At 52.3% G+C, this 70,434-nt stretch overlaps 1 protein-coding gene and 1 non-coding gene across 3 annotated transcripts; both read left to right on the forward strand.

The window, feature by feature from the left end:
- The first annotated feature begins 340 nt into the window (after window positions 1-340).
- ALDH4A1 (aldehyde dehydrogenase 4 family member A1) lies at window positions 341-58,427 on the forward strand. Of its 2 annotated transcripts, none has more exons than XM_029065389.1 (15): window positions 341-381; window positions 23,539-23,632; window positions 27,131-27,223; window positions 30,176-30,223; window positions 30,538-30,693; window positions 33,481-33,630; window positions 33,733-33,807; window positions 39,733-39,920; window positions 43,351-43,424; window positions 50,319-50,515; window positions 50,880-50,927; window positions 53,015-53,167; window positions 54,236-54,357; window positions 55,499-55,617; window positions 56,139-58,427. In XM_029065389.1, exons 1-15 carry the CDS (start codon window positions 356-358, stop codon window positions 56,249-56,251), a joined length of 1,656 nt encoding a protein of 551 aa, XP_028921222.1. In that variant the 5' UTR covers window positions 341-355; the 3' UTR covers window positions 56,252-58,427. The 2 variants fall into 2 exon arrangements, with proteins under 2 accessions (XP_028921222.1, XP_028921221.1); XM_029065388.2 differs by lacking the exon at window positions 341-381 and adding an exon at window positions 7,057-7,155.
- On the forward strand, window positions 34,554-34,691 carry LOC114812564. Its single transcript, XR_003760215.1, has one exon. It is a non-coding gene; the product is annotated as a small nucleolar RNA SNORA7 (small nucleolar RNA).
- Window positions 58,428-70,434: the final 12,007 nt, after the last annotated feature.

Genomic DNA, 70,434 nt, shown 5'->3' on the forward strand with positions numbered 1-70,434 from the left:
TCTGCACCCAGTAAGCGCTCAGTAGATACGATCGAATGAATTAATGAAGGCCCCACCGTTCCTGGGAGTTTTCAAGGAGGAGGCTCAGGGTTTTGGGGCTCTGCTTCTCTTTGGGCTTGGTCCCCGCTCAACTGGGACTGGTGGCTCAGCGGTCACGGCGGGAGACGGGCCGTGTTACCCCCGGTTCCCAAGGATACGGAGCGGGGTCCTCTGTGAGCTCACGGGACGCTACGGTTCGCTCTGCTGACTCTTCCTCCCCTTGCCAATGTGGAGGCCCCTGACGGTTTGCCAAAGTTTTGGCTCCTTTTCAAAAATCCTGACTTGGATTTTTAATGCAGTTCCTCAAGCACTAAGGATGGATTCAGCACACAGCACGCAGCGGTAAGTGGTCGGAGAGCAGCGTGGCCCAGTGGAAGACAGAGCGCGGGCCTGAAAATCAGAGGACCTGGGTTCTAATCCCGCCTCTGCCACTTGCCTGATCTAGGTCACTTCACTTCTCTGTATCTCAGTTTCCTCATCTGTAAAATGGGGATTCGATATCTGTTCTCCCCTTAGACTGTGAGCTGGGACGGGATCTGGGTCGAACCTAATTATTCATTCATTCATTCAATAGTATTTATTGAGCGCTTACTATGTGCAGAGCACTGTACTAAGCGCTTGGGATGAACAAGTCGGCAACAGATAGAGACAGTCCCTGCCGTTTGACGGGCTTACAGTCTAATCGGGGGAGACGGACAGACAAGAACAATGGCACTAAACAGCGTCAAGGGGAAGAACATCTCGTAAAAACAATGGCAACTAAATAGAATCAAGGCGATGTACAATTCATTAACAAAATAAATAGGGTAACGAAAATATATACAGTTGAGCGGACGGGTACAGTGCTGTGGGGATGGGAGGGAGAGGTGGAGGAGCAGAGGGAAAAGGGGAAAATGAGGCTTTAGCTGCGGAGAGGTAAAGGGGGGATGGCAGAGGGAGTAGAGGGGGAAGAGGAGCTCAGTCTGGGAAGGCCTCTTGGAGGAGGTGATTTTTAAGTAAGGTTTTGAAGAGGGAAAGAGAATCAGTTTGGCGGAGGTGAGGAGGGAGGGCGTTCCAGGACCGCGGGAGGACGTGACCCAGGGGTCGACGGCGGGATAGGCGAGACCGAGGGACGGCGAGGAGGTGGGCGGCAGAGGAGCGGAGCGTGCGGGGTGGGCGGTAGAAAGAGAGAAGGGAGGAGAGGTAGGAAGGGGCAAGGTGATGGAGAGCCTTGAAGCCTAGAGTGAGGAGTTTTTGTTTGGAGCGGAGGTCGATAGGCAACCACTGGAGTTGTTTAAGAAGGGGAGTGACATGCCCAGATCGTTTCTGCAGGAAGATGAGCCGGGCAGCGGAGTGAAGAATAGACCGGAGCGGGGCGAGAGAGGAGGAAGGGAGGTCAGAGAGAAGGCTGACACAGTAGTCTAGCCGGGATATAACGAGAGCCCGTAATAGTAAGGTAGCCGTTTGGGTGGAGAGGAAAGGGCGGATCTTGGCGATATTGTAGAGGTGAAACCGGCAGGTCTTGGTAACGGATAGGATGTGTGGGGTGAACGAGAGGGACGAGTCAAGGATGACACCGAGATTGCGGGCCTGCGGGACGGGAAGGATGGTCGTGCCATCCACGGTGATGGAGAAGTCTGGGAGCGGACCGGGCTTGGGAGGGAAGATGAGGAGCTCAGTCTTGCTCATGTTGAGTTTTAGGTGGCGGGCAGACATCCAGGTGGAGACGTCCCGGAGGCAGGAGGAGATGCGAGCCTGAAGGGAGGGGGAGAGGACAGGGGCGGAGATGTAGATCTGCGTGTCATCTGCGTAGAGATGGTAGTCAAAGCCGTGAGAGCGGATGAGTTCACCGAGGGAGTGAGTGTAAATGGAGAACAGAAGAGGGCCAAGAACTGACCCTTGAGGAACTCCAACAGTTAAAGGATGGGAGGGGGAGGAGGCTCCAGCGTAGGAGACCGAGAATGATCGGCCAGAGAGGTAAGAGGAGAACCAGGAGAGGACAGAGTCCGTGAAGCCAAGGTGAGATAAGGTACGGAGGAGGAGGGGATGGTCGACAGTGTCAAAGGCAGCAGAGAGGTCAAGGAGGATCAGAATGGAGTAGGAGCCATTGGATTTGGCAAGAAGGAGGTCATGGGTGACCTTAGAGAGAGCAGTCTCGGTAGAGTGGAGGGGACGGAAGCCAGATTGGAGGGGGTCTAGGAGAGAATGGGAGTTAAGGAATTCTAGGCATCGATTGTAGACGACTCGTTCTAAGATTTTGGAAAGGAAGGGTAGTAGGGAGATAGGACGATAACTGGAGGGGGAAGTGGGGTCAAGAGCGGGTTTTTTTAGGATGGGGGAGACGTGGGCGTGTTTGAAGGCAGAGGGGAAGGAGCCCTTGGAGATTGAGTGGTTAAAAATAGAAGTTAAGGAAGGGAGGAGGGCAGGGGCGATGGTTTTAAGAGGGTGAGAGGGAATGGGGTCCGAGGCGCAGGTGGAGGGGGTGGCACTTGCGAGGAGGGAGGAGATCTCCTCTGAGGATACTGCAGGGAAGGATGGGAAAGTAGGGGAGGGGGTTGTTGGGGGGGAGGGGAGAGGCGGAGGGGTGACTTTGGGGAGCTCAGACCTGATCGTGTTGATTTTCGTGAGGAAATAGGTGGCCAGATCATTAGGGGTGAGAGATGGGGGAGGGGGAGGAACAGGGGGCCTAAGGAGAGAGTTAAAGGTCCGGAACAATCGGCGGGGGTGACGGGCATGGGTGTCGATGAGGGAGGAGAAGAAGCTTTGCCTGGCGGAGGAGAGGGCAGAGTTAAGGCAGGAAAGGATAAATTTGAAGTGTGTGAGGTCGGCTCGGTGCTTGGACTTTCGCCAGCGGCGCTCAGCAGCTCGAGCATAGGAGCGTAGGAGGCGGACGGAGGAGGTGATCCAGGGCTGTGGGTTAGTGGCGCGAGAGCGGCGGAGGGAAAGGGGGGCGAGAGAGTCGAGATGAGTAGTGAGGGTGGAGTTGAGAGCGGAGACCTGATCGTCGAGAGTGGGAAGAGAGGACAGGGCGGCAAGGTGAGGCGAGATGCTATTGGAAAGACGGATGGGATCGAGAGAGCGGAGGTCTCTGTGGGGCAGTAGCGAAGATCTGCAGGGGGAGGGAGTGTGAGAGATGAGGCAGGTGAGAAGGTTATGGTCCGAGAGAGGGATTTCAGAGTTGGTGAGTGAGGAGATAGTGCAGCGGTAGGAGATGACGAGATCGAGGGTGTGACCGAGTCGGTGAGTGGGCGCGGTATGGTGGAGGAGGAGGTCGGCAGAGTCGAGGAGGGATAGCAGGCGGGCGGCAGAGGAGTCGTCGGGTACATCCGTATGGATGTTGAAGTCTCCAAGGATCAGAGTGGGCAGAGAGAAGGAGAGAAGGAAGGTGAGAAAGGGGTCAAGGTGGTTGAAGAAGTCGGAGGTGGGACCGGGAGGGCGGTAGATGACGGCGACAAGTAACTGGAGTGGGTGGTAGAGGCGAATGATATGGGCTTCGAAGGAGGGGAAGGAGAGGGAGGGGGGAGGAGGGATAGTGCGGAAGCGGCATCGGGGCGAGAGGAGGAAGCCGACGCCTCCTCCCTTACCGGTGAGTCTGGGGGAGTGGGAGAAGGAGAGGCCTCCGCCGGAGAGAGCGGCGGCGGAGACCGTGTCTTCGGGAGAGAGCCACGTTTCCGAAAGGGCGAGGAGGAGGAGAGAGCGGGAGAGGAAAAGGTCATGGATGAAAGGTAGCTTGCCTGTAACAGAGCGGGGGTTCCAGAGGCCACACTTGAAAGTAGCTGTGGGTGCAAGGGGAGGAGGGGGGAGGGGCGGGGGGAGGGGAGGGTTTGGATGGGAAGGAGGTGGCGGGGCCCTGGACGAGGAGAGGGGGATGAGGGGTGGCGGTGGGACAAGAGGACTGGGATGGGGCGTGGGTGGGAAGAGAGAAGGGGGGAGGGGGTGAAGAGGGGGTTAGGTGGGGGGAAGAGTAGGGGGAGGGGAAGAGGGTAGCGCTGGTAAAGTGGGGTTCTAGGGCGGGAGAGGGGAGGGGGGAGGAGACAGAGGAGAGAGCGGGAAAGAGCTGAGCGAGAGAGGGGAAGGGGAAGGGAAGGGGAGGATAGGAAGGGGCGGGAGGGGGGAGGGGGGGAGGAGGGACATGGCGAGGCCAGAGAGGTGGGTGGCAGCACTGACAATAAACAGTAATAAACGAAATCGGTAATATAGCAACATGATACAATATGATACAGTACAGTGGTGCTAATATAGCAACATGATACAGTATGATACAATATCGTCGTGTTAATAAAAGGGGTGATGACCAGGGTCGGGGGTAGACTCGATTAAGGGGCGACCTGATCAAATTCAAAATCTGACGACAATAAACAATAAAAAGTGAGATCGCAAATATAGCAACATGCTACAGTAAGGCACACTACAATAGTGTTAATAAGCTTGTGTCTACCCCGGGTGTGGTACATTGCTTAGCACATAGTAAGGACTTAATAGAACTATTATTGTTCTGTTCTTTATTTTGCTCATCTGTAAACTGGGGATAAGATCCTTTGCTCTTTCTCCCACATAGACCGAGTGAGCCCCGCGTGGGTCAGGGACCGTGTTTGCTCTGGTTATCTTGTGTCTCTCCCAGCAGTTTGTACGGCGTTTGCCACGCAGTAAGGATTTAATGAACACCATACTTTGTATTATTATGTCGACGATGATGACAAATCCTGAAAGGAGAAGAGATAGGGCACCAGTTCATTCATTCGTTCAGTAGTATTTATTGAGCGCTTACTATGCGCAGAGCACTGTATTAAGCGCTTGAAGTGCCGGCCTTCCCTTCCCCTGGAGGCAGATGGGGGTGAATAGGGAGGAGGGGGGCCAACTAACACCTTGGGAAGACAAAAAACCAAGAAGGGGCAGGGCCTAGTGGTTAGAGCTCGGGCCTGGAATTCAGAAGGACCTGGGTTCTAATTCCAGCTCTGCCACTTGTCTGCTGTGTGACCTTGGACGAGTCACTTCACTTCTCTGTGCCTCAGTTACTTCGTCTGTAAGAAATGGGGATTGAGACTGTGAGCTCCACGTGCGACAGGGACCACGTCCATCCCGATCAGCTTGTATCTATCGATTGTGGTTTAGCGGAAAGAGCCTGGGCTTGGGAGTCAGAGGTTGTGGGTTCTAATCCCGGTTCCACCACTTGATAATAATGTTGGTATTTGTTAAGCGTTTACTATGTGCAAAGAACTGTTCTAAGCGCTGGGGTAGATACAAGGGAATCAGGTTGTCCCACATGGGGCTCACAGTCTTAATCCGCATTTTACAGATGAGGTAACTGAGGCCCAGAGAAGTTAAGCGACTTGCCCAAAGTCACACAGCTGACAGTTCAGTGGAGCCGGGAGTAGAACCCATGACTTCTGACTCCTAACCTCATGTTCTTTCCACTGAGCCACGCTGCTACTCTAATAATAGCATTTGTTAAGCGCTTAGTGTGTGCCAAGCATTGTTCTAAGCGCCGGGGGGGGGGGGGGATACAAGGAAATCAGATTATGATGATGTTGGTATGAGGCTCACAGTCTTCCTCCCCATTTTACAGATGAGGTAACTGAGGCCCAGAGAAGCTCAATGACATGTCCATGGTCACACAGCTGACATGCGGCGGAGCCAGGATTAGAACCCACGACCTCTGACTCCCAAGCCCTGTGCCACGCTGCTTCTCTTGTCAGCTGTGTGACTTTGGACAAGTCACTTAACTTCTCTGTGCCTCAGTGACCTCATCTGTAAAATGGGGATGAAGACTGTGAGCCCCACGTGGGACAACCCAACTACCCTGTTATCTACCCCAGCGCTGAGAACAGCGCTGTGCACATAGTAAGCGCTTAACAAACAAATACCAACATTATTATTATGTGAAGCCCGTCAATGGCCAGGGGCTGTGTCTCTCTTTGCCGATTTGTCCATTCCAAGCGCTTAGTACAGTGCTCTGCACATAGTAAGCGCTCAATAAATACTACTGAACGAATACAGGGTAATCAGGTTGTCCCACGTGAGGCTCCCAGTCTTCATCCCCATTTTCCAGATGAGGTCACTGAGGCCCAGAGAAGTGAAGTGACTTGCCCACAGTCACCCAGCTGCCAAGTGGCGGAGCCGGGATTCGAACCCATGATCTCTGACTCCCAAGCCCGGGCTCTTCCCGCTGAGCCACGCTGCTTCCCAAGCAACCCCGGCATTAATAATAATAATAATAATAATAATAATGTTGGTATTTGTTAAGCGCTTACTATGTGCCGAGCACTGTTCCAAGCGCTGGGGTAGACACAGGGGAATCAGGTCGTCCCACGTGGGGCTCACAGTCTTCATCCCCATTTTACAGATGAGGTCACTGAGGCACCGAGAAGTGAAGCGACTTGCCCAAAGTCACACAGCTGATAAGTGGCCGAGCCGGGATTCGAACCCATGACCTCTGACTCCAAAGCCCGTGCTCTTTCCACTGAGCCACGCTGATAGTATTTATTGAGCGCTTACTATGTGCAGAGCACTGGACTAAGCGCTTGGAATCATCGACCCCAGCGCTTAGTTCAGAGTCGGGCGCCTAAGAAGCGCTTAAGACAGATGACAAAAAAGCAAACGAAAAGGAGGAGGGGCGCGGGTCACGACCTCTAAGTGGGCTCAGGTCGGCCCTCCTTCTCCCTCGCCTTCTCATTGGCTGCCCTCCTCACTCCCCCCCCCGAGCTGCAACATGAAGCGGCGTCTGATTGGTCCAATCCCCCTCCGCGTCGCTCTGATTGGCTGACGGAAGACACGCCCCCTTCCCTCCCTTTTCCCCCCCTCCTCCCCCGGCCTCACGCCCTGGGCCGTACCATGAGGAGAGGTCGGATGGGGGGACCCGCCTCCGGAGAGGCGGTGGTCTGGGGGCTCCGGCGGGGTTTCTGCCGCCGGACCGGGGGGAGGAGGGTCTCCGGGAGGGGGCCGTTAAGGGGTCGGTCCGGGGGAAAGCGGGAGGGAAGCGGGAGAGGCAGCGGTGCGGGAGGTCTCCCCTCCAGGCCGCGGTGGTACGGTCGGGGAGCGGCTCCCGGCGCCGAGGCTCCCGCAGAGTTGGAGGCTCCCGCGGCGGGCGGACGAGGAGATGCTGCGCCGGCTCCTCCTGGGCCATCCCTGGCCCACCGGGTGAGTGCCCAGCCCACTCCGCGCCCTCATTCGAGACTATTTATTGAGCTCCTCCTAGGGGCAGAGCACCGCGCTAAGCGCTTGGAACGGACAATGGGGGCAACAGAGACCAGCCCTGCCCCACGACGGGCCCCCGGTCGAAACGGGAGAGACAGCTGGCTCTCAGCAGGGGTTGGGAGCTCCCCTCCTCCCGGAGGCCTGCCCGGATTGAGCCCTCCCTTTCACTTATTCATTCGATCGTATTGATTGAGCGCCTACTAGGTGCAGAGCACCGTGCTAAGCGCTTGGAACGGACAGTGGGGCAACAGAGACCAGCCCTGCCCCACGACGGGCCCACAGGCCAAATGGGGGAGACAGCTGGCTCTCAGCAGGGGTTAATAATGTTGGTATCTGTTAAGCGCTTACTATGTGCCGAACACTGTTCTAAGCGCTGGGGTAGACACAGGGGAATCAGGTCGTCCCACGTGGGGCTCACAGTCTTCATCCTCATTTTACAGATAAGGGAACTGAGGCCCAGAGAAGTGAAGCGACTTGCCCACAGTCACACAGCTGACAAGTGGCCGAGCCGGGATTCGAACCCATGACCTCTGACTCCAAAGCCCGTGCTCTTTCCACTGAGCCACGCCGCTTCTCGTGGCTTGGGAGCTCCCCTCCTCCCGGAGGCCTGCCCGGATTGAGCCCTCCCTTTCACTCACTTATCCATTCGATCGTATTGACTGAGCGCCTACTAGGTGCAGAGCACTGTGCTAAGCACTTGGAATGGACGATTGGGCAACAGAGACCAGCCCTGCCCAACGACGGGCCCCCGGTCTAAACGGGGGAGACAGACAGCCGGCTCTCGGCAGGGGTTGAGAGCTCACCTCCTCCACGAGGCCTTGCCAGATTGAAGTCCTCCCTTTCCCTCATTCATCCAATAGTATTTATCGAGCGCTTACTATGTGCAGAGCACTGCACTAAGCGCTTGGAATGGACAGTTGGGTAACAGATAGACAATCCCTGCCCAATGATGGGCTCCCGGCCTAAAGAGGAGAAACAGCCAGCCAGCACTCAGGAGGGGTTGAGAGCTCACCTCCTCCAGGAGGCCTTTCCGGGCTGAGCTCTCCCTTTCACTCATTCAATCATTCCGTCGTATTTATTGAGCGCTTACTATGCGCAGAGCACTGCGCCGAGCGCTTGGAATGGACAGTTCGGCCACAGAGAGAGATCATCCCTGCCCGACGACGGGTTCCCGGTCCAAACGGGGGAGACAGCCGGCTCTCAGCAGGGGTTGAGAACTCCCCTCCTCCGGGAGATCTGCCCAGACTCCCTTTCACTCATTTATCCATTCACTCGTATTTACTGAGCGCTTACTCTGTGCTGAACACTGTACAAAGCGCTTGCAGTAGACAGTTCGGCAACAGAGAGAGACCGCGTGATGGTCTCCCCGGATAAACGGGGGAGCCAGCCAGCTCTCAGCGGCGGGTGAAAGTTCACCTCCTCCACGAGGCCTTCCCAGACTGAGCCCTCCCTTTCACTCATTTATTCATTCAATCGTATTGATTGAGCGCTTACTATGTGCAGAGCACTGTACTGAGCGCTTGGAAATGGACAGTTGGGCCACAGAGAGAGACCATCCCTGCCCCGTGACGGGCTCGCAGTCTAATCGGGGGAGACAGACGGCGGAGCAAAACAGAACGAAAGAAAAGCGAGACCACGTTATCACGGCAAACAGAATCAAGGGGATGGACACCTCGTCGACAACATAGATAGGGTAATAAATAATCTATAGAAATGAGCACGGTGCTGAGGGGAAGGGGGAAGAGCAGAGGGTTGGGGGGGGAAGAAACGGGGGAGCAGAGGGAAAGGGGGGCTCAGTCTGGGAAGGCCTCCTGGAGGAGGTGAGCTCCCAGGAGGGCTTTGAAGAGGGGAAGAGAGTTTGGCGGACGTGAGGACCGACCCTCCGCCCAAGGAGCCGCCGAAACGCGGTCTGGTGACTGCGGGCCGGGCCTGGCGGTCGTGGGTTCTGATCCCGCCTCCGCCGTGTGACCTTGGGCAAGTCGTTTTTGACCCCCTCGGTGACCTCATCTGGGGATGGAGTCTGGCGAGCCCCACGTGGGACAGGGACTGGATCCAACCCTATTTGCTTGGATCCACCCCAGCGCTTAGGACGGTGCCTGGCACGTATTAAGGCCATAACAAGTACCACCATTGTTGGTGTTATTGTTATTATTAGAGAAGCAGCATGGCTTAGTGGCAAGAGCACAGGCTTGGGAGTCAGAGGTCATGAGTTCTAATCCCCCCTCCGCCGCTTGTCAGCTGTGCGACTTTGGCCAAGTCACTTCACTTCTCTGGGCCTCAATTCCCTCTTCTGTAAAATGGGGATTAAGACTGTGAGCCCCCCGTGGGACAACTTGATCACCTTGTATCCCCCCCCCAGCGTTTAGAACAGTGCTTCACACATAGTAACTGCTTAACCAATACCATTATTATTATTATTTTACAAGGTAATCAGATTGTCCCACTTGGGGCTCACACTCTTTATCCCTATTTTACAGATGAGGTAGCTGAGGTACGGAGAAGTGAAGTGGTTTGCCCAAGGTCACCCAGGAGACCGGTGGCAGAGCCGGGATTAGAACCCACGTCCTCTGACCCCCAAGCCCGGGCTCTTCCCGCTAAACCACGCTGCTTAGGGTCCTCTTCCCCGCTGACCCTGTCCTGCTGATTCCTCTCCCACCGAATCCTCCGGGGCCGCCCACACCTCAGCCTCTAATGATAATAATGGTATTTGTTAAGCACTTACTATGTGCCAAGCACTGTTCTGAGTGCTGGGATGGGTACAAGATAATCTGGTTGGACACAGTCCCTGCCCCACGTGGGGCTCACAATCTCAATCCCCATTTTGCAGTGGAGGTCACTGAAGCACAGAGAGTAATAATAATGCATCTGATATTTATTAAGCGCTTACTGTGTGCCAGACACTGTACTAAGCACCGGGGTGGATACAAGCAAATCGGGTTGGACACAGTCCCTGTCCCATGTGGGGTTCACAGTCTCAATTCCCATTTTACAGAGGGGGTAGCTGAAGCACAGAGAATAATAATAATAATGATGATTCTGGTATTTGAGTGCTTCACTGTGGTCAAAAAAAAATGTTGGTATTTGTTAAGCGCTTACTATGTGCAGAGCACTGTTCTAAGAGCTGGGGTAGATACAGGGTGATCAGGTTGTCCCACGTGAGGCTCACGGTTAATCCCCATTTTCCAGATGAGGTAACTGAGGCCCAGAGAAGTTAAGTGACGTGTCCACAGTCACACAGCTGACATGTGGCAGAGCCGGGAGTCGAACCCATGACCTCTGACTCCCAAGCCCGGGCTCTTTCCACTGAGCCACGCTGCTTCTGTGCCTTGTTTTTGTCCATCTCTCTCCCCCGATTAGACTGTAAACCCGTCAAGTGGCGGGGATTATCTCTCTGTTGCCGAATTGTACATTCCAAGCGCTTAGTACAGTGCTCTGCCTGCTCAATAAATACTACTGAATGAATGAATGAAGTCGAGCATTTAGTACAGTGCCCTGCACAGAGTAAGCACGCGGTAAACACCGTGGACTGAGCAGTTGATTGACTTCCTCCCCAAGGTCTTAACCCCGAATGACTCCTTCCTCGTCTCCCGCCCCGCAAAACTCAGGCGAAGCGTGAGGCTGAATTCTCCCTTTAACCTTGTAGCTGGCTGCTTCCGACCTTCCCTGATATCGATGCCCCAAGATTTGCCCCCTCACCCCGGCTCCGTCTCCTCACTGAAGGGGACCCCTCTTCAGAGGAGCAGCCCGGCTCGCTGGACAGAGCCCGTGCCCGGAGTCCGAAGGACCTGGATTCCAATCCCGGCTCTGCCACTTGTCTGCTCTGTGACCGTGGACAAGTCACTTCACTGGGCCTCAGTGACCTCATCTGTAAAATGGGGATTGAGACCGTGAGCCCCAGGTGGGGCAGGGCCTGTGCCCAACCTGATGAACCTGGATCTACCGCAGTGCTTAGACCGGTGCTTGGCGCCTAGAAAGGGCTTAACGGGAACCGTAATTATGATTAATAATAATAATAATGTTGGTATTTGTTAAGCGCTTACTATGTGCAGAGCACTGTTCTAAGCGCTGGGGTAAACACAGGGGAATCAGGTTGTCCCACGTGGGGCTCACAGTCTTAATCCCCATTTTACAGATGAGGGAACTGAGGCACAGAGAAGTTAAGTGACTTGCCCACAGTCACACAGCTGACAAGTGGCAGAGCTGGGATTCGAACTCATGAGCCCTGACTCCAAAGCCCGTGCTCTTTCCACTGCACCACGCTGATTATTATTTTGCAGGATTCTGGGCGTGGCTGGGCAGATTCATTCGCTCGTTCAGTCGCATTTATTGAGCGCTTACTGTGTGCAGAGCACTGTACTAAGCGCTTGATCCTTTCTCCCGGGCTGTACACTCTGACCCGCCGGATTAATCAGTGTCTCCCACCATAATCCCGCCCTGTTCCACCCCGTCTCTGGCAGTGGCTTCCCGTGCGTGAATTAGTTACAGTCCCAACGTGAGGCAGGGGCTGAACTTTAGCCTGCCCCTGAGGCGGGGTAAACGTGAAAAACACTGGCCTCCGATCGGGTGTATCGGGTGGGGAAGCAGCGTGGCTCAGTGGAAAGAGCCTGGGCTTCGGAGTCAGAGATCATGGGTTCGAATCCCGCCTCTGCCACTTGGCAGCTGTGTGACTGTGGGCAAGTCACTGTGCCTCAGTGACCTCATCTGTAAAATGGGGATGAAGACTGTGAGCCTCACGTGGGCCAACCTGATGACCCTGTATCTCCCCCAGCGCTTAGAACAGTGCTCTGCACATAGTAAGCGCTTAGTAAATGCCATTTATTCATTCATTCATTCAACGGTATTTATTGAGCGCTTACTATGTGCAGAGCACTGTACTAAGCACTTGGAATGTACGAATCAGTAACAGATAGAGACAGTCCCTGCCCTTTGACGGGCTTACAGTTATTGAGCCCATACTGCGGGCAGAGTACTGTACTGAGCGCTTTGGAGAGTACAGTTCTAACAGTCACATTCTGTGATTCCCCACCCGGTTGCCGGCTGCCGAAGCGGGGAAGATGGCCTCACCCGCACCGTCTCGTTTCGGAGGCCTCTCCCACATTCCTCCTCCAGCTTTCCTGTGCTCCTGGGGAGGGCCCACCCTCTCTGACAAGCTGAGAATGGCTGGACCGGTTCTGACGGGTCGGGGTGGCTCTAGGCCAGGGAGGACTTGAGGAGGCTTGTTCTCTCCTAGACCCCAGGGCCGTTTCCAGCCCGGCCAAAAAAATCAGTCGATCAATTGCGTTTACTCTGTGCACAGCAATGTTCTAAGAGCTGGGGCGAGTACTAGAGTTGGTAGGCGTTTTCTCTCCCCACATGGAGCTCAGAGTCTAGAGGGGAAGGCAGACGTTAAAAGAAATCACGGATACGGTCCTAAGTGCCGTGGGGCTGAGGACGGGGTGAGTAGCGAGGGCTTAAGGGTACAAATAATAATAATGGTATTTAAGCGCTCACTATGTGCGGAGCGCTGTTCTAAGCACTGGGGTAGATACAGGGGAATCAGGTTGCCCCGCGTGCGGCTCACAGTCTTAATCCCCATTTGACAGATGAGGTAACTGAGGCACAGAGAAGTGAAGTGACTCGCCCACAGTCACACAGCTGACAAGTGACAGAGCGGAGATTCGAACCCATGATCTCTGACTCCCAAGCCCGGGCTCTTTTCACTGAGCCACCCTACATCCAAGTAAAAAGGAGCTGCGGAAGCGAGAGGGAATAGGGGAAATTGGCTTAGTCGGGGAAGGCCTCTTGGAGGAGATGGGATTTTAATAAAGCTTTGAAGGTGGGGAGAGTGATAGGCTGTTGGATATCATAATGATAATGATGGTATTGGTTAAGCGCTTACTATGTGCAAAGCACTGTTCTAAGCGCTGAGGGGTTACAAGGTGATCAGGTTGTCGCGTGCGGGGCTCACAGTCTCAATCCCCATTTTCCAGATGAGGGAACTGAGGCGCAGAGAAGTGAAGTGACTTGCCCACAGTCACACCGCTGACGAGCGGCGGATCCTGGATTAGAACCCATGACCTCTGACTCCCAAGCCCGGGCTCATTCCACTGAGCCACGCCGCTTCTGGATAGGAGTTCAATTAGTCATGTTTAGCGAGGACTGTAGTAAGCGCTTGGGATAATACAGTAAAAGAGAGTTGGTAGGTTACCTGCCCACAAGGCGATTACGGTCTAGAGGAAGTTAGAGTCTAGTTTAGAGGCCCGAGGGAGGACACGGGTGAGCGATTGGAGGCGAAGGAGACGATATTGAGGTACGTTTGGCGGCAGAGGAGTGAACTGAGTGTGCTGGATGGCGATACGAAATCAGGGAGGTAAGAACGGACCGGAACCTCAAGTCCAGAACCAGAGTTCCTTTTACTCAACCCGAGGTGGCTCCGTTCCAAGAAGGATACCTCATTCTCCTTCCCCACCCTCAGACTCTTCCTGGTCTGGATTTGTGCTCCCTGGAGCCGCGTCAGGTGATGATAACAATAACGTTGGTATTTGTTAAGCGCTTACTATGCGCAGAGCACTGTTCTAAGCGCTGGGGGAGACAGGTTGTCCCACGTGAGGCTCCCAGTCTTCATCCCCATTTTACAAATGAGGGAACTGAGGCACAGAGAAGTTAAGTGACCGGCCCGAAGTCACACAGCTGACAAGTGGGTTCAGAACCCCCGACCTCTGACTCCCAAGCCCGTGGTCTTTCCACTAAACCAGGCTGCTTCTCTGTTCTTCCTCCTACTTAGATTGGGAGCCCCCATGTGGGACAGGGACTGTGTCTGACCTGATTATCTACCCCAGTGCTTAGCACATAAGTGTTAAATACTATTATTATTATTATCATTCCCTCTAGAATAATTTCTCCTGTTTCAGTTAGGCCCTGTGGTTTTGCCTCGGGAGCCTCACTGACCTTACCTCTCACTTGTTCTTCTTGCCTGCTGCTCCCTTTTTCCACATCTCACACCTTGGCTGCTGTTCCTTTATCTTTCTGATAAAGGAGAATTTACCTTATCAGGCCGCAGATAGGAGGAGAAAGGAAGAGAAACCGACAGCCGGGGGACAGCCGGGGCCCGGGTTGATTTTGAAGTTTGTGTGTCAACCCTCGTGCAGATGAAGTTCAGGTCTCCTCTTTGGGAGGGTCCCCCCGGGGAGCGGGCCCAGAGTTTGTCTCTGGGAGTAATAATAATAATAATAATAATAATGTTGGTATTTGTAAAGCGCTTACTATGTGCAGAGCACTGTTCTAAGCGCTGGAGTAGATACAGGGTCATCAGGTTGCCCCACGTGAGGCTTACAGTTAATAATAACGTTGGTATTTGTTAAGTGCTTACTATGTGCAGAGCACTGTTCTAAGCGCTGGGGGAGATACAGGGGCATCGGGTTGTCCCACGTGAGGCTCCCAGTCTTCATCCCCATTTTACAGATGAGGGAACTGAAGCCCAGAGAAGTGAAGTGACTTGCCCACAGTCACACAGCTGACGAGCGGCGGAGCCGGGATTCGGACCCACGACCTCTGACTCCCAGGCCCGGGCTCTTTCCGCTGAGTCACGCTGCTTCTCTAGTCCCCATTTTCCAGATGAGGGAACTGAGGCCCAGAGAAGTGAAGTGACTTGCCCACAGTCACACAGCTGACGAGCGGCGGAGCCGGCATTCGGACCCATGACCTCTGACTCCCAAGCCCGGGTTCTTTCCACGGAGCCATGCTGCTTCCCTGGGCCTCAGTTACCTCATCTGTAAAATGGGGATTAGCTGTAAGCCTCACGTGGGACAACCTGATTACCCTTTATCTACCCCAGCGCTTAGAACAGTGCTGCCGGGGCCTCTCTACTTCCAGTAATCCTCACACCCGCCCCGCGGCTGGCAGATTCATTCAATTCATTCAATGGTATTTACTGAGCGCTTACTATGTGCGGAGCACTGTACTAAGCGCTTGGAATGAACAGGTCGGCAACAGATCTGGTATTCCCCATCTGGTCAGAGAGGCTGGGGAAGGAAGTAGAGTCACGGGTTCTGACAGGAAGTGGAGGAAATCAGGGAACTCTCCGTCTCTCCTTTGGCCCCACAGGCTCAGGGGGATTAAACTCAGGGCAGGGAGTAAGATCGCCGCGTCTACCGCTCTGCTCATTCATTCAGTCGTATTTATTGAGCGCTTCCTGTGTGCCGAGCACTGTTATATTGTACTCTTCCAGGCGCTTAGTACAGTGCTCAGCACAGTCAGCACTCCGTGAACACGACTGATTGAGTTCCCAACTCAGCTGAGCCCTCTGCCCTCCCCGTGAAAAGAGAGTGAGATCATTTCCAGAAAGTGCTCTGAGCTCCTTAGAGGTAGGTGACATGAGGTGTCAGTGGTTGTTTTCATCCTGACTCTCTATTAGAAGCCATATAATAATAATGTTGGTATCTGTTAAGCGCTCGCTAGGTGCCGAGCACTGTTCTAAGCGCTGGGGGAGATACGGGGTCATCAGGTTGTCCCACGTGAGGCTCACAGTTAACCCCCATTTTACAGATGAGGTAACTGAGGCCCAGAGAAGTGAAGTGACTCACCCACAGTCACCAGCTGCCAAGTGGCAGAGCCGGGATTCGAACTCATGACCTCGGACTCCCAAGCCCGGGCTCTTTCCACTGAGCCATGCTAATAGTAATGCGTTTAATAATGTGGTATTTTTTTAAGCACTTACTATGTGCCCGTCACTATACCGTTGCTGAATTGTACATTCCAAGCGCTTAGTACAGTGCTCTGCACGTAGTAAGTGCTCAATAAATACTAATGAATGAATGAATGTACTCAATTCTGGGGTAGGTAAGTGTGGGAAGCAGCGTGGCTCAGTGGAAAGAGCCCGGGCTTCGGAGTCAGAGGTCATGGGTTCGACTCTCGGCTCTGCCACTTGGCAGCTGTGTGACTGTGGGCAAGTCACTTGGCTTCTCTGTGCCTCGTCTGTAAAATGGGGATTAACTGTGAGCCTCACGTGGGACGACCCGATTACCCTGTATCTCCCCCAGCGCTTAGAACAGTGCTCTGCACATAGTAAGCGCTTAACAGATACCAACATTATTATTAATCAGGTTGGACAGCCTAAGTAGCAAAAAGTGGTACTGACTTTCCATTTTACAGATGAGACAACTAAGGCATAGCATGATTAAGTGACTTGCCCTAGGTCATACAAGCAGACGAGTTGATCTAGTCAGGATTAGAACCCAAGTCTCCTTACTGCCAGGTCCGTGATCTTTCCACTGGGCCACGCTGCTTTCCATATCGCCGTGAAGCAGCGTGGCTCAGTGGAAAGAGCACGGGCTTTGGAGTCAGGGCTCATGAGTTTGAATCCCAGCTCTGCCACTCGTCGGCTGTGTGACTGTGGGCAAGTCACTTCACTTCTCTGTGCCTCAGTTCCCTCATCTGTAAAATGGGGATGAAGACTGTGAGCCCCACGTGGGACAACCTGATTCCCCTGTGTCTACCCCAGTGCTTAGAACAGTGCTCGGCACATAGTAAGCGCTTAACAAATACCAACATTATTATTATTATTATTACCTCTAAGCCTAACCCGAATTCTAAATATATCTGTAGCCCTTTCTTTTTCCTGGCTCAAACCCAACCCATTTAGTGTCTGACTACCCTGCTAGGCTGTTCTTGAGGAATAACAGTAGTTGCAGTATTTATTGAGTACCTCCTGGTTGCTGTGCACTGTATCCTAGCTCTGCCACTTGTCAGCTGTGTGACTGTGGGCAAGTCACTTAACTTCTCTGGGCCTCAGTTCCCTCATCTGTCAAATGGGGATTAACTGTGAGCCTCGTGTGGTACAACCTGATGAACCTGTATCCACCCCAGCGCTTAGAACAGTGCTCTGCACATAGTAACCGCTTAACATATGCCAACATCATTATTATTATTATTACTGAAGGGCCTGGGTTCTAATTCCGGCTCCTCCACTTACCTGCTATATGATCTTGGGCAAGTCACTTCACTTCTCTGGGCCTCAGTGACCTCATCTGTAAAATGGGGATTGAGACTGTGAGCCCCACATGGAACAGGGACTGTGTCCAACTTGATTTGCTTCTATCCACCCCAGAGCGTAGTACACTGCGAAGCAGCGTGGCTTAGCGCAAAGAGCCCGGATTTGGGAGTCAGAGGACTTGGGTTCTAATCCCGGCTCCGCCACTTGTCTGCTGTGTGACCTTGGGCAAGCCGCTTAACTTCTCTATGCCTCAGTAACCTCATCTGTAAAATGGAGATTAATAATAATAATAATGATGTTGGTATTTGTTAAGCGCTTACTATGTGCAGAGCACTGTTCTAAGCACTGGGGGAGATACAGGGTAATCAGGTTGTCCCATGTGAGGCTCACAGTCTTCATCCCCACTTTACAGATGAGGTAACTGAGGCACAGAGAAAATAAGTGACTTGCCCACAGTCACACAGTTGACAAGTGGCAGAGCGGGGATTCGAACCCAATACCTCTGACTCCCAAGCCCGGGCTCTTTCCACTGAGCCGACCGTGAGCCCCACGTGGGACAACCTGATTACCCTCTATCTACCCCGGCGCTCAGAACAGTGCTTGACACACAGTAAGTGCTTAGCAAATACCATAATAACAATTATTATTATTACAGTGCCTGGCACAAAGTAAGCACTTAACAAATACCATCATTTTTGTTTTTTCCCCCTCTCTGGGCCTCAGTTACCTCATCTATAAAATGAGGATTCAGAGTGTGAGCCCAATGTGGGACAGGGACCGAGTCCAACCTGATTACCTTGTATCTACCCCATAGCTTGGCACATAGTAAACGCTTAACAAGTACCATAATTATTATTAGTAATTATTATTACTCAACACTTGGGAAGGACAAAATAGAAAAACAGTGCGGTCCCTGGGTATAAAACAGTGCCTAAGTTCTGGGGACGAAGGGCTCGTGTCTGCAGTCCTCTAGACTGTAACCTCACTGTGGGCAGGGAATGTATCCGCTAATTCTTTGGTATTGTACTCTCCCAAGTGCTTAGTACAGTGCTCTGCGCACGGTAGGTGCTCAGTAAGCACTATTGATTGATTGATTGATCTTTAGCCCTGCACCAAACTCTCAACATTAACCATAATAGCATGACCTAGTAACAGAGGAGCAGCATAGCTTAGGTGATAGAGAATGGTCCTAGTAGTCAGAAGGACCTGGGTTCTAATCCCGCTCCACCACTGCTGTATGGCCTTGGGCAAGTGACTTAACTTCTCTGCGCCTCAGTTACCTCATCTGTAACATGGGGATTGAGACTGTGAGCCCCACGTGGGGAAGGGACTGGGTCCAACCTGATTATCTTGTATTTATCCCAGCGCTTAGTACAGTGCCTGGTACATAGTAAGCACTTAATAAATACCATGTAAAAAAAATCCCGGCCCCAGCCTACATGCCTGACACTGGCTCGGAGTGGCTTTGTGGACGGGGATTGTGTCTACTAACTCTGTGATATTGCGCTCTCAGTACAGTGCTCTGCATCCAGTAAGCGCTCAGTAAATATGACTGATCGAATCCCCATAATCTGCCGCTTCTTCCTGATGCACATTCTGTTGGGGGTTTTGCAGTGAGGACAAGGTGGTTGAAGAGGAAAGGGCATTATTTAAGAATAATTGTGGTATTTGTTAAGCGCTTACTCTGTGCCAAGCACTATATTAAGCGCTGGGGTAGATACAAGATAATCAGGTCCCACATGGGGCTCACAGTCCAGATAGGAAGGAAAATTGTTTTGAATCCCCATTTAACAGGTGAGGGAACTGAGGCCCAGAGAAACGAAGTGACTTGCAGCGTGGCTCAGTGGAAGGAGCCCGGGCTTGGGAGTCAGGGGTCATGAGTTCGAATCCCGGCTCTGCCACTCGTCTGTGGGCAAGTCACTTCACTTCTCTGTGCTTCAGTTACCTCATCTGTAAAATGGGGATTAACTGTGAGCCTCACGCGGGACAACCTGATTACCCTTTTTCTGCCCCGGCGCTTAGAGCAGTGCTCGGCACATAGTGAGCGCTTAACAGATACCAACTTGCCCAAGGTCACAGCGCAGGTGAGCGACAGAGCCAGGATTTCAACCCAGGTCTTCGGACACCCGGACCCATTTTCTTTCCATTAGACCGCACTGCTTCCCTATATTCAGTGGTTGGAGCATCGGGTTTCTTGTACCCTCCGTTATCTCAAATCTTTTCCGTCCTTTCCCATGAGGAAAGACGGGGGCAACGTTGGCGATTGACGTTTTACGGAGGGGGACTGAAGGCCAGAGAGGTGAAGTGACTTATCCAAGGTCACGAAGCAAGCCCGGTGCCAGAATAGAGCTACTAACTTCTAGCCAGGGCCCTCCCTTTTCGGACGGCTGCCCCTCGTGGCTCAGTGGAAGGAGCCCGGGCTGGGGAGTCAGAGGTCATGGGTTCAAATCCCGGCTCTGCCTCTTGTCAGCTGTGTGACTGTGGGCAGGTCACTTCACTTCTCTGTTACCTCATCTGTAAAATGGAGATTAAGACTGTGAGCCCCACCTCGGACAACCTGATCACCCTGTATCCTCCCCAGCACTTAGAACAGTGCTCTGCACATAGTAAGCGCTTAACAAATGCCAACATTATTATTATTACAATTTGGATCTCTGGGGCCCGGGGGCCCCAGGCTTTAGCTCTCTTCCCGAGCTCCTGGTCCCCCCTCGTTGCTTCCAGCACTGAGTTCAAACTCAAGCACGAAGTCCAGCATCCAGGTAAAATCAACAGCCGGGTGTTTGCTTTGGGTTCCGTGACGTGGGTGAGAGATAACGTTTTTCACTTCCCAGATGGGATCGTGGCGGTGGGAGCGAGAGGAGGAGGCGGGATCCTTGATGACCCGGAGTTAGGACTTTGGGGTTCAGCTTCTGCCAGCAAAAAGGCAAAAAATCTTGGCTCATGGTGTCTCAATCAGTGGCATTTATTGAGCGCTTACTGTGTGCACGGCACTGTACTAAATACTTCCCTCTAGGCTGTAAGCTCATTGCGGGTACGGATTGCTTCTGCCAACTCGGTTATTTTGTTATATCGTACCCTTCCAAGAACTTAGTACGCTGCTCTGCACACAGTAAGTGTTCAGTAAATACGATTAATTGTTTGGGAGAGTACAATAGAACCGAGTTGATAGACACCTTACCTGACTGTGAGGTTGTTTCCGGTGCTCATCTGGAATGAATAATGACTTCTGCCTGTACTTTGACTGAAAGCGTTGGCTTCACTCACTTGGCTCCCCGAGGATATGAAACTGTTAAGGCGCGTTAGGCTGGTGGGCTAATAAATCTGGGGTCCTCATTTGCAAGGCAGAGGTAATGAGTTCTCTCCATTTTGGAATTAAGATCAAAACATATCCCCATCCCATCTATAAAACTTCCTCAGAACACATTCTGCAGCACAGGGAGTTGGGAGTCAGGAATTCTGGTTTCTAATCCCGACTCCTCCACTTATCTGCCATGTGGCCTTGGCAAGTCACTTAACATCTCTGAATCTGTTTCCTCATCTATAAATTGAGGATTCAATACCAATCCCCTTTAGAGCGACAGCCCCAGGTGGGATGGGGACTGTGTCTGACCCGATTATCTTGTATTTGTCCCAGTGCTTAGTACAGCACTGAACAAATATCACCAATTTCATTATTATTATCCTCACCCATGCCTCCCTCCCGCTTACTCCCGAGCCAGTATAAGGAGAGGTGCAGTCCAACTCCTGATTATTAGGTTTCGCTTTCTGATTTTTCTTAGCAGCAGCAGCGTGGCTGTGTTCAGGACTTGGCGATCTAGGTGCGATGTGTTTTCTGCCTATCAATGAATGGTATTTATTGAGCGCTTACTATGTGCAGAACACTGTACTAAGCACTCAGGAGAGTACAGTATAACACAGTTAGCAGAGACATTCCCTGTCCATACGAGCTTACTCGCTCACTCCATCGGCTCCGGGGATCTCATTTAGACTGGGAGCCCCATGTGGGAAAGGGATCGTTTCTGACCTAATTAACTTTCACCTTCCCCAGGGCTTAGAACCGTGTTTGACGCCTAGTAACCTCTTAAATACCATAAAAAAAAAGTCGTCCCTGTCTCTGGGCCTCCAGATAACATCAAGAGGCTACGCAGGCGACATGGAAACCACAGAGGATGTTGGAAGGGAGGCCAAGGACCTGAGGCCTTCCATCCTCTCCTTGTGGCAGGTGCTTTCCTCCTGCCCACACTCCAGCCCAAACCCTTCTCCCTCCCACCCTTCACCTTCCCCCTCCCGATTCCCCGGGAGCCGCAGTCCCCTCCCTCGGCCCGGTCATCTGCCCGGACGGGGTGCCGGTTGTGCTGCAGCTGGCAGGGAGAGAAGACTGCTGGCTAACTGCCCCCCTACACCGCGGAACCCGGAAGCCGGCCAAACCCATTATGCCCCATTCTTCAGGCTTCCTGCTGCTGCTGCCGGTTGCTTTGTCTGTGGCTACCGCGGCGGGGAAGTGTGTGGGGCTCGGCCCAGGCCGGGGAGAGAGCGGGGTTGAGCGGTCTTTCCTTCAGACCCCTGGAGGTAGCAGGCACAAGGTTTGGATCCCGCAGAACCTCGGCGTCTCCCAGCTTTGACTCCCCTGCCTGGTGCTGGAGTAAGGGGGCCGGCTCCATTTGCCTTGATTCGGAGCGGTCGGCCTCCGGCCGAGGGAGAGGCCGGCCCCGGGCCGCAGTTCACAGCGTGTAGTGCTCTATCTCCATCCCGGAAGCCCTAGGGGCCCGTGGCAGGACTGGAAGGGTGAGAAAGTCTCAGGACTGGAAGGGTGAGAGTCTCTGGCCGCTCCTCGGGCTGCGTCGGGCCTCTCCACGGAGGCAGGATTATCTCTGGGGCCCACGCTCTGACCGCATCCCGGTTTGACGCTTTCTTGGCGTCTTGGCCTCTTCCCAGAGAGCATGCTTGCTCCTCAGCCCGCCATTAATAATGTTGGTATTTGTTATGCGCTTACTATGTGCCGGGCACTGTTCTAAGCTCTGGGGTAGACACAGGGGAATCCGGTTGTGCCCCGTGGGGCTCACAGTCTTAATCCCCATTGTACAGATGAGGTAACTGAGGCACCGAGCAGTTAAGCGACTTGCCCAAAGTCACACAGCTGACAAGTGCCCGATCCGGGATTCGAACCCATGACCTCTGACTCCAAAGCCCGTGCTCTTTCCACTCAGCCACGCTGCTTCTCTTTTCAAAAGTTTTTGCTGCCTCCCCTGGGTGAGCGGTTTCTGACCTCCTCACTGACTCCAGCTTCCTCCTCACTCAATCAATCCATCAAGCAGTGGTGGTTACTTAGGGCGCCCTGGGGGCAGAGCACATGTAGTAGGTGCTTGGGCGAGTACAATCGGTAGAAACGATCCCTGTCCTCAAGAAACTTACAGACTAGCAAGGGAGCTGGACACTAAAATAAATTATAAGGAGGGGATCAAAGAGATGAACGTAAGTGCTGTTGGAGGTGGGGGTGAGTAACTAAGGGCTTCCCTCTCCTGTCAGGCTTCCCCCCCCCCTCAGCTCACCCCAACTTCTGTCCTAGGCCCAGAGGCTCAAGATGGCGGGGGGCGGGCGGTGTTTGGCCCCTTGAGTCATTGATTGAGCCCAGTGAAGGCCAGTTGCCTCCCCAAGCTAGCAGCCTGCTGATGTCGGGGGTCTGCCTTTCCCCTCCCTGCAGCCAGTGCTACAGGCTACCCCTCCCCGCTCTCTGTGTTCTCCGATCCACCCTTAGAGGGAAGGTGGAGGCGCCCAACCTTCACGTGCCTCTTGAATGCCACCTGGATGGCTTAGAGAAGCAGCGTGGCTCAGTGGAAAGAGCCCGGGCTGGGGAGTTAGAGGTCGTGGGTTCGAATCTTGCCTCTGCCACTTGTCAGCTGTGTGACTGGGGGCAAGTCACTTCACTTCTCTGGGCCTCAGTGACCTCATCTGTAAAATGGGGATTAACAGTGAGCGTCACGTGGGACAACTTGATTACCCTGTATCTACCCCAGCGCTTAGAACAGTGCTCTGCACATAGTAAGCGCTTAACAAAATATCAACATCATTCTCCCATCCCCAAGCACTTGGCGGTAACTGAGGTACCTCTTCTGCCCGCTTCCACTCTCTGCTCCCCGGCCCCTCTTCAGAGCCATTCCAGGCTGCTGGTTTTGGGTCCTGGGTTGGATTTCCCCCGACCCCCCAGCCTTCCACCTTCCCTGCAGTGTGACTGTGCCCGTTTCCTACCGCTCCTGGTGCGGGGAGGGTGGAGGGCGGCGCTCAGATCTGAGTCCCACTGAGTTCACCGTGCCCTTCTGCCCTTTATCCTCCCCTCCGTCCTCCCCTCCCCGCCCTAGGCTGAGATGGAAGAGCTCCGCGGCGGTGCAGGTGGCCAACGAGCCCATCCTCGAGTTCAAGCAGGGCAGCCCAGAGCGAGCCGCTCTACAGCAGGTACCCGGCCTCGGAGGTGGAGTGGGAGGGAGGAGACGGCAAGGGCCGTGGAGAGCCGGGGGCGGCGAGGAGCCGGGGCTGTGGGGAGCTGTGGGCGGCAAGGTGTGAGGGCAGCCAGAGACAGAGTATGGACCACAGGGACGGCAGGGAGCTGGGTTTTGGGGAACCGGGGCAAGGAGGAAACTGTGTCCAGAAAGGAGGTGGGGTCGGGAGCTGAGACAGGGTGGGAAGTGAGATCTTCCTGGCCTCTCGCCCCGAGTGTAGCCTTGGCGGTTGCTGATTGGCTCTGTTTGTCCCGCGGGAAGGAAGATTCCTTTCATTCCAGAGAGTTTCCTGCCTCATGAGTTCAACAAACAGGGGCCGCTCCTCATAAAGCGGGACCTCAGTCAGGGAAGTGACCTCTGCAGGTCATTCACTCCAATCCCCTGCCTCTAGGCAGAGAGCAGAGAAGCAGCATGGCCCCGTGGGGAGAGCACCGGCCTGGAGCTTAGAGGACATGGCTTCATTTATTCATTCATTCAATTGTATTGAGCGCTACTCTGTGCAGAGTAATCCTGGGTCTGCCAATTGCTTGCGGTGTGACCTTGGGCCAGCCCCTTCTGCGTGCATCAGTTTCCTCAACTGTAAAATGGGGGTTAAATAGCTGTTCTCCCTCCTACTTAGACTGAGCCCCATGTGAGACAGGGACTGTGTCTGAAGGGGAAGCAGCGTGGCTCAGTGGAAAGACCCCGGGCTTGGGAGTCAGAGGCCATGGGTCCTAATCCCGGCTCTGCCACTTGGCAGGTGTGTGACTGTGGGCAAGTCACTTCACTTCTCTGGGCCTCAGTTCCCTCATCTGTAAAATGGGGATGAGGACTGTGAGCCTCACGTGGGACAACCTGATTCCCCTGTATCTACCCCAGCGCTTAGAACAGTGCTCTGCACAAGGTAAGCGCTTAACAAATGCCAACATTATTATTAATTAACTTGAACCTACCCCGTGCTTGGAACAGTGTTTGACAAACATTAAACGCTTAACAAATACCATAAGGAGAAAAAAAAATTCACATTTCGAAGACCTTCCGAAGACTTCACCCCATCCCCGGGTGTCTGCACGGTCATTTAGACGTGCCCAAAGTCTGACAGTTCTTCCTTAGGGTTCACTGAATTTCCCTCTCTAATTAAAGCCACTGTGCTCTACTCCTGTAGCCTTTGTGATCTTAATGAACAACTGGCCAGGGCCAGCTGACTGTGTGTTTGGATTTGCCCTCTGTCGAGGCCTTTCCTTCTTTTAGACTGTCATCTCAGTTCCCCGTAGCCTGTGCTTCCCATCGTGGATGCTGTTCTTCTTTGCCAGTCTCCAGTCCTCCACGCTTTTTTTTTCCAAGGTATTTAAGCACTTCCTGCATAATAATGTTGGTATTTGTTAAGCGCTTACTATGTGCAGAGCACTGTTTTAAGTGCTGGGGAGGATACAAGGTGATCAGGTTTTCCCACGTGGGGCTCACAGTCTTAATCCCCATTTTACAGATGAGGTAACTGAGGCCCAGAGAAGTGAAGTGACTTGCCCACGGTCACACAGCTGACAAGTGGCAGAGCTGGGATTCGAACTGATGACCTCTGACTCCAAAGCCCGTGTTCTTTCCACTGAGCCACGCTGCTTCTCATAATTAACTTGAACCTGCACGCTAGTTACTCTACTAAGCACTGGGGTAGATAGAAGCTGATCAGGTTGGACACAGTCCTTTTACAGATGAGGTAACGGGCTCAGAGAAGTGAAGTGACTTTGCCCTAGTTCACCCTGCAGATGTGTGGCAGAGCCAGAATTAGAACCCAGGTCCTTCTGACTCCCTGGCCCATGCTTTGTCCACTGGGACATGCTGCTTCCCCTCTTAGGATACAGAGGCCAAAACTGGAACCAGAATTCCCTGGCCCGAGCTGAGTAGGGCAATAATAATAATAATGTTGGTGTTTGTTAAGCGCTTACTATGTGCCGAAGACTGTTCTAAGCGCTGGGGTAGACACAGGGTAATCAGGTTGTCCCACATAAGGCTCACAGTCGTAATCCCCATTTTCCAGATGAGGTAACTCAGGCACAGACTGACAGGCCCAAAGTCACAAAGCTGACAAGCGGTAGAGCTGGGATTTGAACCCATGACCTCTGACTCCCAAGCCCGTGCTCTTTCCACTGAGCCATGCTGCTTCTCAGTAGGGAAACCTGGTCCGGGTGGTATTCCTCCTCGTCCGCCTAGTTCCGTCCGACCCCGGTCGGAGCCCCCGGGTATCATGAGCCCCTCCCCTTCCGCCTAACTGTGCGGCTCCTCCTTTCCCCGCTCGTTCTCCCTTCAGCCTGGTGGCCAGTCACCGCCCCGACCCCCCAACAGGAAATGCCCTTGCCCCACATTTGCCCCATTCAGGTTGCTGCCTGGTTCCCCCGGGGGGGGGGGGGGGGGCAGAGATGAGGGTGGTCGGGAGGAAGGCAGAAGGCTGTGAGGAGGCAGGGCTGGGGAGGGAGGAGTTGGGGAGCTTCTTTCTCCCCTCACCCCGCCGAGCCAAGGTCTCTGGGTAGACCTGCGGGTACCTTGTGTAGAGGAAAGGCTGACATGGGCCTTTGGGGTTGGAAACTTTGGGCATAGGAGAAGGAATGTGGGTTAATGGTTACAGCGTGGACCTGCGAAACAGCAGGACATGGGTTCTGATCCTGGCTCTGCCACTTGCCTGCTGTGTGACTTAGGGCACTTCTCTGTGCCTCAGTTACCTTGTACAAAGGTAATAATAATAATGTTGATATTTGTTAAGCGTTTACTATGTGCAGAGCACTGTTCTAAGCACTGGGGTATACAGGGTAATCAGGTTGTCCCACGGTCTTAATCCCCATTTTGCAGATGAGGTAACTGAGGCCCAGAGAAGTTAAGTGACTTGCCCAAAGTCACACAGGTGACAAGCGGCAGAGCCGGGATTCGAACTTATGACCTCTGATTCCCAAGCCCGTGCTCTTCCCGCTGAGCCACGCTACTTCTCAATGGATCTCCGTAGGTTTAGGAGAGATTAACTAGCTGCATTAGGGTTAACAAATAAACAACGGCCCTTTGGCAGACGTGGAAGGTGAAGGCTTTGGCTGATCAGGTGTCAGAGTAGTTTGATGATAGAAAGCAGCTTTAGCTACCCCGACGCTTAGTACAGTGCTGGCATATAGTAAGCACTTAAATGCGTGGGGGAAAAAAATAGAATCGTGTGGCCACTGATGGTTTGCTATCGCTTTTTTGCTGCGATAGATGTCCTTGTGTCCCCCAGGGCCTGCTTGCCCCTCCAGCCCCTTCCAGTCATTTCTCTGGCAGAACTCTGGCCGGGCCCGAGGCCTAACCTCGTAGCACTGAGCCCTGGAGTGCTGGGCAAGACTCCAACTCAGGACCGCCAGGCTTGGGACTTGACCGCTCCTTCGGCCCCTCCGTGGATGAGGGCGGTTCCATTTCCGGGGCGGGGGGCTCCTACCGGTGACAGCTTATGCTCGTTCTCCAGGCCCTGAAAGATCTGAAAGGCAAGACGGAAGAAATCCCGTGTGTGGTTGGGGGTGAGGAGGTGTGGACTCCAGACGTGCGGTATCAACTGTCGGTGAGTATTGCTGCCCTCTCGGGCTGGCAGAAGGGGAAGGAAGGGCGTTGACACTTGTGAAAATGAGGGGGGGCCTAGGGCGGCTCTCGTTGAGCCTCCGGGTAACTGTCCGGCGGCACTGAAGGCGGCACACGCCAGTCGTTTGAGGGAGGAAGGGGCTTTCGCTTCATTTCTCCCCTGGCTCACAAAAGCCAAGCGTGGACCTAAGGAGACAGAAGACCTGGGTTCTAATCCCAACTCTGCCACTTGCCTGCGGTGTGACCTTCTCTGTGCCTCAGTTACCTCATCAGTGAAATGGAGATTAAAAGCCTCTTCTCCCTCTTACATAGTCCTTTGAGGGACAGGGATCTGCACATACCTATCTTCCCCAGCGCGTACTACAGTGTTTGTCAGTCAGTCATATTTATTGAGCGCTTACTGTGTGCAGAGAAGAGAAGCAGCGTGGCTCAGTGGAAAGAGCCCGGGCTTGGGAGTCACAGGTCATGGGTTCTAATCTCAGTTCTGCCACTTGTCAGCTGGGTGACCTTGGCCAAGTCACTTAACTTGTCTGTGCTTCAGTTCCCTCATCTGGAAAATGGGGAGGAAGACTGTGAACCCTACGTGGGACAGTCTGATGTATCTACCCCAGCACTTAGAACAGTGCTTGGCACATAGTAAGCGCTTAACAAATACCAACATTGTTAATATTATTATTACTAAGCCCTTGGGATAACAATATAACACACACGCATGCACATAGTAGGTGCTTAAAAAATATTTCAATCAAAAGCCTAGTAGGCAAGCAGGAGGTCTGACCCCTTCTCCTTCAGTGGCCATCCAAACATTCTGAATTTTCCCCCTCTACCACTCCCTGCCTTTGCCCAATCGACCGGTAGTATTTATTGAGTGCTGATTGTGTGCAGAGCACTGTACTAAGCCCTTGGGAGAATAGTAAAGTTGATAGATATGATTCCTGCCTTCAAGTAACTTACAGTCTTTGTTGCTGAGTATAAGCCTAGTCTGCTCATCCCAACATGTTTTATAATAATAATAAAAAAAATTGTGGTATTTGTTAAACACTTACTGTACGCCCTACACTATGGAAGATACAAGTGGGATTGGACTGGTTATCTCATATCTACCCCATTGCGTAGTACAGAGCCTGGCACATAGTAAATGCTTAGGAAATACCATTTTCTTTTTCCTTTTTTTTTTTGGAAAAGATAATCAGTTCAGACCCAGTCCTTGTTCCACACTGGGTTCACAATCGAAGTAAGAGGGAGAACCAGTCCTGAGTCCCCACTTTACAGTTGAGGAAACTGAGGCACAGAGCGGTTAAGTGACTTGCCAAGGTGACCCAGCAGGCAAGTGGCAGAGCCGGGATTAAAACCAGATCCGCTGACTCTCACGCCTATCCTCTTCCCACTAGGCCGTGCTGCTTACATACGAGGTACAAAGGTTTAGGTGAGATTAACTAGCTGCAGCAGGGTTAACAAATAAACAACGGGTCTTTGGCAGTTGTGGAAGGTGAAGGCTTTGGCTGATCAGGTGTCAGAGTAATTTGATGATAGAAAGCAGCTTTACCTGTCAAAATGATGTTTAGATGGACAGCTCTGAGCTGACACACGGTTGACAAGTTTTTATAGGCTTCGGGTCATTAATCTTAGACACCCACATACGTGGCATCAGATTGAAGAGCATTTATTGAATGCCTCCTCTGTGTGTTTGTGTGTATGTTTATGTGAATGTATATAGGGCACAATGCCAAGATGGGAAAAGTACTACAGAGAAGTCAGAAATGTGGTCCTTCTCTTCAAGTCCCTGCTCACAGTCTGCAGGGAAAGTAGTAGACCTAAGATGAAAAATATATCATAGTTAAGACCGAGGGTATCGATGTAAATAATATCCGTATGTGAATGAATGAGTCAGTAACATCCATTCCATTCATTCAGTCGTATCGATTGAGCGTTTACTGTGTGTGCGGAACAGACAGACAGATGCGTGTGTGTTGAGGTGTTTGGTGGGATAAGATGGCCAGGAAGGTGTTTGGGGGTTGGGAGGGTTAAGGAGAATTAACTGGCTACAGGAAGTGAGCTGTGGGGAGGAGGGTGTGGGCAGGACCGTCCTGAGACCCTGCTGGGGGATGGGAGCCTCTGGGTGTGTTGGAAGGGGAGACCGACGGGCAGGGAGGCTGAGTAGTGTCCTTGGGGGACAGAGCTGGCCGGGGGCTACACCAGGGCAAGGGGAGGGCTCGCTGAAGCAACAGCAGGTCTTTGGGAAAGGGGAAAGCCTCCGTCTCAAACGGGGGGTCCCGGGAGGATTCCTGGGGGCAGGGACCAGAGCCGCCGAGCTCTGAGCGGCAGCCGTTCGGTGGCTGTGGCAAACTGGGAGCCATGAGAAGGATGTCAACGGCATTTATCGTGCCCTACTGCGTGTGGGGCACTTTGCTAAGTGTTTGGGAGTGTAGGTGTTTGGGAGTCTAATGGGGGAGAAACGTGGACAGGCCAGACCCGTTGGGCCTGCCGTAACGAATTGCCCAATCCTATCGGGTCCGCCATAATGAATTGCCCAATCCCGACAGGTCTGCCGTGACTTGTAGTTGGGTCACTCTCCCTCTCCTAGACTTGGACTGCCATCAGGCAGTGGTAGAAACCCAACTGGTAGCTGGGGGAAAGAGCTGAGTTGGCTCCCAGGCCTTCTATGCACAGCTTACTTCCTCTTTCTCCACCCCGGCCTCCCCACAGCCTTCTAGAATTACTCTGCTGTGAGGACGGAGGTGAACCGTGGAGGGGTCTTGGGAGCTCAGGGAGTGGAGGTAGGAACATGGGATGAAAAGGCATCAGATTTATGATCTGGAGCTCAAGTTTCCCCAGCAGTTTCTCCCTCCATCTCAGATGTGCATTCATTCATTTAATCGTATTTATTGATTGCTTACTGTGTGCTCACTCAACCCACCTGTTCTCTTCCTTTCAGCCATTTAACCATGGGCACAGAGTGGCCAAGTACTGCTACGCGGACAAGGTCAGTGTGAATCCCAGATGTCTGCCCTGGGGCCTTGGGGGAAGTCCGTGCCGTATGGGCTCAGACGTCTAGCTCCCGGGTTGGGCGTGGGAGATGGACAGGATTGGTTCTGATTTCCTGTTTTGGCATCTGGGAGCGAGTGAGTCCATGGATATGGTTCCCTCTCCCTCTCTGCCTCTTTCTCCCTTTTCTGCCTTTCTTCCTCTCTTCCCCGTCTCCCCCTCTCTTTCTCCTCTGTCCCCCACCCTCTTTCTCTTCCTCTCTCCGTCACCCCAGGAGGAATCCCAGTGTGTGGTCTTTCCCCATCTGCCCAGGACTTAATCAACAAAGCGATCCAGGCTGCCCTGGCGGCACGGAAGGAGTGGGACTTGAAACCCATTTCAGATCGGGCCCAGATCTTCCTGAAAGCAGCTGATCTGTTGAGTGGTCCTCACAGGGCTGAAATTCTGGCCAAAACCATGATTGGGCAGGTAAGTACGTTTGACTGGAGAGAATGCCAGTCTTCTCTGATCCCAGACCCCTGACTATGACCCTAAGAGCCTAATGGAGGTAGCGAGAGCAGATCAGCATTACCACCACAGGGGACAAGCTCCAGAGAAGACTTATATCTCTTTCCTGTCCTTCTGTCTTTGTAGTGACATTACTTTCTGCTCTTCACTGGTGATCGTACAACATAAGTAGAATTTATGGCCTGCTTTGCAAAAGAGTCTTAAGTGGGTGGTGTATCCCTTTTCCAAAGATTTAGACCTCAAGGAGCTTGTGGTCCAGTAGGGGGATATGAGATGGACTTAGATATTCAGGAGAGCCCAGGAAAACACCCCGGAAGCAAAGAACCACACAGAATGATATGCTCTAGGGTCTGCCGGGTTGGTCAGATTGAATGAAGGCAGTGGACATAACAATCCATAACAATTCATGGAGGAGGAGAACTTTAAGTAAAAACTTGGAGATGGGATGGGACATACTTTGGTGAAGAGGAGCTTGTGCAGAGGGAGAAGAAGGCAGAATAGGATGGGGCGGGAAGGACTGAGGGAAGGGTCTGAAAACCTGATGGACAGTTGGAAGGAAGGAGCTATTTCAGTTTAGGAATAAGAGTGTGTATTAAACGCCTTCTGGGGGCAAGGCACTGAACCGGGTGTTGGGGAAAGAAATACTTGGGTGAGATTTAGGAGCGGCCCCCGGTCCCCCAAGGGGCTCACGATCTAGGAGTTAGGAGAGGAGGGGGTTGGTGACAGACTCATAAAGAAAGATCAATCAGTCATTTATTGAGTACTGACTGGGGGGCCGAGTGCTTTATTGAGTGCTTACTGGGTGCAAAGGACTGGACTAAGCACTTGGGAGAGTAAAACATAATAATAAACAGACACATTCCCTGCTCACAACGAGCAGTGTAGTCTCCCAAGCACTTAATACAGTGCTCTGCACACAGTAAGCACTCGCTATGATAGAGTGATGGGAGACTACGATATGACGGAGCTGGTAGGCGTGTGCCCTGTGCCCAAAGAACCTACAATATAGAGGTTGAAGCAGAAGCTTTGCGCCCAAAATTCTAAAGTCCAGGATGATTAGACTGTGAGTCCCATGTAGGACAGGGACTCTGTCCAAACTGATTATCTTATATCTTCCTCAGTGTTTAGAACAGTGTGTGGCACACAGGAAAAGCTTAACAAGTACCATACTACTATTACTACCAATAATAATTCTGATCAATGCAGCAGGATTTCTGACTCCTCTTGGATCAGCCCCATGATCACGGAAGTTGTAGGCTCAGTCACAGGAGAGGCCTTCCCTTCTTTCTCCCAGGGTCCGAGTGCTTTCCGGGCTAGAGCGGGGACTGCTGGAAGTTGTAGCGGCGCTGGGGAGGGGGGGGTTTGTTTTATAGTATTTGTTAAGCGTTTAATATGTGTCAAACACTCTTCTAAGTGCTGGGGTAGGTATAAGTGCGTTCATTCATTCAATTGAATTAGGTTGGACATGGTCCCTGTCCTGCAGAGGGCTCACAGACTAAGTAGGAGGGAGAACAGGTATTTAATCCTCATTTTACAGTTGAGGAAACTGAGGCTCAGAGAAGTTAAGCGACTTGCCCTAAATCAGACAGCAGGCAAGTGGCGGAGTCAGCATGAGAACTCAAATCCTCTGACTCTCGGGCCCATGCTTCAGAGAAGCCACGTGGCTTAGTGGAAAGAGCATGGGCTTGCGAGTCAGAGGACGTGGGTTCTTATCCCTGCTCTGTCACCTGTCTGCTCGGTGACCTTGGGCAAGCTACTGAACTTCTCTATGCCTCAGTTACCTCACCCATAAAATGGGGATTAAGACTGCGAGCCCCACGTGGGACAACCTGATTACCTTGTATCTACCCCATTGCTTAGAACAGTGCCTGGCACATAGTAAGCACTTAACAAATGCCATCATAATATTATTATTATTATGATTTTCCACTAGGCCACACTCCTTCCCTTGAGTAATGTACGTTCGGGATAAGGGCCTTTTGGAGAGCCCTAATATCCCCGGGGTCAGACATCCCGGTCTGATTCCATTTGACCGGTAGGCCGGTATTCCTCAGTGATGGACCTGGCCCTGCCAGCCGGGTGGGAATTCTCCCCCGCTGACTCCCTGTGACCAGCACTTTGGCTTCTGGTGCGTGTACATTCCAAGTGCTTAGTACAGTGCTCTGCACATAGTAAGCGCTCAATAAATACTATTGAATGAATGAATGAATGAGGAGGAGGAAGGGGAGACGCTGACGCTGCCCCATCCTGGCCCACCTCGCCCATCGCCCGTGGCCGAGAGAACCCCGAGCAGCTGATAATCACTGTGGTATTTGTTAAGCGCTTACTGTGTGCCAGGCCTCCCCCTCTCCCGTCCCATCCCCTCAGCACCGTACTCGTCCGCTCAACTGTATATATCTTCATTACCCTATTCATTTGGTTAATGAGATGTACATCACCCTGATTCTGTTTATTTGCTATTATTTTAATGAGATGTTCTTCCTCTCGACTCTATTTATTGCCATTGTTCTTGTCTGTCCGTCTCCCCCGATTAGACTGTAAGCCCGTCAAAGGGCAGGGACTGTATCTGTTACCGATTTGTACATTCCAAGCGCTTAGTGCAGTGCTCTGTACATAGTAAGCGCTCAGTAAATACTATTGAATGAATGAATACTAAGCTAGAGTTGACTGACAGTCCAGAGCACTGGGGGCGGCGGGGGAGACGTGCCCTTTCATCTCCCCCGATCCCACCTCATTTCCCATTTCCAGGGCAAAACCGTCATCCAGGCGGAGATCGATGCCGCCGCCGAGCTGATCGACTTCTTCCGTTTCAACGCCAAGTTTGCCATGGAGCTGGAGAGCGAGCAGCCCCTCAGTGTCCCCCCAAGCACCAACAGCGTGGTGTACCGGGGGTTGGAGGTAGCCTGGCCTGGCCCGGCGGCCGGGGGGGTGGGAGGGGCTCGGACCGGGCTGAGCGGCGATGGTGGGGGCTCCCTCTCTTCCTTTCCTCTTCTTTCCCAGGGCTTCGTGGCAGCTGTTTCTCCCTTCAACTTCACCGCTATTGGCGGTAACCTGGCCGGAGCCCCAGCCTTGATGGTGAGTGTGTCCGGAGCGCCGAGGCTTCTAGCCTCTCTGTCGGGCAGTCATTCAGTCAATCAGTGGCGTTTAGTAAGCGCTCAAAAAGTACGATTGAATGTACTAAGTGCTTGGGAATGTATAGTACAACAGAGCGGGTAGACAGGTTCCCCTTCCACAGTGGGCTTAGGTTCTGGGGGGAGACCGATATTAATATAAACAAACAATTGATATTATAGAATTTATAGATAGGTACGTAAGTGCTGTGGGGTTGAGGGTGGCGTGAATACCAGGTGCTCAAAGGTCACAGAGCCAAGTTCGTAGATGCCGCAGAAGAGAAAGCTGGGGAAAAAGCAGCGTGGCTCAGTGGAAAGAGCACGGGCTTGGGAGTCAGAGGTCATGAGTTTGAATCCCGGCTCTGCCACTTGTCAGCTGGGTGACTGTGGGCAAGTCACTTCACTTCTCTGTGCCTCAGTTACCTCATCTGTAAAATGGGGATGAAGACCGGGAGCCTCACGTGGGACAACCTCATTCCCCTGTATCTACCCCAGCACTTAGAACGGTGCTCTGCACATAGCGCTTAACAAATACCAACATTATTATTATTATTATTATTATTATTATTATTGTTAATCGGGGAAGGCCTCTTGGAAGAGATGTGAATAATAACTGGTATTGGTTAAGCGCTTACTCTGTCCAGACAGCCTTGCCTGGAGTCACTTGCCCACTTTCTCCTCCCTCTTTTTTCTAATTAACGGTAATTAAGTCACCTCTCAGGGTGGCACCTGGAGGGTTTCCAGTACTCTACCAGTCTCGACTACAGGAGGGAGAGTCAAGCAGAGGCATATCCATTCCAGTCCTAGGTTGGGCAATAGCTAGCGGGTGCAAGACAATCTGCTACAAGTTAAAACTCACCTCTGCCGGGCGGCATTAACATGGGAGAGAGTCGAGAGTGGAGACTCAGGTTAACTGCGTGGAAGGAGGCGATGGTAAACCGCTTCCGTACTTTGACCAAGAAAACTCTGTGGATCCGCTACCAGAAAGATTGCGGACGGAGGTGGGGCGTTCGGGGAGAGATGTGTCCGTGGCGTCGCTATGGGTCGGACACGACTCGACATCGTAAAACAATTTCTCAAGTGCTTACTGTGTGCCAGGCGTTTACTAAGCACCGTAGTAGATGCAAGATAGGTTAGACACGATCCCCTTCCCATTTGGGGCTCACGGTCCAAGTCAGAGGGAGGGGCATTTTATCTCCATTTTACAGAGGCGGTAACTGAGGCATAGACAAGTGAAGCGACTTGCCCAGGTCCACAAAGCAAGCAAGTGGCGGAGCTGGGATTAGAACCCAGGTCCTCTGACTCCCAGGCCCATTCTCTTTCCACCAGGCCGTGTTGCTTTCTTCCTTTCTTCCCCTCCCAAGGGAAGGACAGGCAGCGTGGCTTAGTGGAAAGAGCATGAATTTGGGAGTCACAGGATGTGAGTTCTAGTCCCGACTCCGCCACTTATCTGCTGTGTGACCTTGGGTAAGTCACTTGACTTCTCCGTGCCTCAATTCCCTCATCTGTAAAATAGGGATTAAGACTGCGAGCCTCACGTAGGACAATCTGATTATCCTATATCTACCCCAGTGCTTAGAACAGTGCTTGGCACATAGTAAGGGCTTAACAAGCATGATATTATTATTATTAGAGAAGCAGCATGGCTCAGTGGAAAGAGCCCGGGCTTGGGAGTCAGAGATCATGGGTTCGAATCCCGGCTCTGCCACTTGTCAGCTGTGTGACTGTGGGCAAGTCCCTTAACTTCTCTGTGCCTCAGTTCCCTCATCTGTAAAATGGGGATCAACTGTGAGTCTCACGTGGGACAACCTGATGACCCTGTATCTACCCCAGTGCTTAGAACAGTGCTCTGCGCATAGTAAGCGCTTAACAAATACCAACATTAGTAGTAGTAGTAGTAGTAGTAGTAGTAAAGCACTCTTCAGGATGATGGCTTTTTTTGCCACCAATTTGCTAGCTTGGCTTGGGCTTCCCAGCAACATCCAAGATACTGGGAAGCAGGAAGTGACATAAGTATCCAAGAAAAGGACAGTGGACAACAAAGACCGTAAGACCCCAGTGCTTGAGAGCAAGATCAGAGAGGAGGGTTTATTGATTACCCACTGGCTTCAATGTTCTGTCCTAAGCGCTTGGGAAAGGACAACACAAAGAAAGGAGGTGGCCCCTGCCCCCAAGGAGCTTCCATTTTGATGGGAGAGACAGACGTAGAAATGTTTATAAATAGAATAATCAAAATAAATACTTGAATATGCAGTTGCACGAACATATATATATATATATAAAGAACCGAGGCTAGACTGTCTCTGTTACCGATTTGTCCATTCCAAGCGCTTAGTACAGTGCTCTGCACGTAGTAAGCGCTCAATAAATACTATTGAATGAATGGAGGTCTGCCCAGTTTGAGGTGTTGGGAGTTAGTCGGGGAAGGCTTGATGGAGGAAGTGGGGATTTCAGGAGGGTTTAGACTACATGGAAAGCTGTTGTCTGTCGCTTATGGGGTGGGAGCGATTTTTCAGGCCGGGGAACCGTGTGAGCGAGGAGATAGAGAAGGGAGGGTCGAGAGCGGGGTACAGCTATTAGAAGGCACTCGGGAAATTCCAGTCAATCGGTCACTCAGTGATTGATAAAGTCAGGGCCGAGGGTCTGATGCCAACAGCCGGATGTCCTCCGGGCGCCCAGCCCTCGTGTGGACAGCTGCCCCTCGAGGGAGCTGAGTAATAATAATGTTGGTATTTGATAAGCGCTTACCATGTGCAGAGCACTGTTCTAAGCGCTGGGGTAGATAAAGGGTCATCGGGTTGTCCCACGTGAGGCTCACAGATAAATCCCCATTTTACGGATGAGGTCACCGAGGCACAGAGAAGTGAAGTGACTTGCCTACAGTCACACAGCTGCCAAGTGGCAGAGCTGGGATTAATAATAATACCAGTAATAATAACTGGGGTATTTAAATGCTTACTGTGTTCCAGGCATTGTACTGAGCGCTGGGGTGGATGCAGACAAATCAGGTTGGAAATAGTCCCTGTCCCACATGGGGCTCCCAGTCTCAAGTCCCATTTTACAGATGAGATAACTGAGGCCCCGAGAAGTAGAGTGACTTACTCAGAGTCACACGGCAGACAAGTGTCAGAGCTGAGATTAGAATCCACGACTTCCTGACTCCCAGGCCCGTGCGCTGTCCGCTACGCCGGCCGCTTTGTGTTTTCCTGGCCGTGGCTCTGAAAAGCTACAGCTCGTCCTCTGTCGGGAAGCACACCAAGGTTTCCCTGGCCTGGGAATCGGGTCTGCCCCAGGGTGAGGGTGGTGGTGGCAGGAAATGGGCATAGGGGTGGATAGAGGGCAGGAATTTCTTTCTGGCCTAGAGGCCTCATCTCAACTCCTCCCCACCCCGGAGGGAGCCATCGATACATCCACCTCAGTCTCCCGAGGTCTCGCTCTCCCCTTGTCCTTGGGCCCGGGGGTCCAGGAAGGGGATGATTCGGGGTCCAGGAAAGGGGTGATTCGGGGGCCCCCCCCCTCAGGGGCCTGGGATCAAAGCCAGGAAGTAGGCTGGGACTCTCTGCCCCGGGGCGTGGGGCAGGAAGGAGCACCTCGGGAATTAGTGTCTGGAACCTTGATGAGCACAGTTCTTCTGGAGGATTAGCCTTCCTTCTTTCGCATGCCTGGGTGTCACCAGGATTAGCGAGGTGGGGAGGGGGTGGCGAAGGTGGGAAGGAGGCTTTCCTGGAGGCTTGGGACTAGGCGCCCTCTCTCCTGGCCCCGGCAGCGACTGCGCCCAGATTTCACACTGACGTTTTGAAGCAGTGCTGAACCGTGAAGCCTGTGGGAATGGGGGGAGCTCAGGGAGAGGGGCGGGTGGGAAGAAGCCCAAGTTGGGAGGGGCACAATTTTCAGTCCTCTGCTCTGTTTTCTTTCCTCCCCTGGGAAGGGGTCCGTCTACTCGTAGAGAAGCAGCATGGAGTAGTGGATAGAGCCCGGGCCTAGGAGTCAAGAGGTCATAGGTTCTAATCCCGGCTCCTCCACTTGTCTGCTGTGTGACCCTGGGAATATCACTTCACTTCTCTGTGCCTCAGTTACCTCATTTGTAAAATGGGATCGAGACTGTGAACCCCACATGGGACAGAGACGGTGTCCATCTTAATTTGCTCGTATCCATCCCAGCATTTCCAACAGTGCCTGGCACGTAGTGAGCGCTTAACAAATGCCATCATCATTATTATTACTCTAGTAGTACAGTAGTCCCTCTGGGGTGAGAGTAGGCCTTTTTACGGTTCTAAGCACTGTTCTAAACACTGAGGTTGGCACAAGTTAATTAGGTTGGACACAGTCCCTGTCCCACATGGGCTCACAGCCTTTAAGCGGGAGGGAGAATAGGTATCTCCCTTTTACCGTTGAGGAAAATGTGGCACACGGAAGTGCCCAAGGTCACACAGCAAGTAAATGGCACAGCCGGGATTAGAACCCAGGTCCTTCTGACTTCCGGGCCTGTGCTCTCTTCACCAGGTCACGCCGTTTCCCGGCAGGATCTCTGGCCTCAAATGTTCCTAGTTCCCAGAAGCCCAGGCCGGGACCAACAGGGACTGACCGATAGGATTGTTGGGCTTGGTAATTTTGAGAGGTAGATGAGTCTGTGGGTCACACCCGCTGGGGAGCCAGGAAATTTGTGGTCTTTGTGGTTCCCAGTCTCTGCTCACTTGAGTCCTTTAGCGAGACCCTTCCTTTTCCTAAGCCTCAGTTGCTCCACCTGGAAAATGGGAGAATCAGGCAGATATCCCAAGAGTATATGAAGGTCAACACCGATGTGCTCCCAGCTATTTCGAGTCCTTTGGGGAGTGAGTCCAGGGAGAGGGAATCAATCATTCAATGGTATTTATTGAGCACTTTGTGCAGAGCACTGTACTAAGCACTGGGGAGAATACAATATGCCGCAGTTGATAGATGCGTTCCGTGCAGCAGGGAAGGGGTTGGTTTACAGAAAAGCCGCGTGCTTTACTGGAAAAGGTACAGGACTGGAAGTCAGGAGTCCTGGGTTCTAATCCCGGCTCCACCACTTGCTTTTTGTGTGACTTCAGTTTTCTCATCTGAGACGTTCTCCCTCCCCTTTAGACTGTGAACTCCAAGCAGGTCAGAGACTGTCCCCGGTCTGACTGTATTATATCTGTATCCCCATGTTTAGCCCAGTAAGTTACTATTTGACACATAGTAAGTGTTAAATAAATACCATAGTTGTTATTTTTATTTTTAGAGGGTCATGTAATAATAATAATAATGTTGGTATTTGTTAAGCGCTTAGTATGTGCCGAGCACTGTTCTAAGCGCTGGGGTAGACACAGGGGAATCGGGATGTCCCACGTGGGGCTCCCAGTCTTAATCCCCATTTTACAGATGAGGTAACTGAGGCCCAGAGAAGTGAAGTGACTCGCCCACAGTCACACAGCTGACAAGTGGCAGAGCCGGGATTCGAACTCATGACCTCTGACTCCAAAGCCCGTGCTCTTTCCACTGAGCCACGCCGCTTGTCCAATACTCTGATCTGGGCATTAGCCAGGCAGCTGGAAGAGACTGACAAAGCCCAGGGAGAGCTTGGAAGCTACTATCTACCCCCGTGCTTAGTACGGCGCCTGGCACGTCGTAAGCACTTAATAAATATCAAAAAAAAAAAAAAGAGGGCTGGTAACTAGCAGTCTCGAGGCTCAGCTCACCAGCCATCTTCAGGAAGAAGGTTTTGGGGAGGGACTTGAGAGAGATGGTTTATGGGAGGGAGTAGAGTCCAGAGAAGGCAGACTGAAACGTTACAGAATCAGAAATAGGCAAAGGGGAGGATGACTTGGCTCAGGTGGGATTAGGAGCCAAGGATCTGGAAACCAAGCGAGGGTTCCTCTCGCCTTAGGGGAACGTGGTGTTGTGGAAGCCCAGCGACACAGCCATGCTGGCTAACTACTGTGTGTATCGGGTCCTCCGGGAGGCTGGCCTCCCGCCCGACGTCGTCCAGTTCGTCCCCGCCGAGGGCCCCGTCTTCGGAGACGCCGTCACCAGCTCGGAGCACTTCTGCGGCCTCAACTTCACCGGCAGCGTACCGTAAGCTGGCGGGGAGCAGATCGGGGTGGCTGACGGGGAAGGGGGAGGGATTACTGGGAGAGGGCGGCTGGAGGGGGCACCAACATCAAAACCCGGCTTCCTTTACCCGCCGGACTCGTGGGCGGGGCACGGTAAAAGCGGGTGAATTGAAAGCCCGGCGTGGGCAGGGATCGTCTCTCTTTATTGCCGAATTGTACATGCCAAGCGCTTAGTGCGGTGCTCTGCACACAGTGAGCGCTCAATAAATACGATCGAATGAATGATGGATGCCGTCCCTCTTCTGGGCCGCTTCTGGGCCAAACCAGGAAGTTGGTTGGGTCTGTTGTAAAGGTTCTGCCTGTGGCTAGATTACCACAGTTTCCTGGGGGCTAGAGTTGCTGGGCGGGGAGTTGACGCAGTGTGGTAACACTCTTAGTCTGTGAGCCCCCCACCCCGCAAGAGACAGGGACTGTGTCTAATTCACACCTGCGAATTGTCTCCCAGGGCTTACCACAGTGCTCTGCACACTGTAAGAGCTTAATACATACCTACTACTTCTACAGCTGCTACTATTACAAGCAGTGTGGCACAGACCTGGGAGTCAGAGGACCAGGGTTTCTAATCCCTGTTCCGCCACATGTCTGCTTTGTGACCTTGGGCTAGTCATTTCACTTCCTCTGCGCCTCAGTTCCCTCATCTGTAAAATGGGGATTAAGACTATGAGCAAACAGCGTGGCTCAGTGGAAGGAGCTCGGGTTTAGGAGTCAGAGGTCATGGGTTCTAATCCCGGCTCCGCCACCTATCAGCTGTGTGACTTTGGGCAGTGACCTCATCTGTAAAAATGGGGATTTAAAAATGTGAGCCCCACATGGGACAATCTGATTACCCTGTATCTACCCCAGCGCTTAGAACAGTGCTCTGCACATAGTAAGCGCTTAACAAATACCATAATTACTATTAATTATTGCCTTCTCTTTCCCTACTGAGAGCTCACCTCCTCCAAGAGGCCTTCCCAAACTGAGGTTCCCCTTTTCCCTCTGCTCCCTCTTTGCCCCCCACCTTCGCCTCCCCTCAGCTAAGCCCCCTTTCCCCCCTTTCCCTCTGCTCCTCCCCCTCTCCCTTCCCCTCTCCTCAGCACTGTGCTCATTTGTATATATTGTAATTTATTTATTTTGTTAATCAGGTGTCCATCCCCTTGATTCTATTTATTGTGATTAAGTTGTCTTGTTTTTGTCCGTCTGTCTCCCCCGATTAGACTGTAAGCCTGTCAGTGGGCAGGGATTGTCTCTATCTGTTGCCGAATTGTACATTCCAAGCGCTTAGTACGGTGCTCTGCACATAGGAAGCGCTCAACAAATACTGTTGAATGAATGAATAAAATGGGGATTAAGACTGTGAGCCTCACATGGGACAACCTGATTGCCCTGTATCTACCCCAGTGCTTAGATCAGTGCTCAGCACGTAGTAAGCACTTAAAAAATACCAACATTATTATTATTGTTATTATTATGTGGGGCAGGGTCCATGTCCGACCTGATTACCTTGTATCTACCCCACGCTTAGGAGAGTGCTTGGCATGTAGTAAGCACTTAACAAATACCATAATTATTATTACTATTATTACTCCTGTAACTACCAGTGGTCTTAGCAGACCGTAAGTTCCTCATAAGTGAAGGATGACCAGGCCTAGAAGATGCAGCTTCAGGAGACTGGGACAAGGCGGGGTGCTCAAGGAATCGATGGAATAAATTGATGGTGACGGTCCAGGCCACGACACTCCCTGCCTCTTGGGCCGATATCAGATGTCTCAGAGTACGGTGCTAAGCGCTTAGTACAGTGCTTTGCCCACAGTAAGCACTCAGTAAATATGATTGAATGAATGTGCCATCTTTGGGCAACATCTAGGGTTATCCTTTTCAGGTCGGCATGGGGGTGCTGGGACGGTGTCGCCTCTCCCTTCCCGTATCCCTCCCCGCCACTGGCGATCCCTTCTGGCCGAGAGCCAGTTGGGAGTTGGGCCCGGGCTGATGGGATGACTGGTTGGGGTCGGGACTGATGATTCCTCGTTTTGGTTCCTGTACCAAGCCCTCTGGGCAGGACCAGCCTCTGAGCAGGGTATGGGGCGAAACCACCCAGGTCTCAGGCTGGTTGATTCCTATTTTGGAGCCTGTGACTTGAGAACTTCCTCCTTCCTCCCTTCCCTCACCAGTGGGTGTGATGGAACTGGTGGGCTTTTCCTCCTCTCTCTCATCCCCCCCACAGCCACTTCTTCCTCCGCTGAAAGTTACAGAGCCTCTCCTCAGGATCCTCAGCTCTTAGTTTGACTCTTTAGCTCCAGGAATCTGCCGACTTTCTGGGATCAGGGGACGCAGAGCTGTACCGGCACCTCTATGGGGGTGGACTAACCCTTGAGCTCAGAGCCACAGCGGGATAGACTGAATGACCTTGGACGGCCTTTGTAGGAGAAAAACTCAATGGTGTGGGACCCCAAAGATGCCCGTCATTTGACTTGGACTTGGCACTCATTCATTCAATAGTATTTATTGAGCGCTTACTATGTGCAGAGCACTGTACTAAGCGCTTGGAATGTACAGTTCGGCAACAAATTGTATATTCGTTGTGCACTCATGCTATATGGGATCCAACTGGCATCACCAGGACCAATGTTTTGATAACTGGCACATGTTTTGATAAGGTGATAAGGGCAGGGAATGTCTGTTATATTGTACTCTGCAAGGCGCTTAATATAGTGCCGTGCACACAGTAAACGCTCAATAAATACAATTGACTGACCACTGTAGCGTGAAGTCATTTTCAGCAGTTTTCTCTCCCATCTCCCCTGCCATATCCTGCCCGGGGCCAGGTTTTATCTGCCAGCTGGCCTCCGTGCCCGAGCCAGTTAGTTTGCAAAACTCCCGGCGTTTGGCACAACTGCTGAGGGATGTTGTTTTCCCCAAGGGTCCCCCGTTCCCCCGGCGAGGGGCTCGTCTCCCCGAGGACACCAGCCTATTAAAGTTGGTGCCATGCAGGGAAGGCTTCTGCCATGCTTTGATGAGCATCGTGGCTGAAAGGTAGGGAACTCATAAATTAGTATTAGCCACTGTGCCGCCTGGTAGGAGTTGATTAGCATTTTTATTGTTTTGCGGTACAGGGGTTTGTCACACTCCAAGCCCAGGGTTGGGGAGAAACAAAGGACTCGGGTAACAGTTTCAGGACTCCGGTGCTCTACTTTGTGTCTTCCCCCGCTCTGTGTCTCAGCCCGTCCCCTATCTCGCCCTCACCCCGTCGTGCTTCCCCTATCTCTCCTCAGCCTCCCCTTGTGGGATGGAGCGAGGCTGGCGGGGGGGGGGCTGGAACAGCTCTCGCTTCTGACCCCCTCCCTGCCTCTGCCCTCTGCCAACCCCCCTCCTAGCTGCCAGCCAGGCCATCCACCTTCCCCGTCTTATTTCAGGACCTTCAAGCGGCTCTGGAAGCAGGTGGCGGAGAACCTGGACCGTTACCGCACCTTCCCACGCCTGGCGGGAGGTAAGGGCCTCCATCTCTGGAATGCCTCGGACTCTGAGGGGCAAGGATTTGGGCATTTCTTTCTCTTTCTCTCGACCTCCCCTCTGCGAGTTTGAATTACTCTTCCAGCTCTTCCTCCTCATTCCTCTCCCCTCACTTGTTTAAAGACCCGAGGTTATTTCAGTGTCATCAGAATTGAGAACTCGGGACTTAGGTATAAATGGGAAGTAAAATTGTGGTATCTGTTAAACACTTACCATGTGCCAAGCACTGGACTAAGTGCTGAGGTAGGTGCAAGATAATCAGGTCCCACATGGGGCTCACTGTCTAAATAGGAGGGAGAACAGGTATTGAATCCCCATTTTCCTGATGAGGGAACTGAGGTCCAGAGAAGTTAAGTGGTTTGCCCAAAGGTACGGCGGTGACAAGTGGTGGATCCAGGATTGGAACCCGGGTCTTTGGACTCCCAGGCCAGTGGCTCTTTCTACTAGACCCCAGTGCTTCCCGGGGGGGGGGGCCCTGAGGGGTAGCTGCTGCCTCAGTTGACCTAGCTGGAGCTGCTGGGTGAGGATTCACCTTGCTCATGGAGCTGCCCGGCCAATTTGGGGACCCGCCCAACTCCAGTGTTATCTTGAGGCAGACTGAGGGCTTCTGGGATACTTGGCCGGAGAGGAGAGATCATTTCCCTGAGTGTCAATCTTGGCCAGACTCCCAGAAGCAGATTTGGTGACTCTTGTATAGGAAACACGGTGTTGGCTCTCCGTATTCCCCCCTCCCTCCCTTAAGAGTGCTGAGGTCTGTGGGGAAGTCGGTTCTGGGTGGGCAGCCATCTTGGTGCCCACCTCTGGGACCTGGTGAATCTTGGTTGTGGCTACCCCCAGCTGGGCAGTACCACTGCCTGACCGGACCCAGGTCCTTCTGACTCCCAGCCCGGGGCTCTCTCCATTAGATCGTTCTTGCCTTGTGTCAGGTGCTGAGGTTGATAGAAGACACGGCCCCTGGCTCATTCAGGGCTCCCAGACCCCTCAGGGAGGGAGAGTGGACACTGGATCCCCATTCTACAGATGAGGAATCTGAGGCAAAGAGAAGTAATAATAATGTTGGTATTTGTTAAGCGCTTACTATGTGCAGAGCACTGTTCTAAGCGCTGGGGGAGCTACGGGGTAATCGGGTCGTCCCCCGTGAGGCTCACAGTGAATCCCCATTTTCCAGAGGAGGTAACTGAGGCCCAGAGAAGTGAAGTGACTTGCCCGCAGTCACACAGCTGACGAGTGGCAGAGCCGGGAGTCGAACCCATGACCTCTGACTCCCAAGCCCGGGCTCTTTCCACTGAGCCACACTGCTTTGAAATGATTTGCCCAAAGCCCTGGAGCAGGCAAGTGCCAGCCACCTGGGGAGGCAGCGTGGCCTAATGGAAACCGCTCGGGCCTGGCAGACAGGAGATCTGGGTTCGAATGCCGGCTCTGCCACTTGCCTGCTGTGTGACCTCGGGCAAGTCACTTCACTTCTTCTGTACTTCATTTCCCTCACCTGTAAACTGGGGGTAAGGTATCTGATCTCCCTCCCCCGTAGACCGAAAACCCGTTGTGGGACAAGGTTTGTATCTGATCTGCTTGTGTTATATTACCCCTGTGCTTTGCAAATACTAAGTGCTTAACAAATACTATATTCATTATTATTATTAGGCAGAGTATCGAGAAGCAGCGTGGCTCAGTGGAAAGAGCACGGGCTTTGGAGTCAGAGGTCATGAGTTCGAATCCCAGCTCTGCCACTTGTCAGCTGTGTGACCGTGGGCAAGTCACTTCACTTCTCTGTGCCTCAGTTCCCTCGTCTGTAAAATGGGGATTAAGACTGTGAGCCCCACGTGGGACATCCCGATTCCCCTGTGTCTACCCCAGTGCTTAGAACAGTGCTCGGGACATAGTAAGCGCTTAACAAATACCAACATTATTATTTATTACAACTCAGGTCTCCTGACTTCCAGTCTCTTTCCGACAGTCCACGCTGCTTCCCAGAGTGATTGGTAATCAGATTTCCTTCCAAACCAGGCGATAATTTCATTCTCCCTCCTCTCTGCTGCTTGGGTTCGAGTGCTTGCTTTCATGGGCTTAGTCCAGTGCTCTGCACATAGTAAGCGCTCAATAAATACTATTGAATGAATGGGCAAGCAGCGTGGCCTAGTGGATAGAGCACGAACCTGGGAGTCAGAAAGTTGCGAGTTCTAATCCCACCCCCGCCACTTGTCTGTACGTGACCTTGGGCAAATCTCTTCCCTTCTCTATGCCTCAGTTACCTCATCTGTAAAACAGGGATTAAAACTGTGAGCCCGTTGTGGGATAGGGATTGTCCAACCTGATTCGATTGTATTCCCCCCCCGCCCAGCACTTAGTACAGCGCTTGGCACGTAGTAACGCTTAATAAATACCACAGTTATTATTATTTCTATCATTGCTGGATGCTTGGGAGAAATGGAAGCTGGGAAGAGAGGGTCAGGACACTCCCTCCGCTGAAGAACCACCCCTGCAGCTCCTCTTGGTGGGTCTGTTTCCTGAGGGCTTCCGTGGTGGGTGGGCACTGGGACCGGGACCCCCGTCCTCCAGAATGGGGGTCGGGGTTCAGAATGGGCGAATGGGGTTCAGATAGGAGATGGTGGTGGGGCAGGGTAGGAACTCAAAGCCTCCAGACTCCCGGGGGCTCCTTTTGTTTGCACCTCGAGCCCCTTTAGAGTTGAGGGGAGAAAGCGGAGATTCTTCAGTTTTCTCAGGTTTTTCTTGTCGGTCCCCCCCCCCCCCCCCCCCCCACTTCCAAGCCTCTGCCGTCCAGCTGCTGCATGGAGATTTTCTGGGTGCTTTAGTTCCATGGCATGTGTCTGTGGGTTAAATCAGCCTTGGCTGTGACTGCATATTTTTTGGAAATAAGTTTTTCTGTAGAAAATTCCTTAGCGAGCCTTAAATTGGGACTTGACCGTCGTAGGGATGGTCTGAGCAGATGGCAGCCCGTCTCTTGAGTTCTGCCTCTAACCCAACTGCCCTGGTAATAATAATACTAATATTTGTTTAGCTCTCACTAGGTGCCAAGCCCAGGGCTAAGCGCTGGGGTAGATTCAAGATAAGCAGCGTGGCTCAGTGGAAAGAACACGGACTTGGGAGTCGGAGGTTTTGGGTTAATAATGTTGGTATTTGTTAAGCGCTTACTATGTGCAGAGCACTGTTCTAAGCACTGGGGTAGATACAGGGTAATCGGGTTGTCCCACGTGAGGTTCACGGTTAATCCCCATTTTACAGATGAGGTAACAGGCACAGAGAAGTGAAGTGACTCGCCCACAGTCACACAGCTGACAAGTGGCAGAGCCGGGAGTCGAACCCATGACCTCTGACTCCGAAGCCCAGGCTCTTTCCACTGAGCCACGGGGTTCTAATCCCGGCTCCGCCACTCGTCAGCTGCGTGACTGTGGGCAAGTCACTTAACTTCTCGGCGCCTCAGTTCCCTCATCTGTAAAATGGGGATGAAGACTGAGCCTCACGTGGGACAACCTGATGACCCTGTATCTCCCCCCAGCGCTTAGAACAGTGCTGGGCACATAGTAAGCGCTTAACGGATACCAACATTATTATTATTATAAGCAGATCAGACACAGTCCATGTCCCTCATTTGGGTTCACAGTCGAAGGGGAAGGGAGGAGAGGTATTTTATCCCCATTTTAGAGATGAGGAAACTGAGGCACAGGGTAGTTAAAGGACTTGCCCAAGGTCACACAGCAGGCGAGTGGCAGAGGTGGAATTAGAACCCGAGTCTCCTGATGCCCAGGCCCCATGCTCTTTCTGCCGGCCCCCGCTGCTTCCCTTCTCTTCCCCTCCCATCCCCTGACGTGGCCCTCGCACTCTGCTTCTGCCTTCCTGGGGGGATCATCGGGGCGAGCCCACGAACCCCGACAGGCTGTCAGCAGGATTATGGGGAGCACAGGGCCCCAGAACCCCAGAGAGAAGTTGTCCATTCCAGGCACCTGTGCCAAGACAGAGGGGTCTGTGAGGGCACAGTTTCACACAGTTTGAGATCTAGTGAGCCGAACTGCAACAAAATAATAATAATAATGGTATGTAAGCACTTAAACTGTGTACAGAGCACTGTCCTAAGCGCTGGGGGAGATACGGGGTAATGAGATCGTCCCACCTGGGGCTCACATTTTTTAATCCCCATTTTTACAGGTGAAGTGACTGCGGCACAGAGAAGTGAAGCGACCCGCTCAAGGTCACACAGCAGACAAGTGGCGGAGCCGGGATCAGAACCCACGACCTCTGACTCCCAAACCCGGGCTCTTTCCGCTAAGCCACGCTGCTTCTCACCTGACGGTCCTTGAGGGCAGTGAGAGTGTCTATTGACGTATTGTACTCTCCCCGCTACTCAGCATATAATAAGCATTGAGTAAATAACCATAACGGTTATTTTTATTTAGTTCTCCTGGGATGCAGATGGTGTTTCCCTTGTGGGGACTTCTCCAGAGGGACCCTGGCAGCAGTTTTGGCCCCCAGACCTCTCAGAAGCAGCGTGACATAGTGGATAGACCCCGGGCCTGGGAGTCAGATGGTCATGGGTTCTAATCCTGGGTCCGCCACATGTCTGCAGTGTGACCTGGGGCGAGTCACTTCACGTCTCCGTGCCTCAGTTACCTCCTCTGTGAAATGGAGATTGAGGCTGTGAGCTCCACGTGGGACGGGGACTCCGTCCAACCCGTTTTGCTTGTATCCACCCCGGCTGTTAGTACAGTACCTGACAATGGAAAGTGCCTGGGCTTGGGAGTCAGAGGTCATGAGTTCGAAGCCTGCCTCTGCCACTAGTCAGCTGTGTGACTGTGGGCAAGTCACTTCACTTCTCTGGGCCTCAGTTCCCTCATCTGTAAAATGGGGATTGACTGTGAGCCGCACGTGGGACAACCTGATGACCCCGTATCTGCCCCAGCGCTTAGAACAGTGCTCTGCACATAGTAAGCGCTTAACAAATACCAACATTATTAAGTGCTTAACAAATGCCACAATTAATCCTTTAGACCGAAAACCCCAAAGCCTCTTCCCTTTGGAAACTCTAGCCTGGCCTAGTGGAGAGAAGACTGAGTTGGGGGTCAATAGACGCGGATTCTATTCGAGGTGGTGCCTCTGCCTATTTGCTGCATGTCCTAGGGCAAGCCTCACTTTTTCCAGCTATAAAATGGGGTGATAATCCCTAACCCTCCCTAGCCTTCGGGGGATGCGGTGAGAAGTGAGGTAATACAGGAATTCACAGTTCTTTAGGAATCAAGGCAGTCCGTCATGGTTTGTATTGAGTTCTCCCGCCCACGCATGCAGAGGCCTGTCCTGGGAACCTTGCGGGGTGATGGAGTGGGGAGAAGAGGCGTTGAGGGCACCGTAGAAATACAAGGCGCCGAGGTTCTTCTCAGCTCGGAGGGCAAAGAGTGATGGGTTCAGCCTCGGGGAGAGTGTGGTGGTTGGAGCGAACCCCAAGCTGGCTTTGTCAGGAATCTACAGAGAGGTGTGCCTCAGTTTCCTCCTCTGCAAAATGGGGATGAAACTACCGGAGAAAACCAGAAGACCAAAGTAAGGCTACTTTGTGTAAGAAAGAAAATACGTTCAGATAGGGAACTTTCAGAAAGAGCATGGCCTTGGAAGGCCGGGGACCTGAGTTCTACTCCCAGGCACCACCTCGCCACTTGCCTGCTATGTGACTTCGGGCAAGTCACATAAGATCTCTGAGCTTCAGTTACTTCATCTGTAAAATGGGCATAAAATACCTGTTCCAATTCCTGTTCTCCTTCCAATCCCTCCCCAGGCTGTGAGCCCCATGTGGGACAGGGACTGTGTCTGATCTACAATATATAAAATTATATTGTATCACCCCCAGTGTTTAGTAATAATGTTAATAATTATTATTATAGTATTTGTTAAGCGCATGTGTCATGGACCGTTCTAAGCGATGAGGTAGATACAGGTAAATCAGATCAGACGCAGTCCCTGTCCCGCACGGGGCTCAAGGTCTAAGGAGGAAGGAGAACAGTGGTTGATCCCCATTTTACAGATGAGGAAATGGAAATACAGAGAAGTTAAGTAACTTGCCCAACGGCACACAGGCTTTGGCAAGTGACAGAACTGGAATTAGAACCTGGGTCTTCTCACTCCGTGGCTCATGCTCTTTCCACTAGATCACGCCCCTTCCTCACTACTGTGCTTTGCACCGTATCTGACCTGATCATCCCGTGTCTTTCCCGGTGCCGAAAGCAGTGCTTGACACACAGTAAGCGCTTAACAAAAGCCCAGTTATTATTATTATAGTAAGCACTAACAAATACCTCAGTTATTACTATTATCAAGCGCTTACCAGTTACCACGGTGATGATTTTTATAACACACCAGAGATAGATGTGAGCCAAACCCACCCAGACCGTGCTGAGATGGAGTTAGGTGAACTCAGCTCTCAGTTTCCTGGCCTAGCTGTGCTCACACTGGATAGTTGGCATTCTTCTATGGGAAGCAGCATTGGTTAGTGGATAGAGCGAGGGCCTGGGAGTCAGAAGGTCGTGGGTTCGAATCCTGGCTCCGCCACTCGTCTTCTGTGTGGCTTTGGGCCGGTCGTTTCACCTCTCGGTGCCTCAGTTACCTCATCTGTACAATGGGGATGTGAGCCCCATTCGGGACAAGGACTTTGTCCAACCTGATTATCTCGTATCCACCCCAGCACTTAGAACAGTGCTTGACACGTAGTAAGGGCTTAACAAAAACCATCATTATTATTATTATTCTCTTCCATTCCCCGAGGAAGGGCTGCCCCCTCGGGAGTGGACGGGGCGGGGGTGTCGGGCCTGGCTCCGACAGGCCCGGGTGGTCCAGCCGGCTCTGCTCAGTTGCTCTCCTCCTCCTCTGCCCTCAGAGTGCGGCGGAAAGAACTTCCATTTGGTCCATCGCTCGGCGGACGTGGCCAGCGTGGTGAGCGGGACCGTCCGCTCGGCCTTCGAGTACGGAGGGCAGAAGTGTTCCGCCTGCTCCCGCCTGTACGTCCCCGATTCACTGTGGCCCCAGATCAAAGCCCGGCTGCTGGAGGAGCATGGCAAGATCAAAGTGGGCAACGTGAGTGTCCCTTTCATCCTCTTCCTCTCCCTCCCTCCCAGTGGGACTTTGGGGCTCAGCGGGAGGCTGATGGGATTAGGGCCTCGGCTAGCTGGCTCCTAATTCCCATGATCCAAGCTGCTTATCCCCTGCTTTCTTCCTCCCAGCCTCCCCTCCCTTCCTCCGGGTCCTCTCTCCCTCTCACCACCCCACCCCGGTCTTTCTCTCAGTGATTAGCAATAAACTGGAGGAGCGATGATTATAAGTTACCCAGGATACCAAAAGGCTAATTGAAAAAGGTGCCTGATAAGGGAGGGGGGGATGGGCCCGCTGTCCCCACCCCTGTGGTGACTCCCCTCTCTCCTCTGCTCTCCTCCCTTTCCAGCCCGCGGAGGATTTTGGGACGTTCTTCTCCGCTGTGATTGATGCCACGGTAAGCATTTGCCTCTCCCTCGACTCTGGCCCTTTTGATGAGTCTGCAAGTCAGAGGCAAGCCACCGGGGAGAACTTAAATTCCAGGTCTCGAGAGGGCGGGGAGCGGTGGTGCGGACGGCGGACTCGTGGGCTTGCCGCCTGGCAGAGCTCCCGAGGGATGAGAAGCAGCGTGGCCTAATGGATAGAGCACGGCCTGGGAGACGAAAGACCCGGATTCTAATCCCAGCTCCGCCGCTTATCCGCTGTGTGAACTTGGGCGTGTCGCTCGTCTCCTCTGTGCCTCAATTGCTACATCTGTAAAATGGGGATTAAGATTGTGGGCCCCAAGTCGGGCGTGGAGCTTGTCCAACCTGATTAACTTGCCTCCAGCGCTTAGTACGGTGCCCGGCACGTAGTAAGGGCTTAAGTACCGTTTAAAAAAAAAAGAAATTTCTAGGCTTCACTGGACTGGACTTCAGGTTGGCCTCTGTTAGCAGGCATCACTTTCCTGGACCCGTCATCCTGATGGTGATAAGGGACTGAGTCTGTGAAGTGTTTTGCCCTCAGAGGGAAAGGTTTGAGCATTTGAATCCGTCCCGCTTAATTGAGGGATCTGTGACCACTCTTCTTCCCCTAATTCAATTAGGTTCCTCCTCTCTTCCCTTATTTCGATCTAGGGTGCGTCTCCCGTCTTAGTGAACTCTTTAAACGTTTAGAATCGATCGGTGATATGTAGCGAGTGCTTTCTGTGTGCAGAGCACTGTGGTAAGTGTTTGGGAGATTGCAGTACAGTCGAGTTGGTAGACACGTTCTCTGCCCCCAGGAGCTTAAGGTCTAGAGAGGCCTCTGCTTTTTGAGAGCTTCTGGTTTTCAGGTTTACTCTTCTGTCTAAAGGCAGAGGGCAGAACAGAAGTGGCAGGAAGATTACATGTGGGTGAGCTTGGCGTACTCTCTGGCTCCTGGGCATCTCCTGCTGGGAGGCCACTCCCAAGTGGTGGTCTCCCTCTCCCCCCGCACCCTCCTCAGTTGTCGTATTTCCCCAGCCCATGGGAAAGCCCTCTGCTCAGGCCAACTCCCAAGATCACCTCCACAGGGCTCTCATGGGCCTGCTTTCATCTCCATCTCCCCTAAGAACAGATCCCCCTGCCCTCCAACCTGCTAGTTAAATGAGAAGTGAGCAACCTAGGTTTCCACTCACAATGCTTCTTGACTCAGATTGCCTCGCTTTCCCCACTTGTTTCCCTTATCAGGATCTTTAGGTCCCTGGATTTTCCCCTCTCCCTCCTCATCCAGCCTTGTTCCTCGTGAATGAAGAAACCCATTCTTTGCTTCTCCCTCCATCCCAGCCCCACAAGGCTGCCTGGCCCCAGACTCGGGGACTTGCACAGAGAGCACCTATTTTAGAAGACGGCAGGATCCCTCACTCACCAGAAAAAACCAAACGGTTACGGCCCAAGCCCTCTTTTGTTACCTGTTGGAGACAGATGCGTGCCCGCACCTGAACCGTGCCCACTGGCATGTTCGCTTGTGTGCACACCCACATACCCACACATATGCTACAGCTCCTGCTCCCTGCCCTTCTCTCTCCAGGCTGCCCAGGCTTTCGGAGCTTAATAACATCCTCTTGCTGGGTGGGGCACCATATTAGACCCCTGGAACTCAGAGCGGATTGGCTACTAGTCAGATCTGCCTGACTGACACAGACGGATGGAGAAGTGGGGATTGCTCTGCCTAAGGTTCGATGACCTCAAAGGAGATGGGTGTCTGTTTCCTGTGTATCCAGGGACTCTTGGTGGGAGACTTGGGACAAGTCACTTAACTTCTCTACGCCTCAGTTACCTCATCTATAAAGTGGCTGTTAATACTGTGAGACCCATGTGGGACCCGGACTGTATCTACCCCAGCGTTTAGAACAGTGCCTGGCACATAGTAAGCACTTAAATATGAAAGAAAGGGGGGGAGAGAGGGAGAGAAGGTAGATAGGTCTTGGCTGTGTCCCAGGTGGCTATCTCCCAGGTCTCTCCTGACATCCTGTTGACTGCTCCCTCTTCCCCGCCTCCATAATCCTCCCCATCACACACCCACTCCACTGCTGTGTCTCCTTAGTCTTTTGGGCGCATCAAGAAGTGGATCGAGCATGCCAAGTCTTCCCCCAACCTCAGCATCCTGGCCGGGGGCAAGTGTGATGACTCCGTGGGCTACTTTGTGGAACCCTGCATCATCGAGAGCAAAGACCCACAGGACTCTATCATGAAGGAGGTGGGAATCTCCAGGCCGGTGAGGTCTGCTCACCTTGGGTTGCCGCATACGGGCTAGTCGGGATGGGGACCTCGAGAGTTGATCTGACCTGTCCGCGGGGCCCTGCCCCTCCCAGCCTTGCTAATGGACCAGAGTTAACTCTCTCCCTGGCTTGTTGTGTGACCTTGGGCAAATCATTTACCCTCTCGGGGCTTCTGGTTTCTCCTCCCAAGCTTGGGAGGAATGTTGCTGGCAAATACTTTGATAAGATCTTCATTCAGAAGGGTGAAGGAGGGAGCTTGGGGGCCAGGAGGTGAGCTTGACTTTTCTTTTTTGTCCCGGGAGAGGCGAGTGGGCGGAATTACCCAAGTTCTCTAAGCTGAGCAGAGGGTGCCTTCTTCTCCACTTCCTCCTCCTCCTTTTCTCCGTCCCCTGGCAGCCAGAGGCCCCTCTGTTTCAGAGTTGGGGATCGTCACCAAGAGCAGTGGCTGGGGTTTAGACCGGGAGGGAGGGCCTCAGGGTACGAGGCCGAAGTCGCAGCTGGAATCTGAAGGGAGTTAGAGGAAGACCCAGACGCATTCCTGTTCCAGGCAGAAACAGGTCAAGACAACTTTTGAATCAGCAGTTTCTCTTCAGCCCGCACAGGGGTGTCTGCTCTTTGAGCTCTGGCCCAGAGCTCAGTCCCATGGCGTCGAGTGGGGGCAAGGTGAAGGGGCTCCTGGGAGCCCCTCCTCCTCCATCCCACCCTTTCCCGCTGTGGAGGAGCGGCAGAGTGGAGCAGGGGCAGGAGGCTCACCCAAGCAGCGTGACTCAGTGGAAAGTGCACCGGCTTGGGAGTCAGAGGTCGTGGATTCTAATCCCGGCTCCGCCACTTGGCAGCTGCGTGACTTGGGGCAAGTCACTTAACTTCTCTGGGCCTCAGTTCCCTCATCTATAAAGTGGGGATGAAGACCGTGAGCCCCGCCCGGTGACCCTGTATCTACCCCAGCGCTTAGAACAGCGCTCGGCACATAGTAGACGCTTAACAGATACCGTCGGCGTTGTCATCATTCAACCCCGGCCCTGACCTGTCTGCTCTTCCGACCGCAGGAGATCTTTGGTCCGGTCCTGACCGTGTACGTCTACCCCGAGAGCAAGTACCGGGAGACCCTGCGGCTCGTGGACTCCACCACCGCCTACGGCCTCACGGGGGCAGTATTCGCCCAGGATAAGTGAGTGGACCTCGACCCCCCCCATTGGCTGGTTGAAGTGGGGCATCGGGGTCCATGGTGCCATAGCTTCCAAGCGGGCATCGCTGGCCGCCTCCTCCCCTCTCCCCTTGGGGGTCAGGAACTCCCCCGCACGGTGGCCGACTTTGGGACAGGCCCCTAGACTTTCGAGGAGAAAGATGGGGGCACCGTCGTCGTCTTCGGCTACTTCCCCTCCACCTACTGGGGGCACCTCCTGGTTATTGGGACGTAGGGGGATTGGATGGAGGGGCTCTGGAGGAAGTGCAGGAATATGGCATTAACCCCTTCGGATTCCGCTACCTTGTATCCACCCCGCTCCTTAGAACAGTGCCTGGCACGTAGTAAGCACTTAACAAATGCCATCATAATATTATTATTATTATTATGATTTTCCACTAGGCCACACTCCTTCCCTTGAGTAATGTACGTTCGGGATAAGGGCCTTTTGGAGAGCCCTAATATCCCCGGGGTCAGACATCCCGGTCTGATTCCATTTGACCGGTAGGCCGGTATTCCTCAGTGATGGACCTGGCCCTGCCAGCCGGGTGGGAATTCTCCCCCGCTGACTCCCTGTGACCAGCACTTTGGCTTCTGGTGCGTGTACATTCCAAGTGCTTAGTACAGTGCTCTGCACATAGTAAGCGCTCAATAAATACTATTGAATGAATGAATGAATGAGGAGGAGGAAGGGGAGACGCTGACGCTGCCCCATCCTGGCCCACCTCGCCCATCGCCCGTGGCCGAGAGAACCCCGAGCAGCTGATAATCACTGTGGTATTTGTTAAGCGCTTACTGTGTGCCAGGCCTCCCCCTCTCCCGTCCCATCCCCTCAGCACCGTACTCGTCCGCTCAAACTGTATATATCTTCATTACCCTATTCATTTGGTTAATGAGATGTACATCACCCTGATTCTATTTGCTGTTGTTTTAATGAGATGTTCTTCCCCTCGATTCAATTTATTGCCATTGTTCTTGTCTGTCCGTCTCCCCCGATTAGCCTGTAAGCCCGTCAAAGGGCAGGGACTGTATCTGTTACCGATTTGTACATTCCAAGCGCTTAGTACAGTGCTCTGCACATAGTAAGCGCTCAATAAATACTATTGAATGAATCTCTGCCCCTCAGGAACATTGTCCGCGAGGCCACAGAAGCGCTGAGGAATGCGGCGGGCAACTTCTACATCAATGACAAGTCAACCGGCTCGGTGGTGGCCCAACAGCCCTTCGGCGGGGCCCGGGCCTCGGGTGAGTGGCTCTTGCCTGGGCCGGTGCTCCTCCTCAGCCTGCTCTGTCGGTCAGTCGGTGGTATTTATTGAGCGCTTGTTGGGTGCAGAGCACTGTACTGAGTGCTTGGGAGAGTCGAGTACAATGGAGAAACAAGGTAGTGCCCTGTCTCCTCAAGGTGCTTCAGGACCCCAGAGTCTGGGGCCCATTTAGCAGTTAGTAGGGTCAGAGGTGACTTCTCAGTTTGTAGGTCAGCCTCTGGCTCTCTCTGAGGAGCAGGGGGAAGGGTGAGCCCCCTCCCCCCCCCCCAGAGTCTCTGCATCCTGTCTCTAGCCTCTAGTCAGAGGGCCAGCGGTAGTCGGAGGGAGACGCAACCCCTTTTTAACCTCCCTTTCCCAATTCCCCTTGGCCTAAATTGGATTTTGTTGAAGCCATTTTTGAGAGAATCTCGCTGCGTTTCTGGAATTGGCGGGTGTTGGCGGGAGCCAAGCTCCTTCTGGGAGGTCCCTGGCTTCAGGTGACACTTTTTCTTCCTCCCACAGGAACGAACGACAAGCCCGGAGGCCCTCACTACATCCTACGCTGGACCTCGCCTCAGGTCATCAAAGAGACCCATGCACCCCTCGGGGACTGGAAGTACTCATATATGCAGTGAGATGTGCTCTGGGCTCCTATCCCTTCCACGCCGATGAATATCTGACCGCCCAGATAGTTTCTGACCCGGTTCCCGTGAGCCCAGCCCAGCCAGCCACCGGGCTAGGAGGGTGACCCCTGCCCTCACCTTCTCCCTCAAGGATTCCCTGTGGATTCTTCTCCCTCTCCATCACCATCCCATCGGCAGTTTCCTCACTGATAACCTCTGTGGCCTATCTGTGTCATGTGATCAAGAGGAGGGCTCACCCCGTCCCATATGAACCCCTCTAGTGTTTGATCTGACCACAGGTGGCCCGGAGTCAGTGGAAGGTCGTGGCAGGGCCGGTTCCTAGGGAGTGGAGAGAGAAGAAAGGGGATGGTTTTAACAAAGGGTCACTCGCCAGTCCCTTCAGGAATACACAGGTCTCAACCTGCTGGTCAACCCTCCCTTTAGCCCAAGGCAGGTCTTTTTCTCAGTCAAATGCATAGAGTGGCTCTCTCCTTCCCCTGCTTTCCTCCCCGTCCCCTGTCTAGGTGCCATTTGGTTTCAAAGGCTTTTTTTTAGGGTTCTGACTCAAGTCACCCTCTGCCCTCACTCTGGACTTGGGCAGGGAGGAGGGAAGATACAACAATCTGATTTCTCCCAGATAGCTTTGAGCCATCAATGTTTACAGATAGACCTTGGCACCTGTTCCTTCGCTCCTTCCCTCCTCTCTGGCTTCTTGCGGCAACCAGAGGGGCTCAAGTGCCCAGCTGGAAACATAGGATGCCTCTTCCATTGGCCCCCTTTCCAGCATTTCTGCCAAAAGCAAACTAAGGGGGTTCTTGGCCCCTTTGGACAGGTGGATCGGGGCACCCTGGGACGGGGGAGTCCGGTTGGCGCATTGGGCCCGACCGTGATGCTTCGGTCTTCATCTCCTGGACGAGTTCCTTCCTGGCTCCTCTGTGGGCTTTGCCATCTTGGGTATGGACGGGCTGTACCTTCCCCACGCCAGCTATCAGGGAGGACCGAGTGGGCCGATACTGAGCCGTGGCGCTTTGGCATTCCTTCTGAGGGTGGGGGTGGTCCTGGCTCCTCTGCATCCTGCCTGCCTCAACAATGCCACCGTCCTTCCAGTTGTGTGAGCCAACCCCCAACCTTTGGAGACCAATCGAAGCAGATGGGCCTCATCTCGCAAGCCACCTAGGGCCGATGCATCAGCGTTTAGAGCCTAGGGAACTCCCCTTCCTTCCTGTTGCGATCCTGTTCGGGCCAGACTTGTTTTTAAAAATCAGTGTGAGAGCCGGGCGTGGTGGGGAACAGTTGTAACTTCAGGCTTGAAGTTCTTCGGCCTACAGGTTGCGTTCCGCCCCACCCCTCCGGGGCTCAGGCCAGATTTCCTCTTGGGCGTGGGGGTGAGACCCGGGTTGGATTCCTCCTATGAATGGCATTGATGCCCCCTTCTCCATTGGCATTTGCTGTCACAGATCAAGAGGGAGTGGGGCTGCAGTTCTCGCGGGAGACGGGAAGCTGGTAGAGTAGAATGCTTTTTGCTGAGAGGAAGGGGTATCCTGAAGAATCCCTTGCTTTTTTTCCCCATCCCCCCGAGACTCACCCTTCTCCCGCTTCCCGTCTCAGCATGTTGCCCCAAAATCCTCTGTCCTGGAAATCACGCCATTCTACCTGGATACCAAGGTCCGGTAAGAGCCCCTCTGCAAGTAGCTCCGTGCGGATTTGGCTTCTCAGCAATTGATCCTAACCTGGTGCAACCAGTCCAACTGCCAAAGCTCTCCACCATGAGTAGCTTTCCTGAGGAGGCCCTTAAGATTTAGGAATTTGGAAATCCCTTCACATGGCAGTGGGTGATCAGAATGGAGAGAGACCTGTGCTGATAGAAAAGTGTGATGGAAAAGCCTGGGCGAGTTTGGATTCAACCTTGAGCCTTATTATTTTTTTCTGAAGATTTAGTCTCACGCGTTCCCTAAACGCCGTTGGCTAATATTGATCTCCGGTGTCGGTGACTCTTGGCGTTCACTAAGCAGACAGCAATAACTGTTAGGGATTAACCTGAACCACAAGGTGCTTAAAGCCGCAGTCCGTTGCAGGGTATAAATTTCCCTGGGTGTGATGCTGGTCTTGGAGTCTTGGCTGGCTGTGGACTGGGGTTTGGGCGGTGGATTTGCCTGTGTGCCTTCTAATAAAATGATGAAGTAATTAAGTGAGCTGTGGTTTTCTTCTCCAAACTCCCGTAAGATCCTTTAAAAGCAGGGGCTGGTGGTTTCCTCTGACACCCACTCCCTTGGAGAATTCATTTGGTCCCATAATTTCAACTACCACTCCGATGTGGATGATTCCCAAGTCAACATCTCCAGCCTTCATCTTTCTCCTTCTCTGCCGTCTTGTATTTCCTCCTGCCTTTAGGAGATCTCTACTTGGATGTGCCTCCGACGCCTCAAACTTAGCACGTCCAAAACAGAGCACCTCGTATTCCCACCCACGCCCTGTCCTCCCCATGGCTTTCCCACCATTATTCTCCCCGTCTCACAGGCCCGTAACCTTGGCGTTATCCTCATCTCTCTCATTCAAACCCCATATTCAATCTGTTACTAAATCCCGTTGGTTTGACCTTCACAACCTCACGACAATCCGGCCTTTCCATCCTAACTGCTACCTTGTTGATCCAAGCACTTAGCCTATCCCGCCTTGATTACTGCATCAACCTCCTTGCTGACCTCCCGGCTTCCTGTCTGTCCCCACTTCAGTCCATTTGTCACTGTGCTGCTCTGATTGTTTTCCTACAAAACTTTCAGTCCGTGTGTCCCCACTCCTCAAGAACCTCCAGTGGTTGTCCATCCAACTCCATATCCAACAAATTCCTTGCAATAGGCTTTAAAGCACTCAGTCACCTGGCCACCTCCTACTTTACCTCCCTGATTTCCTACTTCAACCCAGCCTGCACACTTAGCTCCTCTGATGCCAACCTACTCACTGTACCTTGTTCTCGCCTGTCTCACCACCGACCCTTCGCCCACCTCCTGCCTCTGACTTGGAACTCCCTCCCTCCTCATATCCACCAGACATTCACTCTCCCTATCTCCAAAACCTTATTAAAAGCATCTCTCCATTAGGCCTTCCTTGACTAAGCCCTCGTTTCCTCTTCTCCCACTTCCTTCTGAGTCGCCCTTGTCCTAGAATTTGCACCTTTAACTTACCCCTCCCTCAGCCCCATAGAACTTGGGTACACGTCTGTCATTTGATTTATATAAATGTCTGTCTTCCCTCTCTAGACTGTGAGCGGGAAACATATCTACCAGCTCTGTTATACTGCACTTTGCCAAGCCCTTTAGTACAGCGCTCTGCCACGGTAAACACTCGGTAAATATGACTGATTGATTCCCTCACAGAACACAGCACAAAGACAATAAAAAATTTCAAGGATGTATTGAATTTCAGCCAACTCGACGATTCAAGTGTTTAGGATCCGAGTCTGTGGATTATCCAACCTTATTCCTTCTCCTCCCTTTGACTTCCCGACAGTAGCTCTCTCATCCTTTTTTTCTTTTTTTACGGTTTTTGTTAAGTGCTCACTATGTTCAGGCACTGTACTAAGTGCCACACTAGATTCAAGCTAATCATTTTGGACACAATCCAATCCCGCATTGGGCTCAAGGCCTTAATTCCCATTTTACAGATGAGGTAATGGAGGCACAGAGAAGTGAAGTGACTTGCCTAAGGTCACACAGCAGACAGTGGTGGAGCTAGGTTTGGAACCCAAGTACTTCTGACTTCCAGGCCTGTGCTCTATCCACTAGGTCATGCTGCTTCTCAAAGACCACGCTGCTTCTCAATCTCTTCAGGGTCCCTCTTTTGGAGAGGACGCTGGGAGAAGTGAAATTTAGACCCTGTCTCCTTTCTCAACAACATAAACAAAAGGTACAGTTTAAGAGAAGGCTGAAACTTGTCTAAAAGGGGGTTTGGAGATTATCTGTGAATTTTGGTTGATGATGATGACCGTAGTATTAGTTAAGCACTTACTATGTGCCAGGCACTGTGCTAAGTGCTGGGATAGATATAAGCTAATCAAGGTAGAACCAGTCCCTCTCTCACATGGGTCTCACAGTCTCGATCCCTATTTTACAGATGATCTTACTGAGGCACAGAGAAGTGAAGTGACTTGCTCATGGTCACACAGCAGACAAGGGGCAGTGCCCGAATTAGAACCCCATGACATCCTGACTCCCGGGCTTGTGCTCTATCCACTAAACCATGTTATCCTGAGTCCCGCCTCCCACCCCAGCACAGGCTTTTTCCTGAGGTGAGGACATTAATAATCCTAATCTTTATAATATTGATTGCCTTCCCCTATCCCCTGAGGTAGGAGGATCTTTAATTTAAAAAAAACCCTTTTCTGCCCTCCAAGAGCTGGTAGTGTAAACAATTTGATTAATTGTTCAGCCTGGCATTTTAAGCGTCTGTGAACTTCCTGCCCTGCTCCAAAGTGCTTAGTACAGTGCTCTATACAAAGTAAGCGCTCAATAAATACGATTGAATGATTGAATGAATGGAAAGGGGGAAAGAGGAATTGGGTGGGTCTCTGGAGCCAGGCTGAAAATCTATCCAAACCGGTGGGCCTGCCACCTGCATCCAAGGGTCCTTTTCATTTTGGCGTTCCCGCTCGCTCGCCCCCAAGCTCATCCTGGTTTGCATGATCCAGGATGTAAATCCTCAGGCCTGAAAGCAGAGAGGAGAATCTTCATTTTCATACTCTTGCCTCATCCCTGCACCCTCCCCTGCCCCCACTGGAGCCCTGGGGGGGCAGTGGGGGCTGGGGGGGGGGGGGCTTGGTCCCACCCCAAGTGATTTGAATGCGGTTGTCTGCACAGTGGCTCTGGTGCTTTGTGGCAGCGGGGCATTCACCTGGTAAAGAAATGAAGGCAGCTGCGCATCCCGCCACCCCATCCAGCAGGAGAGCTCCCAGTTTGCTCTTGCCTCCCCCAGGTTAAAAAGGAAATCTGGGATTTGCTGTGAAGCTGGGCTGTTTTTGATTTCCCTTGTTACCTCCTCCCACCCTGAACTTCTCTCCTGGGTTTCTCTCTAGCCTGCCTGTGCTCCTTGAGAAAGCCTAGTGGAAAGAGCACGGGACTGGGAGCCAGGAGATTTGCATTCTAATCCTGGATCTGCCCCTTGCCTGCTCCCTCTCTGTGCCTCAGTTTGCCCAGCTGTAAAACGGGGGATGTCAGCTCTTAGACCACAGACCCCCCGTGGGTCAGGAAATGGATCTGATGGGATTATCTGGCATCTACCCCAGTGCTTACCCCAGTGTTTGGCACATAGTACCATTACTATCGTCGTCATTGAGCAAGCCACCTCACTTTGTTGCGCCAAACCCCCTTAGGTTTCCATCTTGGAATCCAGGGGCATGAGGGTGCACTTATGTACATATGTCTTGCCTTATGCCGTCGAGTCGTTTCCGACCCATAGCGACAACACAGTCACTTCTCTCCCAGAACTCCCCGCTCTCCATCTGCAATCATTCTGGTAGTGGATCCATAGAGTTTTCTTGGTAAAAATCCAGAAGTGGTTTACCACTGCCTCCTTCCGCGCAGTAAACTTGAATCTCTGCCCTCAAATCTCTCACATGCCACTGCTGCCCAGCACAGTTGAGTTTGGACTTGTAGCAGATTGCCTTCCACTCGCTAGCCACTGGCCAAGCTAAGAATGGAATGGACTGGCCTATGTTTGACTCTCCCTCCTGTAGCCGAGACCGGTAGAGTACTGGAAACTGTCCAGGTGCGACCCTGATGGCTATGTACATATCTGTAATTTACATTAATGTCTGTCTCCTCTTCTAGTCTAAGCTCATTATGTGCAGGGAATGCGCCTGTTGTTGTACTGTTCTCTCCCAAACACTTAGTACAGGGCCCTACCCATAGAAAGCGCTCAATAAATACGATTGACTGAGTGACTGACAAGTTCCCACCAGACCCCGGGGCATCCTGCCATGCTCCTTGCTTTACTTGGGGTGGGGGGAGGGCTTGAGGGAACTTGGGGCGACATCAGGGTTGAGAAAGCAAGGAGCTGCCCGAGTCCACCGATGGAGTCAGTGGTGCCCCAGACCACCCCGTCCAGGCTCCACTCTCCCTGCCCCTTTGTACGAGGGGGTGGAGGCCTGGGCCAGTCAGCCCACTCGCCACACCTTCCACGCCGCAGCATCTACGAGGGTTGGGTCTGAGAACCGGAAACCGGGATGCAATCGGCAGGAAAAATCATGTTGGGCGCCTCTGGTCCGCTCCCTCACTTCCCACGGCCAAAAGAGCCCCAGCCAAGGCCTGTCGGAAGGAATGCTGTGAGAAGCCCAGGGTGGCATGAATCCCGCCCACGGGCCTGTCTCCCTCCCGGCTGCCCCGGGGCTGCGGCCTCTCCCAGGGGACCCAATCCACAAGGGTGGCATTGTCCTCCTCCGTGTCTTGAAGGTGCTTCCCTGACTCACCTGGATGTCTGAACTGGTGGCAACAGGTGGCCCGGGGGAAGTGGTGTCCTTCCTAAACAATAGGCTAGAGTCCCTTCCCCCCCCACCTTCTTCCCACTGCTCCACCCTCCCTTTGAGTCACACACTTTGGAAAGATTTTATAGCCATCCTACGATGTCTTCTGAGGGCCAAGGACCCTGCCTGAGCCATTCTTCTTCTTTCACAGCTCAGATCCAGGCTCAGAGGAGAAGGGAATCAATCAATCAATCAATCAACCAATCAATCGTATTTGTTGAGCACTTACTCTGTGCAGAGCATTGTATTAAGCGCTTGGGAGAATACAATATAACAGAGTTGGTAGACAAGCTCTCTTCCCGTGACGAGCCTACAGTCTAGAGAGAAGGCAGAGCCAAGCCAAGAGATCAACAGCTTGTCGGGGTTGGGAGGAGTCTGCTTTCTGACTACTCTGATGAGGGAGACTCTTCCTTTGGAGTTGGGATTGTGGGAACGTTTCCTCCACACCTATGTTCTTATATAATAATAATAATAATAATAATAATGGTATTTACTAAGTGCTTACTATGCGCCGGGTACTGTGCCAAGCGCTGGAGTGGATATGATCGAATCGGGATGGACACAGTCCCTGGCCCACCTCAAAGTCTCAAACCCCATTTTACAGATGAGGTAACTGAGGCCCAGAGAAGTAAAGTGATTTGCCCAAGGTCACACAGCAGACAAGTGGCAGAGCTGGAATTAGAACTCATGAACTTAGTATGTTCCCGTCCCATTTCATTCTGTCCTCGTAATGCACATAGTAAATGCTTAACAAATACCATAATTATTATTATTATTATTCCTGAGAGGTGTAGAGGGGCAGGGTTGATAAGCGCCATTTTACTGGTCAGGGATCCAAAACTCAGAGTGGTTAACCAAATTCTCCAAGATCACACAGTACAGGAATGAGACTTAAAACTAGAGCTTCTACCTCCCAACTCGCAGCGCTCTCTCATCTAGTCCTTGAGGTTCTGTTTGAGGGGAATTGAAGGAAGAGGTTGGAACAGAGCTCAGAAAATGGGACAGGACCAGTTTCCATCCTGGAGCAGGGGCTGGGTAATAATAATAATAATAATAATAATAATAGTATTTGTTAAGCGCTTACTATGCATCAAGCACTATTCTAAGTACTGAGGTAGATTCAAGCTAATCAGGTTGGACATAGTTCCTGTCACACATGGGACTCACAGTATTAACTCCCATTTTTCAGATGAGGGAACTGAGGCCCTAAGAAGTGCAGTGACTTGTCCAGGGTCACACAGCAGACAAGTGGAGGAGCCAGAATTTAAAGCCCAGGTCCTTCTGACTCTCTGGCCCCTGCTCTATCCACGAGGCGATGCGGCTTCCGTCCTTACTCCATCTCTGAGAAGAAGGATCCTTCTTCAAACCTCTTTCCAGAGCATATGGGGGAGATATCTCTGAGGATCAGTTCCCCAGAGGAGACCAAGCTGGGATCTGGCAGACGTGCTATCCCTTCGTACTCTCCGGTAACTTCTGCCTGGAAGTTGTCTAGTCTGACTTTTGTCTTTGGGCAGGTCTGCTTCTAAACCCACATTACAGATCACCGGCTTACTAAACTCTTTAGAGCTGCAGATTCCATAATGTCTCTAGGGAAAGGACACCAGTGTGTCAGAATCCTGTCAGGTGTGTTTCTGCTGCTGAATGAACCCAGCTGCTGCCTGTTCTCTGGTTTTTTTTCAATCGGTTTCTGGAATCGAGGCCCAGACCCAAGCAGGATGCTCTCTTTGGGAAGCATTTGCCTCTGAGGAGGCAGTAGGGCCTAGTAGAAAAGGCACATGGCAGGGACTCAGGCAACCTGTTTTCTAATCCATGTTCTGTCTCTGACCTGCTCTGCATCCATGACCAAATCACTCAGATGATCTGGGCCTCAGTTTCCTCATCTGCAAAATGGAGATAGCTACCAATCAATCAATCGGTGGCACTTATTGAATGCTTACTGTGTGCAAAGCACCATTCTAAGTGCTTGGGAGAGAGTACAACAGAGTTGGTAGACATGTTTTCTGCCCACTAGAATCTTACAGTCTAGAGTGGGAGAGACATTATAACAAATTACGTATGTGAACGTAAACGCTGTGGGTCTGAGGGTGGGGTGAATAAAGGTTACAAATCCAAATACAAGGGTGAAAAAGAAGGGAGAAAGAATAGGGGAAAGGAGGGCTTAGGGCAGGTGTCTTGGAGGAGACATAATTTTAGTAAGTTTTTGAAGGGGGGGAGAGTTGTGGTCTGTCATATATGAAGGGGGAAGTTTCAGGTCAAAGGGAGGATGTGGGTAAAGGGTTGCTGGAGAGATGGCAGCGGGATTGAGGTAGAGTGATTAGGTTGGCATTAGAGGAGTGAAGCGGATCGGCTGGATTGTAGTAGGAGATCAGTGAAGAAAGAGAAGAGGGGCTAACGTGGTTGAATGCTTTAAAGCCAATGGTAAGGAGTTTCTGTTTGATGCAGAGGTGGATGGGCATCCACTGAAGGTTCTTAAGGAGTGAGGAGACACGGACTGAGGGTTTATTTAGAAAAATCATCCAGACAGCAGAGTGAACTAAGGTGTGAAATGGGGAGAGAAAGGAGACAGGGAGGTCAGCGAGGAGGCTGATGCCGTAGTCAAGGCAGGATAGGGAAAATGTTTGCATCAGTGTAGAAGCAGTTTGGATGGAGAGAAAAAGACAGTCTTGGTAAGACAAGGTCTGTGTCCAATCTGGTAACCCTATATTGACCCCAACACGTAGCACATAGTAAGTGCTTATTAAATTCCACGATTATTGCACAGTCTGTGACTTTGGTTTGACACCTCTGCTCACCATCACCACCTCCAGAAGAAGCCTTCCCTGATTAGCCTCACCCATTCACCAGCCTGCAAGCCCATTACATGACCCAACACATCCTCTCCACTCATTCTGCTAACGATCCTATCTCCTGGCTAATTGTCTGATTGTCTCACCCGCTCGTTAAGCTTTAGCGCCCGGGTCATGTCTACACGCGAGCATGGACTCCAGTGGTCTAGGACAGTGCTCTGAGCCCTGTGGGCCTCCAGATTCATTTCTTTCAGGCCTTGGCATGGTTTCATGAGCAAAGCTGTATTAGCAACTCGTCACTGAGGTCTCTTTTCCAGTGTCCCCCGCCCCAGACGAAGGCCTACCAGAGTGGGGAAACTGAAGCAAGAACTCTCCAGGAGTGGAGCCAAGGTTTCGTCTCTGCCTGGGTGGAGTCTAAGTTCTCAGGGAGAGTTTGGGAGTAGCCTGGGCTACATGAGAGAGAAGGAAGAGGAAAGCAGGGAAGCAGCGTGGCCTAGTGGAAAAAGCCCAGGACTGGGAGTCAGAAGGAGCTGGGATCCAGCTCTGCCATTTGTCTGCTGTGTGACCTTAAGCAAATCATTTACTTCTTTGTACCTCACTTACCTCACCTGTAAAATGGGGATTAAGACTGTGAGCCCCATATGGAACAAGGACTGTGTCCGACCTGATTAGCTCGTATCTGCCCCAGTGCTTAGCCCGGTGCCCGGCATATAGGAAGTCCTTAACGAATGCTATAAAAGTTAAAAAATGGAAAAAAAACTTTCCTTCCACCCTTGTTTCCTATGCCAGACATCACAGGATTTGGGAAAATGCAGGCTAAGCAGGCCTCTTGGAGGGGAAAGAGCCTAAGCAGGCTGAAGAGGAGACCTTTCTGACTGGGGCCTGGCGATTCCCAGAAGAGATGCCGGTGAATGGGGATGAACTTGGGCTACAGTCATCGGTGGAGATTCATTCAATCGTATTTATTGAGTGCTTACTGTGTGCAGAGCACACAGACGAGATGAGATCCCCATAGAGGTTGGCAGGGTCCCAGGGGAAAGTGCCTGGGTTCACTTTCACCCGTCCTGCTGCCAGCATTCAGAGCTGTTCTAGACAAGGAGTCCGTGAGATTGTCTGTGGAGAGGAGGCGCTGGAGGGAAGGTCGCCGAAATCATGGTTGATGAGGTAGGAAGGGGGTGTCGGGGAGGTCACAGGCTGACAGAATGGAAATCCTATTAATACGATGGAGGCGGCATGGCCTGGAGGAAATCTCAGAGGCTGGGCGTCAGGAGATCTGGTCTCCCCCTCTAGACTGTAAGCTCCTTGTGGACAGGGAACATGTCTACCAACTCTGTTATATTGCACTCTCCCGAGAGCTTAGTACGGTGCTCTGCACACAGTAATAATAATGGTAATAATTGTGGTACTTGTTAAGTGCTTACTATGTGCCAGGCACTGAACTAAGCACTGAGGTGGATACAAGCAAATCGGTTTTGGACAGAGTCCCTGTCCCATGTGAGGCTCACAGTCTCAATCCCCATTTTACAGATGAGGTAACTGAGGCCCAAAGAAGTGAAGTGTCTTGACCAAGGTCACACAGCAGACAAGTGGTGGAGTCAGGATTAGAACCCATGACCTTCTGACTCCCAGGACCTTTCTCTAGACACTAGGCCAGGAAGTAAGCACTCAATAAATGCCATTGATTAATTGATTGATTGATTAATTCTCTGCCTGGCTTTACCTTTGGCCTGCTGGGTGACCTTAGGCCAGTCAGTTAACCTTTATGTTCTAAACCAGAGAAGGAAAAGCATAACCTAGCGGAAAGGGCACAGAACCGCGAGTCAGCGGACCTGGGTTCTAATCCCGATTCTGCCACTGAATCTGCTGGATGACCCCGTGCAAGTCACTGGCGGTGGGCTCACAGTCTCATGAGAAATATGTGTCTAAGCACAAGAGGACGGGCCTGAATTGACCCAGGAGTGGAAAGGTGGAGTCTGCTTGGGCAGAGAGATCAGAAAGGGGGTTCGGTCCTGGAATTACACGGCTCTGAGCATGCTCAGATAGGGACAGGGAGGATCCCTGTCTCCGTCCCCCTCCGGCCCTGGACTATCACACCCAGGAGACGCGCTACCCCTCGAAGTGTGGCGGGAACCCGCCCGGCTCCCGGCTCCACCCTTGCTGCTGGGAGCCTGGCCGGGCGGGGGATCTGGCGGGAGGGCCCTGCCCTGTCTGGGATCCAGGGGTGTATGCCCCGGTTGGCCCCGTGCCCGGCCAGAGAGAGAGGGAGCGCGCACTCTACGTGGAGGCCCTCCCGTCTGCTGCGTTCTAGACTCAAGACCCAGGGAGCCCCGGGAGAGGGTTGTCTGCTCTCCTCTGGGCCCGGCCTCGGCCCACTCAGAAGTTATGTGACTCTTCTCGGGAGCAGCTTCCGGGCCCTGTCTCCCATGCTGCTGTGGGGAGAACTCGGGGACGTCGAGCCCACAGGGGGATGTGACTTCCACTTCCATAATAATAATGACAATGATAATTGTGGTATTTGTTAAACGTTTACTATGTGCCAGGCACTGGTAGAGAAAAGCTAATTGGGTTGGACGCAGTCCCTGTCCCACATAAGGCTCGCAGTCTTAATCCCCATTATTCAGATGAGGGAACTGAGGCCCAGAGAAGTTAGTGGCTTGCTCAAGGCCACGCAGCAGACATGTGGTGGAGCCAGTCTTAGAACCCAGATCCTTCTGAATTTCAGGCCTGAGCTCTTATCCACTAAGCCACACTGTTTCTAGGCACACTGTTTCCAGGGGCAAAACTGGCAAAACCGAACTTTAACTCTGGTGTCTCCATGCCAGCTGAAAGTGCTGTGTGCCCAACAAGCCAAAAAAACCCAGATTCACCGATGGCTAGAATTGAACTCAGAATCCCAGCCCATAGCACTTACGTACATATACACAACACTCTGTCATTTCCCATACTCGTAACTGATTTTAATGTCTGTCTCCCACTGTAGAATGATAGCTCCTTTTGGACTGGGTCCACCGACTCTATGGTATTGTACTTTCTCAAGAGCTTACTACAGTGTTCTGCGAAACGTGGAGGCACGTCTTAGTGGATGGAGCCCAGGCCTAGGAGTCAGAAGGACCTGGGTTCTAATCCCAGCTCCTCCACTTGTCTGCTGGGTGATCTTGGGCAAGTCGCTTCACGTCTCTATTGCCTCCGTTACCTCATCTGTAAAGAGTGGATTAAACTGCGAGTCCTATGTGGGACATGGACTGTGTCCAATCCGATTAGCTTGTATCTGTCCCAGTTCTTAGTACAGTGCCTGTCACATAATAAGCACTTAACAAATACCATTAAAAAAAGAAAAAGGGAAGAGTCATGGATTGGAAGCTTTCAGGACGGAGAGACACAGATGCTGTTTCCTCCTGTCTTAATTAATCAATCAAGAATCTTTTTTTTTTTTAATATCCACTTCTATGTTGCAGATACCTGCTCTGGAGGTGGGTCCTGGTTTAATTAGTCTCTAGATTTACCATCCCCTGGGACCCAGCCTAATTTTCTTAAAATAAATGTGCAAATGGCCTGGATTCTCTACAACCCGACATTTCCATGGCAAAGACTCCGCTGCTTTGCATCGGATATTCTCCGGGCCGGGCTGCCTTGGGAGCGCTCTGAAATGGATGCCAGGTGTGAATCATGCAAATAGTCCATTTCCAGCATGTGAGTGATATAGTGGACAGTTGATTTTTGTGTTATATCGGTATTGTCTTTCTGGGACACTAGAAGGGTCTTAAGCCAGACGTTTCCAGGGGACAGGAATTGTGGGTGTGTGATTAATTCTGAGCAGGGTTTGGCACTCACTCATTCATTCGTGCATTCAGTTGTATTTATTGAGTTCTTGTGTCCAGGAGAATCTAAGATGGAGAGGCAGTGGAAAGAGCCCGGGTTTTGGAGTCAAAGGTCATGGGTTCGAATCCCGGCTCAGCCACTTGTCAGCTGTGTGACTTTGGGCAAGTCACTTCACTTCTCGGTGCCTCAGTTACCTCATCTGTAAAATGGGGATTAAGACTGTGAACCCCACGTGGGACAACCTGATTCCCCTGTGTCTACCCCAGCGCTTAGAACAGTGCTCAGCACATAGTAAGCACTTAAATACCAACATTATTATTATTATTATTATGTGAGTTGGCTCACAGCAGGACCTCGTCGCTCTGAGCCACACTCTGTTTATATGTGGTTTGATGGTGGTGATGACAACGATGATCATGGTGATGGTTTAAATCATAATAGCGTTTATTAAGCGGTTCTTGGGTATGGAGCACTATCCTAAGTGCTGGAAGAGCAGAGCACGGGCCTGGGTGTCAGGAGGACCTGGGTTCTAATCCTAGCTCCTCCACTTTTCTGCTGCTCTGTGATCTTGGGCAAGTCACTTCATTCATTCAATCATATTTATTGAGCACTTACTCTGTGCAGAACACCGTAATAATTATAATAATAATGTTGGTATTTGCTAAGCGCTTACTATGTGCAGAGCACTGTTCTAAGCGCTGGGGTAGATACAGGGTAATCAGGTTGTCCCACGTGAGGCTCACGGTCTTAATCCCCATTTTACAGATGAGGGAACTTAGGCCCAGAGAAGTGAAGTGACTTGCCCACAGTCACACAGCTGACAAGTGGTGGAGCTGGCATTTGAACCCATGACCTCTGGCTCCCAAGCCCAGGCTTTTTCCACTGGGCCACGCTGCTTCTACTAAGCGCCTGGAATACAATTCAGCAACAAGTGGAGACAATCCCTGACCAAAAAAGTCACTTCACTTCTCTGTGCCTCAGTTACCTCATCTGTAAAATGGGGATTAAGACCGTGAGCACCAAATGAGACAGGAACTGGGTCAAACCTAATTAGCTTGTTTCTACCCCAGTGCTTA

This window comes from Ornithorhynchus anatinus, chromosome 5 (assembly GCF_004115215.2).
Source record: "Ornithorhynchus anatinus isolate Pmale09 chromosome 5, mOrnAna1.pri.v4, whole genome shotgun sequence".
Taxonomy (NCBI): domain Eukaryota; kingdom Metazoa; phylum Chordata; class Mammalia; order Monotremata; family Ornithorhynchidae; genus Ornithorhynchus; species Ornithorhynchus anatinus.

Excerpts from the sequence above, each read along its gene's own strand:
- ALDH4A1 (XM_029065388.2), top strand. The coding sequence starts at position 7,115 with ATGCTGCGCCGGCTCCTCCTGGGCCATCCCTGGCCCACCGG. Across the intron at positions 23,633-27,130 it reads AGCGAGCCGCTCTACAGCAG|GCCCTGAAAGATCTGAAAGG; the intron begins GTACCCGGCCTC and ends CTCGTTCTCCAG. Across the intron at positions 33,631-33,732 it reads TGGTGTACCGGGGGTTGGAG|GGCTTCGTGGCAGCTGTTTC; the intron begins GTAGCCTGGCCT and ends CTTCTTTCCCAG.